Source organism: Aricia agestis, chromosome Z (assembly GCF_905147365.1).
Source record: "Aricia agestis chromosome Z, ilAriAges1.1, whole genome shotgun sequence".
NCBI classification, from domain to species: domain Eukaryota; kingdom Metazoa; phylum Arthropoda; class Insecta; order Lepidoptera; family Lycaenidae; genus Aricia; species Aricia agestis.
The window spans coordinates 9,174,322-9,231,426 of record NC_056428.1 but is presented as its reverse complement, the minus strand read 5'-3'; the positions used below and the strand labels follow the sequence as shown (position 1 = coordinate 9,231,426).

At 37.7% G+C, this 57,105-nt stretch overlaps 3 protein-coding genes and 1 long non-coding RNA gene across 4 annotated transcripts in view; 3 read left to right on the top strand and 1 right to left on the bottom strand.

The window, feature by feature from the left end:
- Nucleotides 1–15,446: 15,446 nt before the first annotated feature.
- On the top strand, nucleotides 15,447–26,381 carry LOC121738327. Its single transcript, XR_006037272.1, has 3 exons — nucleotides 15,447–15,459; nucleotides 25,376–25,377; nucleotides 26,312–26,381. It is a non-coding gene; the product is annotated as an uncharacterized LOC121738327 (long non-coding RNA).
- Nucleotides 26,382–27,076: 695 nt separating this feature from the next.
- Nucleotides 27,077–27,964, bottom strand: LOC121738317 (larval/pupal cuticle protein H1C-like). Its single transcript, XM_042130294.1, has one exon. It carries the CDS (start codon nucleotides 27,914–27,916, stop codon nucleotides 27,101–27,103), a length of 816 nt encoding a protein of 271 aa, XP_041986228.1. The 5' UTR covers nucleotides 27,917–27,964; the 3' UTR covers nucleotides 27,077–27,100.
- A 7,531-nt stretch (nucleotides 27,965–35,495) lies between these two features.
- Nucleotides 35,496–40,900, top strand: LOC121738324. The gene is made up of 2 exons (XM_042130304.1): nucleotides 35,496–36,337; nucleotides 40,338–40,900. The coding sequence occupies exons 1-2, from the start codon at nucleotides 35,536–35,538 to the stop codon at nucleotides 40,838–40,840; spliced, it is 1,305 nt and encodes a 434-aa protein (XP_041986238.1). The 5' UTR covers nucleotides 35,496–35,535; the 3' UTR covers nucleotides 40,841–40,900.
- Nucleotides 40,901–49,795: 8,895 nt separating this feature from the next.
- Nucleotides 49,796–57,105, top strand: part of LOC121738325 (histidine-rich protein PFHRP-II-like) — a 10,607-nt gene continuing 3,297 nt past the window's right edge. The window contains exon 1 of the mRNA XM_042130305.1: nucleotides 49,796–50,565. Coding sequence (XP_041986239.1) covers nucleotides 49,839–50,565 — 727 coding nt within the window. The 5' untranslated portion in view covers nucleotides 49,796–49,838. The remainder of the gene's footprint in view (nucleotides 50,566–57,105) is intronic.

Below are 57,105 nucleotides of genomic sequence, written 5' to 3'. Positions count from 1 at the left end.
AATTATATACTATTACTTACGAACAGGTATAAACAACAGTTTTAATTATTGATCTAAGTACAGAAGTAGGCGGGAATAACAAAAATACTTTGAAGACAAGTTACAAGCAAACGTTTATGTCTTACCAAAAATTTTGATCTCTCCTAACTAGAAAATCTTTTTATCATGTCAAGGAAATCTTTGTACAATTTATATGCATAATGGAAGTAAATAAATATTAAGGGATTGATACCTTAACTGGGATTAAGGTGGGAATTGGGATACCTCGACATACTTTTTAACAAATTTTGAGCCGAAGTATGCTTCAAATCGATTAATTCGATCATAACGAAGCAATAAAAAATTATAAAGTTTACGACAAATTTCATAAAAACACTTTCCCAGTCATCGAATTTCAAGTTAATTAATTTATAACTAACTGCTGCTGGTTACAACCAATTCATCATTTATTCAGGCTAAATATTTAATTATATAATGTAATTATTAAGTGTTATTTGAATGCGCATTAGATGCGAGTTACGTGGATGCTATTGAAATCCCGCGGGAGTCTTGTACTTTGCCGTGACACAGTCCTACCTCGTCCGGGTCGTCTACAATATCTGTGATGTTTTTTTTCTAAATCCGTTCTTTTTTTGCAGCCTTTTTCATGTAAGTAAACAAACTTACCTACATTCAGGGAGAGAGTCTCTTTTTGAATCTATACTTTAATATTATTAAATTAATAATAATCAAGAGTTTGCTTGAATGCGCTAATCTCAGGAACTACGGGTTCGAATTGAAAAATCTTTTTGTCTTAAACAGTCCATTTATCGAGAAAGATTTAGGACTCTAATGTAATAAAACGCTACGACTAATTGAAGAGAAAAATAAGTGAAAATGTGGAAAAGCTTCGTGGATGACACTTAGCAAGTCGCGGGCAACAGCTAGTCGCAGGATAATCTTATATATAAAAATGGATTTCCAAATGTGTTAGTCGCGCTAAAACTCGAAAACGGCTGAACGGATTGGGCTGATTTTAGTCTTAAAATATTCGTAGAAGTCCAGGGAAGGTTTTAAAGTGACACGAAGTTCACCGGGACAGCTAGTGAACTGATAATTTTTTCTTTTAAGATAGTTTGTTGGTTAATTAATCGTTAGTTAACATTGAGTAACTGTGCTCGGTAAGGGCGAAGTATAAAGGTTAAAAGGACAGTGAAAGTGGTTTATTCCTTGCGGAGCGGATTGGTTCACGCGTTAGATAATGTTATGTCACAATGTACTATTGTATATGGAGCTGAGTTCATATACCTACTACGGAGCTAAATCGATGGTTGTACTAGTTATTGTTGTGAAGTCTATTCCCTACAGGCTACAGCAAACTCCCTCTCCACGTGCAGCAGCGCAGCAACAGCAGCGGTACATATGCAGTTATGGAGAGGGTTAATGGTGAGGAAGGCAGTTAACGACATTAACAGAAAGGAAGAGTAATCTGAATAGGTTGAATCTGGTATTGCTTAGTTTGGATATTATTTCAAACTTCATTTTTTTGCAGCTTCGCCCGCTTCATTTGTAAATAATTATTCCATAATATTTTAATCCTTTAGGGCATGGGTTCCCAAACTTATTTTGTCTACTGCCCACTATGAGAACAAATTAATTTTTAACGCCCCCCCAATTGTTTCTCCTACTTTCTTATCTCCATATCATATGCTATAGTCGATTTCAAACCATATCACTACCGACTTATTTGCATTCCCGAATTTTGTCCAATCCCGGAATTCCGGGATTTTTTTTTAACAAATGAAATTCTAAGAATTCGCCTCCAAAACTTACTAGCCAAAGATTAAACCTAATAATAGATGCATTTGAAATGAAATTACAAATCATCCCCCAAGCGTCTACACAACGCTCCCATTTTTCTGGGTCCCACACCGCCCTTCTGTAGACCTTCAGCGTCCACAAGGGGGTGTTATTGCCCACTTTGGGAAAGGCTGCTTTAGGGATACAATTTGAAAAAAAAATTATAATATTTAGGTTCTCTCGAATACTTTCTAACAAGTAGAGCAAAACAGTGTGAAGTTTGACATTCCTAATTCCAAGATGTAGGCACTAGGCGTGTGCATGTGCATTAATCTATCAGTCATTCTGCTTTATATTTGATCAGAGATCAACAAGAGACATTAAATTTTAATAATAATAATAATTTATTTATCATCAAAATTAATTACAGGACATTGCTCATAAAATAACATAATATCAGTTACAAAATGAAAAAAAAGCGTAGAAAACATCATTGAATGATGTATTTATTAATAGATAAAGATTTGAAGTTGCAGGCCCATGTTGGATGCGAGTAGCAGGAGATCGGTCATCTTGGCGTTCATTGACAGAGGCCTATGTCCAGCAGTGGACGACTATAGGCTGATATGATGATGATGATGATGTGAAGTATAACGACAGTATAGTCATTATGTCAGCTCACATTTCCCATAGAGTTTATTAGTTCAATGACTCAGTTCTATCACTCCACTTTTACTGCTAACTACGATTGTCATCAGATTGCACGTAATTTATCTAATTTACATAATAGGCTGTTGTGAATACAAGCGATAGACCGAAACTGTGTTCCATTTGAAAACATGGGCGGAAAAGCGAAGCGAAAAAATAATAAGCTGGAATGTTATAAAAAATATATATAGATTTTCGACTAATTTTGAATAGTTCTCCATGTGTATAGATTTAAACATTATATAATATGACATACTATGTCTCAGAATATTAAATTTCACTATCTTAATGGCCTATTTTGAAACAAATATAGTCATATGGAGCAGTGATATACTATATAATATTTACATAACAAAAGACTTCAACGCGCCTCGTAGCGTAGAGGTGCTACGTAATGATTTTATTTTTTGCTACAAAATTATAAGCTACATCTTATTAGCATGTTTTTGATATTTTGGACTGTTATATTACTTTTATTATGATGTCGATGGTATGCTCTTAATTAGTCATGGAGATCTGATTAAGGATAGATTGAGATAGCAAAATAACTTTTTCATTGTGTCACAAGGGCTCAGCAAAATACGTCTAACGAAAAGCACATATTCTAAGTGTATCATTGTTCAACCACCATAAATATTACGATCACTCTATATCATGTCATAATATACTGTCATATCATGCTATATTTAGAAGTTATGTAGGACAGATCCTATAAGTTTAGGCCGTTACGAAAAGAGTAATTTGATGCGCAAACACTTTTTAGTCAATGACGTCATTCGGTGTCAAGGTTCCCGAGGAGGATCTGGCGGGTTGCGCAACCCGGACCGCAGCCGGACCCGCGGCAACCCGCCCGCAACAGATTGCGCAACGGTTCACCGAACCATTTCTATTGCATTGTGTTGCAGTGTTATAAGTTGCATATTACTTTACGTATGTACGGTTGCTGACAGATCCGGTATACAACTTTTAGATCTTAGTACTATGATGATTGCTATGCTTTTAAATACTATGGTCTTTTAGCCGTGTTGTGGGAAAGGGGTATGAAGATTTTTGTATGGAGCCTGGCCGGCCTACTGTCCGCTAAATGTGTTTTTTCGCGTTCACGAATTTTTTTTTTCAAAAATGGATAGCTAACATCAATACAAACAAAAAATAATCTTGGACAAAACCGCGTAAGGTGTACATTTCGAAGATTGGAGCTGCCAAAGTTGCAATATCTTAAATTGGTAAAACTTTAGCAGCTCATATCTTCGAAATGTGACTCTTTACGTGGTTTTGTCCGAGATTATTTTTTGTTTGTATTGATGTTAGCTATCCATTTTTGAAAAAAATATTCGTGGACGCGAAAAAACACATTTAGCGAAAGTAGGTCGGCCAAAATCTTCATACCCCTTTTCTCGGTTTCTGCTTATGTTGACTGCCATGACTTATAAATTGAATTTCTTTATTTTTACCTACTAGCTCGTTTTAGAAGTGGGACAGCCATGCTTCGACACGAATGGGCCGGCTCGACCAGATAAATACCACGTTCTCACAGAAAACCGGCGTGAAACAGCGCTTGCGCTGTGTTTTGCCGAGTGAGTGAGTTTAGTATATATGGACGCTTTGCACCGGCAAAGCGTCCATATATATTATTATTATGAAAAGCTATGTGTTTTACAAATTACGCCTGAATTAGATAAGATTTAAATATCACTGCTGTCAGCATTGTCAAGCTCGTGGGATTTTTGTTTTCTCTCGCTAGTTACAATTGTTCTATTAAGCATTCTTCTAAATTGCGAAAGGAATTAGACTTTCATACAAAATATTTCCATGCGAACTAAATTTATCTTATATTTAAAGGCCGGTAATGCAACTGCAACTCTTCTGATGCTGCGTGTGTCCATGGGCGACGGTAGTTGCTTTCCATCAGGTGACCCGTTTGCTCGTTTGCCCCCTTAAAAAATATTTTTAGGAAAATTACATTAAGGATATATCATAGAAAAGTATAAAGGAGATGAGAAAAATAAACATAATTGTGATTTGTGGCACTGCTTAATAGACCTGCTGCTGAGTATAATACTGTCCTACTAACATTTAAATTGGGAAAATTATACGACGATAAGAAATTTTAACCCTTTATTACCTAATGTAACACAAACTCAAAAAAAATTAAAAGTATCCTATGTCCCTTCCCGGCACTCAAAGTATCCCCATGCCAAATTTCAACAAAATCGGTTTAGCGGTTTGGGCGTGAAGAGGTAACAGACAGACAGACGGACAGACAGACAGACACACTTTCGCATTTATAATTTTAGTATGGATAATGGATGTTAGTATGGAAGTATGGATTAGTATGGATATGGATAGGCCTTAGGGTTTCCAGCATAATCTTTATCCCCTCAGCTGTGGCAAACCCCGCTAAGGGGCGCACTTCAAAACTCCGCATCTGTGGCGCAACCCTTTCCGGGGCGCTGTGTTCAAGTGTGCAAACACATCGATAAAACTACTTTTGTCTTTGTTTATCATAGATATCTGTAGAGCAAGACAGCTAGCAAGCGTCGTTTGAGTTCTTGGTAGAGAAGGAATATTTATGTTTAGTTTTTAACTGAATACAAAAATATATTATGCTGCTAGATGACGCCCGCAACTCCGTTGCACCAAAATTCGTTTATCACCCGGGAACCGTACCTTTTTTCGGGATATAAATATCCTTTGTCCTTTCTCGGGACTCCAAGTATCCCCATGCCAAATTTCAGCAAAATCGGTTTAGCGGTTTGGGCGTGAAGAGGTAACAGATAGACAGACAGAAAGACAGTCAGACAGACACACTTTCGCATTCATAATTATTATTGTTAATCTTACATGTACTTGTTACCCACTCCCCTTATCTCAGGAAGATTTTTCTTATTTTGATATTTTGGTATAGACGTAATAATTTTTTTAAACACAATCTTTAAATTTTACAATTCCATTGAGATTAGTGAAGTAACTTTGTTTTATTTAGACTAATTTTTTTACTACAATATATTACAATATGATATTTTTGGAACTCCTCTCTTAAGCGGTGATATAATTTGCCTGGACCTCACTACCCCTTACCCTAACGTAGCTTACAGACGCCCCTAAAATATATCGAATGCATCATAATACCAAATACCATCGACATAATATCATAGTTTTCTAGTACATGGATGACGCAGCTGATGTTGTTACGTAAGGAAGTACCGCTAGATAGCGCCTCCGGCTATTTACATTTTTTGTGCGATTGTTGTGATGTTGTGATGAACCCGCCAGGTTGTTCAACCTGAAGCAAAAAAGCGGAACGAAGATTCAACTGTTGATTCGACTATTCTTAAGTACTACTTAATGATAGAGAGAAAAGCTACTACTATAATATTACCTATTGATAGAAATAACAAATAAATTAGAGATTTATAAATAGTACGAACGTCATTATCTTCATAGAGACAAGAAGCTGGCAGGCTAGCTATATATATAAAAGGCCAATGACCGAATTTTTATTTATTAGGCGACTGGACTTAATGTCTGAGTGAGTTGCACCAACTTACTATATAACTAAAACAAAATGTTAAACCAACTGTCAAATCTCCGGTTTAGTCATTAATAGATTGCAATATTTTAACAATTGAATGGAATGACGTCATATTAAACGAAAACCATAACCGCTCAATTTCAGCTGTTTTCAATGTTTAGTTCAATAATGTAAAATTATAACCTAATTCAGTTTTATCATATTTAAGCTAAAAAATGTATTTGTGATTGTGATGTAAAAATGTAGTTAATTTTAATTTATTATATTTTGAGCATTAACTGTTAACAAAACATCATGGTGCAACAAACGTTACTGTTAACACTTAGCTAAACTACACCGGGGGCCTATTATGAGCTCTTAAATCCATTCACTTTACGTCCTTATACTGACTGTATAAGGACGTAAAGTGAATGGATTTAAGAGCTCATAATAGGCCCCCTGTAGTGTAACTCAGCCCAAGTTTATATAATTTCAAGTTTCTTGTTTATTTTTACTATTTTTCTACTATTTATTTTTACTATTTTGATTTTCAGTGAATCAAGCTTTAGCCGATACAATTAATTTGAGTTTAGGGTGCGTGCTGCTCTTCGATGTCGGAGGTGGCATTTCAGAAGTTTGTCGAGGGGCTTGTAAGAGTTCTTTTGTTATGTAGCCGCTTGAAATAATCGAAATACCAATAACCCATTTTTTTAATTTCTAAGGTCATATTGAAGAGAATATGTGTATCTTCTACTGTGAGGATACACCAGGGGCTAGAGAAATGAAAAAAAAGTACTTGTAATATCTATAGCTGTCTCCCTTACCTCAAGCCTATACCGCAGAACGCGATAGAGACAACTGCAGAAAATCCAGAAAATCAACGATTCGTTGTCCCCTGATTCCTTCTCCAAAACTAAACCGATTTAAGTAGTTTTTTCATTAAAGATTAAAAAAAGGATTGAGCTGTGTTCCTATGTTTTGCTTTTTTTTGTATAATCTAGCCAAATCTGTTTTCTGGACGTTTGAACACAGCGGAAAATCTGGCCATTTTTTTGGGTTTTTGAACGTTCATATCTTATTTAATAATTAAATTATGAAAAAAAAAGAAAACATAGAAACATTGTATTAGTGGCCGTAGATATTCAGGAAAAAAATTATAACTCTACTAGCATTATCCAGGGAGGAAACAGGGGACAACGTTTGTATGGAAAAAAGGGCGGTGTGGACTCCTCTTAAAGTTGATATTTGAAAATGCAACGCCTCATCATGTTGCATTTTAAACTGATTATAAAGAAGTTTTAGTTTTAAAATTTAATATTATTTAATTAACGATAAAATGTATAAATTTAAAATTAAGCCCCGTAAAGTCTCACTCTAATACCAATAGAAGCGAAGAAACAGAGGGGAATGTTGAAAAAACCGGGAAAATTATTTGAAGCCGCTTTTCTCGCGAACTACTGGATGTATTTCTAAGTTATTTGGCACAGACGTAGAGTAGACCAAGTGGAGGGGCATAGGCTATTTTTGTGGAAAATGTACGGTTTATGTAAAATTATTATTATAAGCCGCGCGTAACGTCTAGTGTACACAGTATTCAGTAATAAGTAATTTGATCCAATCTTTTGTAAGGACCCATTTTCACGGAGTACTGCCAAAGCTGGTGGATACTCCAAGTCAGTCCTGCTAAAGCTGGTGGATACTCCAAGTCAGTACTGCCAAAGCTGGTGGATACTCCAAGTCAGTACTGCCAAAGCTGGAGGATACTCGAAGTCATTGGAGCGCATTAGTCAATTAATGTGGCAACCTGTCTGGGGTTTTCCGAACTCGATCGGTTGCGGCCCATGCTAAGGCCGTACGAGCCGTATTTGATTAACAGCGGAAGGAATGGAGTCGAGATGATTTTTCTTTATAATTTTTCGTAGCTACTTTTGTGTGTGTAATGTATATAGACAAGTCACACATTAGGTAACTCGTTGCTGGAATAACCTTATAGCAAAGGTAGCTGATGCTTACAGCCTTACTGGTACACTCTTTAGGCACGGCAGTCTCGAAACAGACTATTGCAATACATGTTTGATTGTTTGTGTAAATCTTCATGTGTTTCAATTGTCTATCTTAAGAATGTCGTATATCAAGTGAGCAAGGGCGGTGAATTTAAGTTTTAACACATAGTTTTCACTAGAGAATCGAAAGTAAGTCAGAAATGTGCCACGGGTCTCATTGAATATGATTTTAAGCTGGCTTCTCACGGTGCGTAATAGGTATGACGAATTTTTTTTTCTTGTTGGTAAGTGAAGGACCATTCAAAAATAGGAATATCGGTGAAAAAATGACTTTGATAGCTTAAAAACTCTCCAAGATATCCATACAAAATGTTACCTAACTGTGACGTCACGCTTATGTAGTTTGTTCGATAGCTATGTTAATGAAAGTGGTTTCATAAGAATTTTATTTATAAATTGCATAACTTATCGAATGGTATACAAAAATTTAGGCATTTTATAAAAAAAAAAAACTACATGACTATCCAACTTTGAAGGCTCATAACAAAAAATACATAAGTTGTGAAGCTGAAATTTTGGATATACTTATATTTTATCGCTCTGACTTCATTTTATTTAAAAAATCAGCTAATCTTTGACATTGTCGTCATCCCTATTACACAAAAATAATAAATCTGTATAAATAAGATTTTTCTTGCCACGACAACACGTTATATAATTTGTAGTGTAGAACTTTTCTTCAATAATAGTTAGTAAGAAAAAAATATATCACGATGCGACTCTGCACCGTTCTCTCGGCGATTACATTACCGACCTACTTTCTGACTATTGTGCACGAAACGCGTCGGGCTTCCCTGTGCTCCTACAAGGTCTAGTTGGTACCCCGGGACGTGGGTTTTTCACGATTTAAATTAATTGGTTAATAATGTAGGTACCGAATTCAGTTATTGATTCGATATTTTATATTTTATTAATATGTAATAACATGCTCCTTTTTTTTAAGTTGGCAAAAATGTAAAACACGTTCCTTATAACAGTTGATTTAATAAGATTTTTAATTTACCGATTTGTGTAATAATATAGAGTAGCTTTTTCAAGTTTTCTTACGAGACTGAGAACTTTTAAGAAATGGAGATACAAAAGTCCTTGAGGCAAAAGTTAACTCAGTAGAATATAGACAGTATCTAAAATTTTTAAATATTTTTGGAACAAATGAAAATATTCTGAAACCCTCAGGCTACTAAAAATATTTAAGTAATGCCGGTTTTTAATCAAGACATCTATCGGAAGTTTCGTGAAGTTTCTGAAAAACTAGTAACTGTTCTTGATGCCATTCGGAGCCTCATACTGCATACACCACGAAACTCATGTTGTTGCTACAAGATGGCGCTATTTCATATTGCGTAGCATTTCGTAGGCCGTAGGCCGTAGCAGCGCGCATCGTCGTCCGCAGGCTACAGGGATACTACGTACCTATCAGACGAACATCTCCCATACAAAAAAATTCATTTGCAAGATTAGAATATGACATTTGGTTTTTTTTTAATTTCTGTGGCAAGGAGGCTAAGAATTAGCCATACGTACAGCTTGGCAAAAAAGAGCGGGCTTTAATTCCTTTTTTTTTTAGATACTTCATACTAGCATGTACCCGCGGCTTCGCCCGCGTTGAAACGATTTAAAAACATTATAATATTTTATATAATAAGGAAATAGGAAAATGAATTAAACACAATTCTTATTTTTTAATTATTTTTTCTTATATTTTTCATGTTCAATTCAATTTAATTTATTTATTTTCTCTAAAAGTTGTAAATACAGTAGGTGGTGATGAGGATCTTATGGTCTAACACTTTTAGCTAAGTATATATATACAGTGTGTAACAAAAATAAGTGATAATACTTTAGGGTGTGTACATGTTCCTTGTGAAGAGTTCACTGTGAAAGTAGCAGTGCTGAAAGACGAAAAAATTTATAATATACATATATATATATATATATATATATATATATATATATATATATATATATATATATATATATATATATATATATATATTAAGTATGTATATAAGTATATATTATATTATATAAAATAGCATGCAAACTAAATTGTCTAAAATTAACATTTAATATTATTAGAAGTCAACATCATAGTCAAATCTTGTATCTTTAAACGAGCAATTCTTGTATATAAATATATAATTGGAATCTCGGAATCGGCTCCAACGATTTTAATGAAATTTAGTATATAGGGGGTTTCGGGGGCGATAAATCGATCTAGCTAGGAATCATTTCTAGAAAATGTCATTTTCATCGGATACCGAGCAAAGCTCGGTCAAACAGCTAGTTGATATTTAAAATAACAAATTGGTAACTACTATGATGAATAATAATTACTAGCAATTTGACCGAGCTTTGCTCGGTATTCAATAAAACACAATAAAATGACATTTTCTAAAAATGATTTCTAGCTAGATTGATTTAATCTAAGAAAACAAAATCTTTGGAGCCGATTCCGAGATTCCAATTATATATATACAAGAATTGCTCGTTTAAAGATATATGATTATATTGTAGATGTACAATTCGCAATCGTCAGTACAATTATTGCATTAAAATTATCATGTTACATAGAGAAGAAAACATAATTATCAAGTTCATAGTATTAAAAAAAATTAGAATAAAGGTATGTCATATTAGTAGTAATGATTAAATTATAATAATATTATAAAAGAAAAGTATATACTTAATATAGAAATTAGTGAAACTTAACACATTGATACAATTACAAACATATATCATTTTTTGCATCGAATAATTCCTTTACCGAGTAGAAGTTTTTTTTACTTTAACCATTTCAATATTTCCTTTTTAAAGTTATTGTACGGCAGGTTTTTAATATTATTAGGAATAGCATTGTTAGCTTTGAAACATAGCATTATTATTGTTTTGGTAGATTGCATATTTTGGAATGACGTTGAGTACTAATCTCTCATATCAGGATTTCTTTTGTTTCTGGGTATGTCACACGCTTTTTTGAAACTCTTATAATTTATTTTTGCGTAATTAACTAATTTGTATATGGTCATACTCGGTAAAGTCATTATACTTAGTTTTTGTAACAGTGGTTTACATGACTTGTAAGGTGGCTTGCCACACATCGCACGCACATTTTTTTGTGCAATGAATGCCTTGTCTACGTCCGTCGAGTTGCCCCAGAGTATTATCATATCGTATTCGGAGCAATTTATTATGAAGGTAAATATTAAATAATAATATCTATGGATGCTTCACACCACGTCAGTCTGGCCCCAGACAACGGAAATATATTTAATAATTTTATACTATACATATATTTAAGATTTTTATTATATCATACACATATTTAAAACACACCCAGACCTGGGAACATTGAAAACTTTTTGTTCCGTCGGCGGGATTCGAACCCGCGACCACCGGCTTGAGCTACCAACGCGCTCACCACTGAGCCACAGAGGTCGACAAGGTGTGAGACATCTGTGCCTTTTAAAATAATGTTTATAATATTGCACCAATAAAACAGTCCTAAACGAATTGTGAAGCCCAGAACTTTTCTTAAATACTAGTTAGTAAGAAAAAAATATATCACGATGCGACTCTGCACCGTTCTCTCGGCGATTACATTACCGACCTACTTTCTGACTATTGTGCACGAAACGCGTCGGGCTTCCCTGTGCTCCTACAAGGTCTAGTTGGTACCCCGGGACGTGGGTTTTTCACGATTTAAATTAATTGGTTAATAATGTAGGTACCGAATTCAGTTATTGATTCGATATTTTATATTTTATTAATATGTAATAGCATGCCCCCTTTTTTTTACATACATAAAAATATACAAAAGTCCTTGAGACAAAAGTTAACTCAGTAGAATATAGACAGTATCTAAAATGTTTAAATATTTTTGGAACAAATGAAAATATTCTGAAACCCTCAGGCTACAAAAAATATTTAAGTAATGCCGGTTTTTAATCAAGACATCTATCGGAAGTTTCGTGAAGTTTCTGAAAAACTAGTAACTGTTCTTGATGCCATTCGCAGCGTCATACTGCATACACCACGAATTTCATGTTGTTGCTACAAGATGGCGCTATTTCATATTGCGTAGCATTTCGTAGGCCGTAGGCCGTAACCTCAGCCCGCATCGTCGTTCGTAGGCTGAATGCACAGACTACTTAGGGATACTACGTATGCTGAATGGCTCAGATTTATTTGGTTTTTCTTTTCAGTATTTTTATAGAATAATTAGTCATAGTAAATAGTAAAATCATTACACTTTTGGCTATTTCTGGTCTTTATCTCTTTATCTATGGTCTGGTGCTACCGAATAAAGATATAGTACGGAAGATTTTGAAAAAAATAATGTGCAAGTAAATTCAATTATGAGCACTTCATCTTTCACCTTAATTTCAGGAAGTAATAAAAGTTTTCCTGTTGGTTCCTAACTTCCTACACAAAATTGTTGAAATATAAAAAACAAATTATAATAATCGTTATAGTGAAGTCGCTACGAGTGCTATTTTAAATTTAAAAGCGCTTTTTGTTTAGTAGCTGGGTACCCAAATTATACCTACTCACCTTCTCCTCGACTGTCCTGCTCTACTACAGAACAGGAACAGGCACCTTGGTCGCCACGAATACTTATCCACAGAGGAAATTCGTGGCACCAACCCTAATGATACTCTAGTGCGAAGGAGTCATAATAGATCTTATTTTCCTGTTCTGACGTCAGACCTACATCGACCTGCCTTCTAAAAAAAACCCCGAATTATCTATATATATTTTTAATTATTAATACCTGAGCCGAAAACTTTGTATCCCTTTTTACGAAAAAAGGGGAAACGTAGGTGAAGGAAATTTTGCACAGTTAAAGTTTATATGGTAAAGGAGTGCATCGAGCTAACATTATTCTGAAATTATGATTTTATCATACATTTTTTTAACAAATAAAACATTACACACACTGCAACACACACACTAGGAAAAATGACAGATTTTTGAGTGACAAGCCTATACATACGAATTATACTCTTTTATTTATGGTTGAAGTCTGTTGACAACAAGGTGACAAATTGAAAATGGATTATAGTTTTTTTATTGAATCTTTGATGCTATTAGACAATGCTTACACGGCCAGTCTGAGATCAGCTGAGTCCCAGAGACAAGAGTTGAAAAAATATGATGAAGTCAATATTTTTCGTCGTCGTTATAGTCGTTGAAACTAAGGTCGAATTTCGACCATTGGCCGATCTCTAGTATATTATAAAGTGACGAAACTTTTCCTGCAGGTTAACGTATGATTTAATTAATTCAAACTATGGTGACGTACATTATATATTATACTTCCTACCATATACTTAATATATACTGTAGCATTATAGGTTTATGCTCCCTACGATCAATCAATTTGAGGTTTCAAATTATTTTCAAAGTTCAAAGTGGTGCCTGTTAAAAAGTACGACTGTAGTAGCTATGAAACAATAATTTAGCTTACATAATATCTACTAATCCATACTTAATATTATAAATGCGAAAGTGTCCGTCTGTCTGTTACCTCTTCACGCCTAAGCCACTGGACCAATTTTGCAGAAATTTGGTATGGAGATACTTTGATTCCCGGATTGGCTGGGTAAATTTTTATCCCGGAAAAAATGTACGGTTCCTGCGCGATAATTGACAAACGTTGCAGGTGTTATCTAGTAGACTATAAGTGCCTTATCACACTGGCGATTAGCGAGCGATTTGAAAGTGACGCGACTGCGCAGCGCACACACCGCGATTGCGCGGCGTGCACGTCGCGACAGCAGCGTCGTCGCGGCGTGGCGTGGACGCCATTTTGTACACTCGTCTACACAGATTATTATTATATATAGTAGACTCGTCTAGGGAGTGACGTCAGAATCCATTTTGCTGCTGAGTGTCCAAAACGCCGAAGGCAAGCTGCGTGCACGCCGCGCAATCGCGGTCGCTTTCAAATCGCTCGCTAATCGCCAGTGTGATAAGGCCTTAATATTTTTAATTAATAATATTTTTTAAGGATAATATTGTGTGATAGCTTTTTTTCAACTCATCATTTATTTCTTGTCTTATACTCATTTCAATATGTTTAGCATAAACATTTTCCTCAATTCTCAAACAAATGGAATCATTAATTTTCGTTCCAACCTTCTATGTTAACACATAACAAGGTTGTAATAACTTCCGTTTCGCGATTATCTCCTTGAAAACGTTTAATTAACTGTTAATAAAGCGATTATGATTTGGTCCGACGCCTTTGTAGTGTAAATGTAGCTGATGATTATTATTTTTAGGGTTCCGTACTCAAAGGGTAAAAACGGGACCCTATTACTGAGACTTCGATGTCTGTCCATCTGTCTGTATCTCAAAAACCGCTATAGCTAAACTTCTGAAAATTTTGCAATTGTATATTTCTGTTGCGGCCGCTATACAACAATTACTTACTAAAAACGAAATAAAATTAATATTTAAGTGGGACTCCCATACAAGAAACGTGATTTTTTTGGCATTTTTTGCTCGTAATCAATAATGGCAATAGATAGGCACTTGAAATTTTCACAAAATCCATAATTATATTTGTAAGTATTTTAATAATTATAATAATCTATTATGAAATTAAAATAAAATAAATATTCAAGGGGGCTCCCATACAAAAAACACAATTTTTCCCTACTTAGTACGGAAGTCGGAACCCATCGTGCGCGAGCGAGTCTGACTCGCACTTGGACGATTTTTTCTATAATATACTTAAATAGATTTTAAAACTATACTAAATGCCGCAATCAGATACGAAAATTAATTACTAAACTGTACACTTTCATTTGCAACTAGATATTTGCGAAAACTTTAATAACTCGATCGTGGGAATAGCAGACACAATTTTCAATTGTTATGCGGCAGCCGGCTGCCGCTTGGGGATTGATGGGTTAAAATGGATTATAGTTACAAACTAGTTAAGTTAATAATTTATAATAATAGCTGTAAGTTTTCCGACGAAATAAAAAAAAATTAAATGAAGATCTTTACAGAAACCCCTTATCAGTTAAGTGATTAATATTCGTTAATACTACTATGTTGGCAAAACCAATTTTGAGCAGGCAAAACTAGCCTTCTTATTGTAGTGATATACATAATAGGTACTATATAATATGCTAAATGCCAGGAAATACAATCGAATAATTGTTTATTAGAGTACAGTTTTCATTAAAACGGTATCATTCAATTAGCAATAAAACCATTTTCCTCATATCGGAAATAAACCTACAGAATACAGATGTTTTGGCGATGTGAATGCGATCATAGTATCATGTGCGTGTGGGTACAAAACAACTGTCAATATATTATTACTGCAGTGTTTTCGCGCTAGACAAAAGCACCAGCACAGACAGTAAACAAAAAGTTGTTTGACGTTTGACAACGTCTCTGTCAATATTCTGATAAGATACGAGTACGTATAATATTGACAGAAACGTTCCAACGTTTCAACCTCCAACATGTTGTACTACGATACAACATTTTGGTCGGATTTTTGGCCATCTGCTACGACCTTTGCGTTAAGAGGGCGACTAACCCCAAAAATCAAACATCGTCCTTCTCTCTTTACACCCACGCCCGTCTTTCATATGCCAGGTGAAAAAGAACGACGCGGATTCATCGCCAAATTAGTTTTTTCTCAATAACTCGAAAATATACAACATTTTAAAAATCTGCTAGGTCGATCTCTCAATGATAGAATTTTATACAATGTGTTAAAATATTACCTTAGTTTAATGCACGGTTATGGCAATATATGAAAAATTCGAGAAAATTAGATACATATTTGTGATTTTTTTCTATCGAGAAAATTTTAAGATATCGTGTTTTTGCTCAGATCGAATTCTTGGAAATATAATAAGTATAAAAATGAATTATAAAATCAACACTTTAGGGTTAGTCGCCCCCTTAAACTATAATAAAATTTTATTATATTTTACGAATATTCATGATGGTGTCTATCAAGTAACAACCTTCACTAATATTATAAATACGAAAGTGTGTCTGTCCTCTGTCTGTCTGTATGTTATAACAATATCTAATTTAAACGACTGTATCCATTTTGGGTGAAATTTGTTATGGAGATACTTCAAGGGGCGAGAGGGGACCTAGAAGTTTTAGTTGCGAAAAATATTCCATTTCCGCGAAATAGACGAGTTTCGGTGCACCGCGACATTAAAATCAATTGTATGTAAATAACGACAGAGCCGCTATTTAAATAATTCGTTACAGTCTACAGACAATCGCTTGTGATCACGTAGTGTAGCGGCCAAACCGCTCGTTCGCGCGGACGAATATAAATCGACCCTAATGACATTCACAATTTAAAGTTGGCCAACTAAATCGCATAGTATACCAATTACTCCAGTTAATATACACATTTGGAAATGCAAATGAACCGAGAAAGCCAAATTTTGGATATTAACTTCGGGGGGATGGCTAGAAAAGCTTAAGTTCAAATTGTCGACCAAGATAACCTTGTGGGTTTTCCGCCATCACGAAAAAAGGGTTAAATTTCAGTTTTTTCATCATAGCTCGGTTCCCCGTCGAGATCCAAAAAAAAATAAAACGTATTTCGACGGGTGACTGCTGCGGCTGCGCCGCTGCGGTGACTCTTATATATAGAGGTCGCGAACAGGGCAATCACCCGGGGCCTCACTCTTGCAGGGGCCTCGCGTCGCGCAGCATAAAGGAGTGAGCACACCCTTCTCAGTGTGCTGGGGCTCAGCGTGCCAGGGCTCATCGCAAAAATGTGACACAGTGCGCGTATCGCACACTGTGTCGGGGCGCAGCGGATTTCCGCTTCCATACAAATTGTATGGAGGCGGATTTATGTGATGAGCTCCGGCACGGCCCGTCTCAGTGTGCTCACTCCTTTAGTGGCATTTTATTTGAATTTTTGGCGGTGAGGTCCCGGTGTCGGCGACGGTGGACGGACGGCCACCGTCGCCGACATGACTGGCCTCGCAATGGGTAAGGCTGCCACTGCAAATAATTTCGAGAACAATCATGATCGTGTGTCGTGATAATTAGTAGAATTCAATTCTTATTATTCATATCTAATTAGTTATTTGCATCCGCTTATGAAACAGGTTGTATTGAAATGTGAGATCGCGTATAATTAAATAATAAATGGTCCATTTCTTCGACTCGGTGTTTGAAGTCAAGGTGAAGGCTGAACTTCCTGTACAGAACTCGTACTGCAGACGCGAGATTATCATTATAATATGAGACTGCTGAAACGTAGACGTACCATAAGTTAGGACATCTTATTTTATAATAATATTATAACTTGCGTGATATGCGTGTTCTATTGCGCTACTATTGTGTACAGCTACATTTTTGTTTACGTTGATACTATAAAACATTTTTTAAAAATATTTTTAGAAGTGATAACTTTTTAACAGCATAGTGCATATTATGATTGGGATAGGAATATTGTCAGGACACGTGAATCAGGTCACGTGTCCTGACAATATTCCTATCCCAAGATTCATAAGGAGAAGTGAAAAACCTCAGGGGCAGCGTAGGAGAGGAAGTAATAGGCCTTCCTATCATTCTATCGCACAGCGATGTGTGGCTGCTTCTCTTTCTTTTCTTATTTCTGTCTTTTTTTTCTTTTATTCCTGCTGCTATAAAATTGCAGCACCATTTTTACTTTATATTGTTTTATTTCTTATATATAATATTTATTTTAATCCAGTTTAGTGCCTTTTTTTTCTTTTCCTCTTTCTTCTTTTCCACCTTTATTATTATTATTATTTTTGGACTAACCTGGGGCCATTTTCCTTCGCTATTGCTCTATATACCCCCTCAGAGTACTCCATGAATAATCTTCTCGTTTTATCAATATCTAGAATCAGTCTAATGTTTTCTTGACTTATTTCTAGCCCAAGTCTTTGTTCACAGTCAAATCGTTTCTTGGCAAATCGTTGACATTCTGTAAGTATGATATAATATGGATTATTGTTTGTGGCGTTTCTCCGTCGCAAGAGCAAAAAGGGTTATCTGTTATTTTGAATCGATGAAGATAACTCTTTACACCGCCATGGCCTGTATCCTGTATATATTTGAGTTCTTATGTTGGAAGTAGCTTCTGACCGTAGGATCTTATATGCTCTAGTGAGAGTCTTATTTCTGTCAGCACTCCTGAATGTAACCCGTTGTTTGTCTCTCTATGCATATTATATTTTTAACATGGAATTACAAGAAATAGGTCGTACGGTGGGGTCGTACATTTATTACGGGTACAAAATATGCTTAATTCGACTTCCTTACAAGTATACGTCATTTCAAGCTGGAGAACTATTCTGGGTCGAGTGGTACGAGAGACATGCGCGGGAGTTGTCCTCAGTTGTCACTTTTTCGCTATCATATTTGTATCGAAACCAATGTCATGGTCAGAATTTAGAATCATGTTTGTTAAAAATGCTGTCGATATACAGGGTGTAACAAAACTAAGTGATAACACTTTAGGATGTGTAAGTATTCTTTGTAGAGAGTTCACTGTGAAAGTAGCAGTACCGAAACACCAATTTGAGTTTTCACTTTTGTATAGGCAAATTCTGCAGCGTCACGAGTTTCTCCATACAAAAGTAAAAAAAAAATTGGTTTCTCAGCGCTGCTACTTTCACAGTGAACTCTCTATAAGGAACACTTACACATCATTAAGTATTATCACTCAGTTTTGTTACACACTGTATGTGAAAACGACGGTCCCTTTTTAGGTAGACTTCCACCAAAGGCAACGCGACGCTTCGGCAGAGTGCTGCGTTCCCTCGGCGCCGGGTTGACTAAGCCGGGGTGGTTCCCATCCTCAACTGGAGCTCTTTCAATCTAATACAATATCAATCAATTATCCGTTCAGAATAATAGGAATTTATGAAAAAGCTACACCTATTAAGTTCATATTTTAAACTTAAGCTGTTCTGTCTACCATCGATTAAATTGATTCCTAGGCAGTTGACGAACCTATAGACTAGGACCGATACCTTCAAAAATAATGAAAAATGAAAAAAAATTACAGTGGCATGAAACCCATTAGAAAATGAGGAGGATATTATAAAAATTAAAGGAAAAAATAATTTACGGGCGATCTGAGTTTGGGAAAAGTGTGGGGGGAGGTTTTAAGGGGGAAAAACGGTTTATCTTGATTTCTGGCAAAACTAATGTTCCTATGAAAAAAGTCAAATGGCAAAATTGTAGGGAAGAAAATTAAAAAACCCCCATTTCACCCTCTTCGGGGTTAAATTTCCAAAATTCCGTCCTTAGAGGGTTTCTACTTAATAAAACAACCCTCCTCACCAAATTTTGTGGCTGTAATTTTAACAGTTTTTGCTCTGCGATGATGAATCATGCAGTCAGTCAGGACATGTTATTTTATAAGTATAGATCGACATTTATATTTATATGTAATGAGATTTTCTATGACAGAAATGTAACAGGAATTAAATAAATCACGTATGTAAAATATTGAATTATTAGTTTGAGTTTAATAATAATTTATACACAAATAGCTCAAACTAAGTGCCCTATTGAGTAGGTGTATAATAAACACGATGTCTTTCATAATTTTAAACGTGACATTGTTAAGTTTCAGCTGTTTGTTGAATTGAATATTTCGGAAAAATAGGAAAAGTTTCAGTGTTCTTCGTTAGACAAAATTATAAAATGTTTCGCCGTTTTTTTTTTTTAAACTTCTTTTGTAACTACGTTGCAAACATTTACTTAAATATCTCAACACTCTTCAATAAGGATGATAATGACATTCATGAATAATAATTAATTGAAAATAAAACATGTTTGTATGACTTTTAATCAGTAGCACGTTTTCTCAAATTATATGATTTATTTCACTTAGCTTGTTTTTTTTAAAAGGTCACAAATTTTTAAGTTTTGTGTTATTTCCTATTAATTTCTCATTTTTTTCATGCATACTCGTATGTATCTTAGACCTACTGATATAATCAAAATACTGGTCCCTCAAACAAATGGCGAATAATAATAGAAAAGGACAAGTTTAGGATTTAAGAACCATCACGTCGCTTTGCATTGCTTGAAGGAGCATCCATAGTTCCTTTTTAATACGCGAGCGAAAAACTTTGAATCCCTTTTGACGAAAAATGGGGAAACGTAGACGTGGTGAAAGAGTGCATCGAGCTAATATTATTTTGAAATTATGCTTTTATTATACATTTTATTAACAAATAAAACATCACACACACTACAATGTGCACACTACCATCTTTTTGAATGACAAGCCTATACAGTATACATACTAATTATATTTTTTTGTTTATGGTTGAAGTCTGTTTGCAAATTAAAAATGAATTGTTGTTTTTTTATTAAATCTGAAATAGTCAGTACTTTAAATGGGGAGCAAAAAGAAGAAGATAATTCGTGATAAGGCCGCACAAATCACTAGACCCTTCCGTTCGTTTCCAACGCTCCTGAGTGTTCCCTAAGCTCTGAGAGTTTGCGACCCTTATTCTGTGGGTATTAAGCTCCTGTCAGAGGTAAAATTTGAACATAAAGGCTGAATTTCGACCATTGCATTGGGCGATCTCTAGTAATATTAATTATTTAAAAGAAAATACATTTCCTTAAGTTTTTAATTTGCTCAACAAACCGGCATTTAATATCACGACATTTTACTCGCTAATTTTCGTGACTTCTTCAAGGACAGCCGCATTTGAATTTTTATATGTCAAATTAGATCTATTTAAAAAATATCGATATGAATTAATTAAGATATCTATAAAAAGAGAGCAGCTCATATCGGGAGCATCATTCGATTTAGTCCGGCAGACGTGGTCCTCGGTTGCACCGTTCCAAAGCCTTTATCAAGATGAAGGCATTGTTGGTGCTAAGTGCGGTAATAGCGGTTGTTCTAAGTGCTCCTCCAGTCGATAAGAGATACGTTCGTCCTGGACAGTACGTGCCATGGCAATCGAACAAATACTATAACTCTTACAATCCTGGCAGAAATGTATACTCATCGTCCCGTTGGTACCAGTCAACGATCAGGCCGCTCAAATATGAAGCTTCTACACTTTCACCATGGCAGGGTAAAGCTAAATTTTCATTCGGTAGCGCAGTCGCCTCAACCCCAGCGGCGGCCGTTCAACCCGAGGTTGAACAGAAGACTATCATTGTGGAGTCTACACCGGTAGTACCAAAAGTACCAGCTGGATTTGGAGCTTTTCACTTTGGAAAGAAGTCCACACCGATTGTCGTAACAAAAGAAGAAATCAAACCCACTGAAACAATTACGCCAGAAATCAAAATTACTAAGACCATCGTTGAAAGCAGCAGCGGTACCGAGGCAAGTCTCAAATCAATCTCAAGTGAATCTTCTCCAGTTCTAGAAGAAGTCAAGCCAGCCGTTATCGAAACTGTATCAGTTCAAAGCCTACCCGAAACTAAACTAAGCACAGGATCGCTACTGAAAGATTCTGAACAATCTCAGTTAATTATTTCGTCCGAAATAAAGTCTGAGGAAAGTTTGAAGAAAATAGAAGTTCAAGAATCCAGTGAAAAATTGAATAAAACATCATATGTCATCGAAACATCAATCATCACTGAGAAACCTCTTATTGAAGCTAAACCAATACTGGTAGATGAACCTAAACCGATTGTTGAAACTCAGTCTATTTCTGAAATCAAAAGTGAAATAATTACACCTGTTGTCACCAAGAAGAAACATGGGTTCTCATTTTCGTATAATCCAAGCTCAAATGTCTTTAACAGAAATACAATCCAATTAAACCCACCGGCTCAACTATCTGTAGCGACTGTCTCCGAAAACAAACCACAGCCTATTGTTATTCAAGCCATACAACCGACAGAAGAGTTAAAAGCTACTCTGCAGCCCGTAATTGTTGACTCAGAAAAAGCTACCGATGCACCTGCCCCTTTAGCCACTGAAACTCTACAATCAACGACTGAAGCTCTTGCCTTTACTAATGAGTATGTTGTTCCTACACTTGATATTAGCCAACCCATCATCCAATATCAGCAATCAGGGCCTACTGAAGTATATGCAGTTAACCTGAATGTACCTTCCGAGGAAAATAAGCCAGCAACTTTAGAAGATGTTCCATCAACTATCGAATATGCTGTCCCTACACTTGACATTAGCCAACCCATCATCCAATATGGGTATTCTGTGCCGTCCGAGGTTCCTGAAGAAAATAAGCCGGCAATTTTAGAAGATGTACCATCAACTAATGAGTATGTTGTTCCTACAGCTGATATTAGTCAGCCAATTATCCAGTATGCATCATCTTCCGAGGAGAATGCACAGACTACTATCGAAGCTACTCAAGCTACTACTGAGTCTAGTCCTGTCACATCCGACTATGCAAGTGAGTATTCTCCAATTAATTCAGAATCCATTGTGGAAACGATTGATGCTCTATTATATAATCAGGGAGCCACTATTAAAGAAAACCAAGTAACTAATGAATATTTATCCACCGAATCTGATGCATCTACAACGGAAAATACACTTGTCACAACTGAATCAGTAATCAATTTGGAAAATGATTTTGAACCGGCGTTAACTACTGTTCAGGCGCAACTTGCGAATGTTGAGCCTGTAGCTATTGAGTCGTCCGCACCTTTGGTGTCTGAACCTTTAACTTTAGCTATTCAATCCGACTCAGCTATTTCTTCTGAAAGCTCCTACAGTACCACCCCAGCAATTGTTAAGAAAAAGCTTGGATTTTCATTCTCTTTTAGCCCGAGCGGATATGTTTATAACAAAGAGGCATCATTAGCTTATAAGCCTAACAGTGAGGTTGCTGAACCTGAAATAAAGATCACTCCAGCAGTCACCACATTGACACCGAGTACTGCTCAATACTTACAGCCTGTGGTTTCTACTGTGATTCCCGCTGCAAATATTTGGAGTAATTCTTACAACGCAAAGAAAAATAGTTACTCTTTCTCTTACAATCCCAGTTTCAGCTATTTTAATAAGCAACCATTTTATCAGCCACAAGTAGCAGTACCTTCACCTTCTCCTGTAGCCATTTTGCCAGTCCCTTCAACCAGTTCCATCGTGTCTAGTCCTGCTGCCATTCAATCTTCTTCATCTTACGTTGAAATTTCACCACTTGCCATTGAATCTGTCCCAGCTGCGCCAGAACCAGCAGAGTCCACTGAAGCTCTCCTTGAAAATTTATCTGAGGATGCCCGGACTTCCACCACTGAATCATCTCTATCCGAAACAACAACTCTTAGTATCGAGTATGGTACTATTGAATCAGAAGAAAAACTTCCAATCGTTCTTGAACTTGCATCCACTACTGCAGAGTCTGATTTAGCAACCCAATCACCAATTGTTGAATCGTCAAATTATGTTGCTGTCGAATCTCTTTCTTTAAAAGATGATGTTGCAGGTGCACCATCAAAAGCTCCTCAAGTTCTCCCAGTAGCAAATGTCTGGTCTAATACTAACAATATTAAGAAAAATTCTTACTCGTTCTCATCCCTCCCAAGTTTCAATTTCTTTAACAAGCCAGCTTACCAGCCACAGATAGCTCCAATCGCTCCAATTTTACCCATTGCAACTGAATCTGCCTCACCTGAACCAGAACTTTTGGAATCGACTACAGCCTTTAATGAAATTGCAACTGATGACGCTGAATTAAAACTTTCAACTACTGAATCATTCTCGGATGAAAGCACCACCCTTGTCATTGAGTCCGGTGAAAGTTTTTCAACGACTCAAACAGCACCCGCTAGCGTTGAGTCGGTTGCAGCTGCCATTGAATCTTCAATTAAAGAGGCTTTGAAGGGACAGCTCATAATCACATCAATCTCTAAAGAAGCCGCACCTGTTGTTATTGAATCCGCATCTAAAAATATTACCCAGTCCTCCTCTGTGATTAAATCACCATCTGTTGCTCTTGAATCTGCTTCAATTTCAGCTGCCGAGTCTCCAGTTTCGATTCAGTCAGCACCAGCAGCCGCTGCATCTGTCCAAGCCATTGCAGTGCCTCTGTATGTAAAGCAAGAATCTAAAGTGAGCCCTCCAGCAGCATTTCCAGCTTTCCAACCATCATTTGTGACTAAAAAGCATGGATTTTCTTTCTCCTACAAGCCCAACGGTAACTATTATAGTAAACCAGTTGCAATTGCATCAGCTGCTCCTGCCATCGTAGAATCTTCTCCTGTGATCTCATCAGCAGCTCCTGTCATCGTAGAATCCTCTCCTGTGATCTCTTCCGCTGCTCCTGCCATCGTAGATTCTTCTCCTGTGATCTCATCAGCAGCTCCTGTCATCGTAGAATCCTCTCCTGTGATCTCTTCCGCTGCTACTGCCATCGTAGATTCTTCTCCTGTGATCTCATCAGCAGCTCCTGTCATCGTAGAATCCTCTCCTGTGATCTATTCTGCTGCTCCTGCCATCGTAGAATCCTCTCCTGTGATCTCTTCCACTGCTCCTGCCATCGTGGAATCTTCTTCTGTGATTGCATCGGTTGCACCAACTGAGTCTTCAACTAGTCAGTCTATTTTCTTGACTTTGTTTAACGCGGTTAAATCAGCCATATTAGATGAAGAAGTTACTGAAGTATCAGCCTCAGCTAAGCCTGAAATCGCTCTGAGTCCGTCTGTTGTCGCTGAACCCCAACAACTCAATTCAGAGGCTGTTGCATCTCAATACGATTTCGCTGTTAAGGCGTCTCCCATTATCACCGAAATTAAAGAGGAGGCTGACATTATTCATGACCTCCGACTGGGAAATTAAAAAGTTCCTTACAGAAGACTGCTGTCCTGTCAAAAGTATCATAGATATTGTTTCCACCTAGTACGAAAATAATATGCGTTTTTAAGGATCTACGTCACTAGCTTGTAATATAATATAACGAACTAGCTTTGTGTTAGTTGTTATTACTACTGGGTCCAAGTGTTCAAATTATAATATAACCTAATCTGACATGATGGCTTACCAAAAATATACTGACGATAATAATAATAATTTATGAAACAAATTGTAAATATTTAAAATACATTTGATTTTAATGTATTGTATTGTATCTTGTATTAAATATAACTATTTATGTTAAATCTGAATTTAATAAAATTATGTATAAATAACCGAGAGTGTTATTATTTGTCCATAAATGACCAAAAATAAGTTATTAACTTATAATTTCATCAACATAGTTATTTAACAAAGACACAGCTAAGTGGTGTAAGCTAAGGGTTCCTAATTTATGTGCAGACTGCAGCCTGACCCAGGCTACATATAAGTTAGGAACCCTATTTTATGTAGTAGTTCTAGAACATAAATATTATTTTTGGAAGAAATTCATGACTATTGTACATTTTATAAATTATAACTTTTGCCTTATAATTAAAAGCACCTAAGCATTAGTATTTCTTTGAAGTTCATTATATATTTTATTATTTTCACATTGAGTTATTTTCAATTATTTTTCCATAAAAATGGAAGCAAAGGGGAAGATCAATATAAAAAAGATTTCATTATTTTGTGTTTACAATGTCCAAAGAACATAAAATAATTTTTCATTATTAGTTTTCACCTCATTCAATATTGATTTTTGAAAAGATAAGACGTTTTTGAAGTAAAAATTAGCGAAGTGCGAGAATGACTCTCGCACGAATGGTTCCATAGTCCATACCATTATAAAGCAAAAAAGATTTGAAAGAATTTTAATACTTGATTTGATTGAATGAAAGGTAAAATATTGCGATTTATGATTTATGGCGCATTAAAAATTTATACCTGGGAGAGCCAGCTTCGGCACGAATGGGCCGGCTCGACCGGAGAAATACCACGTTCTCAAAGAAAACCGGCGTGAAACAGCGCTTGCGCTGTATTTCGCCGAGTGAGTGAGTTTTCCGGAGGCCCAATCACCTACCTACCACCACAAACTAGTTAAATTTTAGACTTTTGTCAGCCTCCCCTCTCTCCTTCTCACCTCCTAGACTTAAGGACTTTTAGTATGTTTTGTCCCTAAGTACCCTGAATAAGTTCCAGCAGAAATCTCTGAGGTTCCCGCAACGCATTCTACAACTACTTTATTGACTGTACTATTACAAGAATAATAATGTCTTTATTATTTCACAAATAACAATAATTAGACCAATCAATCAGTCTTTGTTTTACTTAACTAGACCGAAACTAGACTAAAAAATAAAATAAACAAACACTAATTTCTTAATAAAAATTATATGATTTATTAAGAAGTTAGTGTCTGTTTATTGTATTTGACAGTGACTCCCAGCGCCCTCTCCATACACGACCGGTCCGTCGCGCGTCGCGTCGCTCTCTCACGATTCACACAGTATTTCGTAACAGTTCGTTCAATTTCGACGGTTGTTCGGACCTTCGGCCAAACCTTCGGCTTCAGCCGGGTTTTAGGTCGAAGCCGAAGGTTTCGCTGAAGATGGTTTTTTTAGCCGAAGGCTTCGGCCGCCGAAGCCGAAGACGAAGCTTCGGTCGGACACTAATTACATTACAATACTAGCTCCTTGACCGACGGGCATTCTAGTGTAATGTCAAATTATAGGTTACAATAGTTATCTATATAATTATTAATACGCAAGCGAAAAACTTTGTATCCCTTTAGACTTGAATGCTCGACTCTGTAACGTTAGATTACACGCGAATGCTCCCGGTGAGGGAGCACCTTAAGAATGATGACACTGATTGTTTTCGCTTCGAATAACAGTCAGTTTGAAACCATACAATTTTGCATGTATTTAAAATGAAGAGTGGATGGAGTGGATAACTGTAATTTTATAACACAAGAGTATGCACTTGGCATACTAATTTTTTCCCTTATGATTAGCACCCTGTAACTCTCCTACTTCATCATCTAGCTATACATAAAATCCATATTTTTTATTCCAACATTAAATAGAAGAAAACGGGGAATGAATCTTTTGGATATAATAATAATAATTAAACATAGTTTGGTTATTTTTTAATACTTTAAAATATATTTTTGGTTCGTTCGTCAGTTCTAGCCGTTTACCATCCGTGGAGACCATGAACACCATGCACGCCGTGAGCGATGGGCGCGGCGACCACGCTGTGGGCGACCACGGCGGGGCTGGTGCGGACGTCGACGCGGGACTGGTGGGACACGGCGGCGGGGAGTGCGTGCGCGACCACGGGCGCGGCCACGTGCGAGTACACGGGCGCAGCCACGGCGTGCGACACGATGGCCGGGCTGTGGTGCACGTCGACGCGGGACTGGTGGGTCACGGCGTGGGCGGGGGTGGCAATCACGGCAGGGTGGGCGACGGCGGCGTGGGATCCCCACAGGCCCAGGGAGCGCTTGTGGAGGCCGTGGGCCAGGAGGGGCGAGGCGTGGAGGCCGCTGAGGCCGTGAGCACCCCACACGGAGACGGAGGGAGCGGCGGCGTAGACCGGAGCAGCGACAGCGTGGGACACGATGGCCGGACTGTGGCTGATGTCAACGCGGGACTGGTGGGACACGGCAGACGGGGCGATAATGGGTGCGCTGTAGGCGTGGGCTCCGTACAGTCCCAGGGAGCGTTTGTTCAGGAAATGGCCGTATCCGGAGTGTGCCAGGAGCGGGGAGGCGAGGGCGGAGTGTGCGCCCCAGGCGGGGGCGGCGACGACGGCGGCATTGCCGAGGTATCCGTGCTCCAGAGCCTTGGCCTGGTAGTGGAGGGCGCGGGCGCCGATGACCTCGGCGGTGTCCAGGGGGCGGCCGTGAGGGTCCAGGACGATGGCGGGATGGTGCGCGGGCTGCGCCAGCGGTAGGAGGGAGGCGCGCGCCACGGCGGCCACGGCGAGGAACACCACCAGCGATTGCATTGCGAACGTGGTCTGTGCTGTCTGACGAACTGGATCACTTCAAACCCACACGGCTGACTGATACTTTTGACCCACGCTCTGCGATTTATATACTAAACGGAAACATAAAAGTTTCAGTATGTACATAACAATGTCAGGCTTAGCTACCTTGAAGTATTTATTAATCAACCCTAACGTTCACTTATTATTCGTTGGGTCGGTGGACGGTGGGCAACGATTAAGTAATGTATTAGCCTACTTGCCGATAAATATTAAATTATAGAAGGAAGAAATCAAATTGTCATAATGTAAGTTGATGACTTGATGCAATAAAATCAGGTCGTGAGAATAATGTTACTCAGTTTTTAGTTTTCGTAAATAGGTACTAATTTACTTTCCGTAGATCTAAAATCTCGGATCTTAAGCTTATCTGACGTGTTTGCAATGTGTGCAAGGTGACAAAGTGATGTTATATACATTTAAATTTTTAACCATCGGAGAAAACAGAGAGCTGTTATACATTTGACGTGTCTGACTGTGCGTGTCTGTTTGAAGCATTGGTTGATTCCACAGGTTGATTCAGACCGCAACGCGACGCGTAGATGCATTTCTAAATTTGTATGGATTTGACAGATTTCAATTGCGTCAGACGTCTTCGACGACGCAAGACGTCATACACAATTTAAATCTGTCAAATCCATACTAAATGCATCTACGCGTCGCGTTGCGGTGCCGATTTTGATCTAGTTTTTTATAGCTGTCATGATCGCTATTTAGCCAAAGTTTATCATCATCATCTTAATGACCGCTGGTAAACTTTGGAGGTTTTCATTGTTTCAATTTATGTTATAAAATTCTGAATAATTGCTTAGACAACCCTGAAAGTCTATCAATTTAATGAGTAGTTATCTATTTACATAAAGTTTTCAGTCGGTCACACAAAAATGCGTTGCATCGCATCGCTTTGTCACGTTGTAATGTGAACTGGCCCAGTGTATTGTATCTCGTCGGGGATAGTGCAAATACTTGAAACTACCATACGTGAAGTCCGCGTATCTCCAATTATACATAATTAGCTTGTTAGTAATCACAAAAAATTTGTTCTAGGGCCCCCTGACCATATCTATAGATTATATTTTATTTATTTAAATCAGGCTACGTAGGCCCATACAATATAATATACCTTAATGACTAACATACATAAAAATTATATAAACTTAACAACTACACATTATCACGAATTAACGGCGACGTGACGCGCGCTTCATTCCGGAGTCTCCCCCGGAACCTTCGGTAAACCACATCAGTCGGCCAGAATTCCTCCGCTTCAAAGGTCGGGAGAAGATGCGTCGGTACTCTCACCACAAAGGAACTGAAGTTTATAATAATTCCCGCACTGGTTTCGAATAAGTAATTTAATAGTATCCGAGTGTATGCGTAGTACACAAGAGCATTCTCTCTTCCTTTAAGGTGACGCCTCGTTAAAGTAAAAAACCGTGTTGGATATGTTTTAGATTGCTTGTTTTCTATGAGAGGCCGGAAAACAACAATAATAATAATAATAATAATAACGTTTATTCAACAGTATGACACAGCATTACACTACAATAATAAATTACACGTTACAATACAAAGAAGGAAATTAAACATCACATACGCAAAAGACACAAAATTATAAAAAAGAGAAAATAAAAAAGAAGGAATAATTCATGAGACACGGTGATAAGACAGCAGGACGTATGCATAACATAAGGGTCAGCCATACGAGTAGTGTATTGTTATGTCTATTGTTGAAAAGGATACCACTCAGGCTTATTACCGTGGTGTACACCACAGTGCCTGGTGTTATGTGGTTCCTAATAACAGTCATCTAGAAATAGGGACAGATATGCACTCAGCGTTAACATTTTAACCTAAAAAAATTGTATTTTAAATATTACTTATATAATCATTATACATTCCATAAAGTTACATAATACGATGATATCAAAAGAAAATAAAATAACAAATAAATAGATAGGTATTATTTATGAAGCAACGCGCGTGACTCATTGCTAGCTAAGCTATGGCATGATTTACGGCTATCCCAGCCCTCCGCCGCCCGCGCCCCTCGTAAAACCCATGCACTCACCATAACGCATATGGTTGTTATATAACCATAAACAAGCAATGGAACACCAAAAACTGGAAAGGGCGTAAGCGACAAAATGGTTTTTGTCGCGTAATTTAAAACCTATAAATCTATACTTATAAAATTACATGTTCTGACTGACTGACTGATTCATCATCGCTGAGCAAAAACTGTAAAAGTTACAGCCACGAAATTTGGTGAGTAGGGTTTTTTTATTAAGTAGACACCCACTAAGGAAGGAATTTTGAAAATTTTACCCCGAAGGGGGTGAAATAAGGGTTGAAAGTTTTAATGAAAGTCCGTCATTTCTTGAGTTAGAAACATGAAACTTTATTTTTGGGTTACTGATTAAAAATGAATGGATAAGTATTTAAACGTTTTTGGAAATTCTACCCCCAAGGGGGTGAAATTAGGGTTGAAAGTTTGAATGAAACTCCGTTATTTCTTGAGTTAGAAACATGAAATTTTATGTTTAGGTTACTGATTAAAAATGATTGGATACGTGTTTAAGCGTTTCTGAAAATTCTACCCCCAAGGGGGTGAAATAGGGGTTGAAAGTTTAAATAAAAGTCCGTCATTTCCTAAGTTATAAACATGAAAGTTTATTTTTGGACTGCTGATTAAAAATAAATGGATAGATATTTAAGCGTTTTTAGAAATTCTACCCCCAAGGGGGTGAAATTGGAGTTGAAAGTTTGAATGAAAGTCCGTCATTTCTTGAGTTAGAAACATCAAACTTTATTTTTGTGCTACTGATTAAAAATGAATGGATACGTATTTAAGTGTTTCTGGTAATTCTACCCCCAAGGGGGTGAAATTGGGGTAGAAAGTTTCAATGAAAGTCCGTGATTTCAACATGAAACTTTATTTTTGGGTTACTGATTAAAAATGAATGGATACGTATTTAAGCGTTTTTGGAAATTCTACCCCCAAGGGGGTGAAATTGGGGTTGAAAGTTTGAATTAAACTCCGTTATTTCTTGAGTTAGAAACATGAAATTTTATGTTTGGGTTACTGATTAAAAATGATTGGATACGTGTTTAAGCGTTTCTGAAAATTCTACCCCCAAGGGGGTGAAATAGGGGTTGAAAGTTTAAATGAAAGTCCGTCATTTCTTAAGTTAGAAACATGAAAGTTTATTTTTGGACTGCTGATTAAAAATGAATGGATAGGTATTTAAGCGTTTTTAGAAATTCTACCCCCAAGGGGGTGAAATTGGAGTTGAAAGTTTGAATGAAAGTCCGTCATTTCTTGAGTTAGAAACATGAAACTTTATTTTTTTGCTACTGATTAAAAATGATTGGATACGTATTTAAGTGTTTCTGGTAATTCTACCCCCAAGAGGGTGAAATTGGGGTAGAAAGTTTCAATGAAAGTCCGTAATTTCTTGAGTTAGAAACATGAAAGTTTATTGACGTTTGCGTTTGACGTTTGCTTAAATAGGGTTCGTTTTTACCCTTTGTATAATTTGTGGTTCCTTATGGAAAAAACTATCCATCTTTGTTATTATACTATGTTAACGCGGATGAAGTCGCGGGTAACAGCTAGTACATTTCATATACATAAGCTATGGCCAAATTATGTTATGCTATGGGTAATTCAAAGATAAAGACATGATGAATATTGAATATTGACAATGAACTTTAATTTCTTAGCTTTAGTCATTGCAGAGAAAAATCGATATCGGTACAGCCAAATTATCAAGGCGTCGCCTTAATCTCATAACCCAGTGGGGCGGACGACCGACGCGACTGGCGAGAGATCAGGCGCAGGACCGACTTTTTCATGTCCATCCGACGCATCTTACATGTCAGACAATCACCAGCCCTACTAGACAAGTGGCAAGCGATTATCGTAAACGCCAACAAAATGACAACAGCTAGGTACTTGAAATTTTCATAAAGGACTTAGTTATGTCTACTTTAATAATTAATAATAATATTTTAATAAAATAAAAATTTAAGGGGGGCTCCCATACAAAATCACAATTTTTTACCTATTTTTCGTCTATAATTGTACCCTTCGGAACGGAACCCTTCGTGTGCGACTCCGACTCGCACTTGGCTGATTTTTAAATCCAGTTTTTTTGTGAACCACAAAACCCAGGTTTACCTAGGCTTTCGAATACTGGGAAAACCCGGGCTCCATGACCTAACTAAGAGCTCTTAGAAGCGTACCAAGATATATATTTTAAATGATTACAATTTACAATATACGTATGCTCGAAAAATAAAACCAGATGGGTTTTCTGGCGAAGTCGTGCAAAAAATATATTAGTATAAAATCTTTATTTGTTTCAAGTAAAATTTATTCACGGTTAATTGCTTGAAATTAGCTAACAACATGTTCTACTATCGTAAGTTTTATCAAAATTTGCGCAAACCGCCCAATTAACACCTAAAGTAATAATTATTGCTTTCTGGGAGACTCATTACCCTAGAAATAAAGTATTTTTTTATTTAATTTTGTAACAATTTTTGTAAACGAAAGTTAGTGCATAACTGCATAGTCTTAAATTATATTAGCCAGCGTTTATTCTTCAATAAGGATAAGTTGGGGTTTCAAAAATTCTAAAGTATTTGATTTTTTGTGTATAGTTTCGGGACCACCAGGTAAGCCTAAAATATGATTTTGTGTCAATTTGGTATGTTGCTTCCAGAGATATTTAGGAAATATTTTCAAATTTAAAATTTAGCTTTTGTGATACTTTTAGGTCAATAACTTATAAGGGTTGATTCAGACCGCAACGCGACGCGTAGATGCATTTCTAAATTAGTATGGATTTGACAGATTCGCAAGACGTCTCACGCTGACGACATCTGTCAAATCCATACAAATTTAGGTCGCGTCGCGTCGCGCCTCGCCTCGTCACGTTGCGGTCTGAATTGACCCTGAAGGTGGCTTTCGGATCTTTGCCGCGAGCGACCGCGACCGGTGAAAATTCAAATAAAATGCTACTTTATGACATAGAATATAAGTGTCATTTTCTACTGACATTTTGGTGGCGACCCACGCTGCCGCCGGCGGCGGCGTAAAAGCTAGTTGGTAGAGTAAAATGAAACCTATCGCCTATGTCATAAAGTGGCATTTCGTTTGAATTTTCGTCGGTCGCGGTCGCTCGCGGCAAAGTTCCGAAAGCCACCTTTAGGGTCAATAATAGCGACGCGACGCGACCTAAATTTGTATGGATTTGACAGATGTCGCCAGCGTGAGACGTCTTGCGAATCTGTCAAATCCATACTAATTTAGAAATGCATCTACGCGTCACGTTGCGGTCTGAATTGACCCTAACGTGTTACGTTTTGTGTTGTCGACGGGTTTCCTAGTAATTTAGCAATTATTAGATACGCCGCCTCAACCTGGGACTAATTATTGTTGTTTCAGAAACTCTAATTTTATAAGCCACTAGATGACGCCCGCAACTTCGTTGCGTCAAAACTCGTCTATCGCGCGGGAACCGTACATTTTTCTGGGACAAAAAGTATCCTATGTCCTTTCCCGGGACTCAAAGTATCTCCGTGCCAAATTTAAGCAAAATCGGTTCAGCGGTTAGTACGTGGAGAGGTAACAGACAGACAGACACACTTCCGCATTTATAATATTAGTATGGAAGTATCGATTACATAGCTTTTATCGCGGGCTTTGAGCGCGGCGGCCGAATCAAAAAACCTCAAAACCAGCTACGTCGGCAGACTTCGGCTCGGTGTTTGTGTGCGTGCGACTAGACGTATGCGTGTAGACTGCTCATGTATAATTGTAAGATAATAAAAAATATGTTAAACAACTTCTCATTTACTCAATAAAAGGAAAAAAAATGTTTTCCTACCGGTCACTACACTCAAAATTCAAAAAGTGTAACTTGAATCAATATCAAGGAAAAAATATACTGCATATAAATATGATGATAAAAAATACTGCATAGATATGATGGCATTGTTATTTTTTAGTAAAATTTTTATCAGGGAGTTTTATACAAAATTTAAAAAATCGACAACTTTTTGATATACTCAATAAGCAATTATCAGAAATGACACAAAGTGAAAAATAAAGTAATTAAGCATGACTCTATCCATGAACAAAAATTCAGCAACTTTAGAATTTTTGAAACTTAACACCTCAAAACAGGCTAGTCCTATTTAGATATTTATATAAATAGCCGCGGCTTCGCCTGTGCCAATGCTATATCGTATGAAAGGTTTTTTATGGTGGGTCGCACTAACTTACTTTAGCTATAACTGTAAACTTTAACTATAAGTTATAACTACAATGCCAAATGTCAAATCTTTGGTTAAAGTAGAAAATGGACGCCATATTTAACCATAACCTTGAGCTCGACAAGGCTTTGAATAAACGTGGCGAAAAAAAGAACTAACGATGTCATCATACAAAAACGCCATTTTTGACAGTTTACCTTTATCAGCAGCGCCCCCGCCTACGTTCATATCAAGCCTTGTCAGACCAGCTGTCATCTGTCAAATTCTGTGGTCAAAGTTAAGGTTAAAGTTAAAGTTAGCCATAACTATATCCATAACTTTGACCATAATTTTAACTTTAACCACGCCATTGGTGCAACCCACCCTAAGAAATAAAAAAAACCCCGCCAGACACCTTTTAAAAAGTAATGAAATAATATTTACTGACTTTAAGTTAAAATAATTCTCAAGTGTAGAGTAATATTTTAGTTCATTATTTATTGTTGTCACGGTTTGTCGGAGGACCGCCAAGTAAGCTACGACAACAGCGACTTTTGCATTTTGTATCGCCAAGTCCCTGATTGTGTCGTTCATTCGCTGTGAACCTGATCCTTAAATTATGTGAAATCAAACATCTAAATTAGCGGTTATTTTATTACTATTTAAAGGTGTTAGGCGGTTTTTTTTAATTTCTTAGTTTAATTTAATTTTATGCTTTTTAAATTTGTGTTGGTCAAAGTGCAGATTATTCCTATTGTGGCGATAATGCGTGTAGGCCGCAAAGGAAGATTCTGACCGAACGAGGGGGCAAATTTTTTGTGAGTAGCTTCATTTTGATAAGGCAAACAACAATTTTATTTGCGAACAATCTTGAAAGGGGTAGCTAACAGAGATAAAATGGATTTAATAATTTGATTTGATTGTCCTAAAATATATTCTATTTGTAGAACAATGATATTATAACTATTAACCCATCTTTATACAAAAGATCAGCTGGTTAGGGTTTAGGATTCTGTAATAAACAAAACTTGGTTCACTGCGGACTATTTACTATTTTAAGGCACTTATAGGCTAAAAAATAACAATAAATAATTGTTTAAATGAAAGTTAATTTTGCACCTCAAGGATTATTTTATTTATATTTGAACACGCGCTTAACATTGTTCTAACATTGTCGGAGAATTACGTACAAAGGCGTGTAACTTTTTATATATTTCCGTTTAGTATATAAATGGTCGGGCGCCGGTCAACAGTATCAGTCAGCCGTGTGGGTTTGAAGTGATCCAGTTCGTCAGACAGCACAGACCACGTTCGCAATGCAATCGCTGGTGGTGTTCCTCGCCGTGGCCGCTGTGGCGCGCGCCTCCCTCCTGCCGCTGGCGCAGCCCGCGCACCATCCCGCCATCGTCCTGGACCCCCACGGCCGCCCCTTGGACACCGCCGAGGTCATCGGCGCCCGTGCCCTCCACTACCAGGCCAAGGCTCTGGAGCACGGATACCTCGGCAACGCCGCCGTCGTCGCCGCCCCCGCCTGGGGCGCGCACTCTGCCCTCGCCTCCCCGCTCCTGGCGCACTCCGGATACGGCCACTTCCTGAACAAACGCTCCCTGGGACTGTACGGAGCCCACGCCTACAGCGCACCTATCATCGCCCCGTCTGCCGTGTCCCACCAGTCCCGCGTTGACATCAGCCACAGCCCGGCCATCGTGTCCCACGCCGTCGCTGCTCCGGTCTACACCGCCGCTTCTTCCGTCTCCGCGTGGGGCGCTCACGGCCTCAGCGGCCTCCACGCCTCGCCCCTCCTGGCTCACGGCCTCCACAAGCGCTCCCTGGGTCTGTGGGGATCCCACGCCGCTGTCGCCGCCCCCGTCGCCCACGCCGCCGTGATCGCCGCCCCCGCCCACGCCGTGTCCCACCAGTCCCGCGTCGACGTGCACCACAGCCCGGCCATAGTGTCGCACGCCGTGGCTGCGCCTGTGATTTCGCACGTGGCCGCACCCGTGGTCGCGCACGCGCTCCCCGCCGCCGTGTCCCACCAGTCCCGCGTCGACGTCCGCACCAGCCCCGCCGTGGTCGCCCACAGCGTGGTCGCCGCGCCCATCGCTCACGGCGTGCATGGTGTTCATGGTCTCCACGGATGGTAAACGGCCAGAACTGACGAACTGCCAAAAATATATTCCAAAGCATTTGAAAATAAACAAAAGACATAATGTTATTAATAATATTATGTTAAATCAAAACGTTGTTCTCCTTATTTATTCCTTTATTTTAAACGCCATTGTATATTGCATTCTATCTTAGATATTTTAAATCTCAAACCTCAAATATTTGTTCATAGTTTGTTTTAAATGTCAATCAAATAAGCTGTGACGCTAGAGTCAGGTCCCGATAGTCAACCTAATTACTGTAAAATTTTACAACAGTCAGTTACATCCTATAATGTCGCATCACATGAATGGTAGACAAGTCATGTGATAAGAAAGCTTAGCCGTATAGCCAGGTAGCTCGAAGGTCTAGCAGTTTTTCGGGGAAGAGGTTACATACAATGATAAGTTCGTTTAAGTTTCCTTATTTTTCAGTGAATTCACACATTTCAGGTTTGCCTTGCCAGGACATCCATTCAACCGAATGGTCAGTCAACACTCCAAAAAAAATCTTTACTTTTGGATTGAAGCCGACCATGTTAGACTATAGTAGTCTGCAATAAAGATATTTGTATATATATTTGTTGGTATTGCATTTGAAAGAAAACCACTGTGATTTTGAAGGTTGCGTAGTAACTACAAGGCCCAAGTACAATCCCATTGTTCTGTTCAGTCTACCTACATGAAAATAGTCTGGTTCTCTCTTCTAAGCAGTGGTTGAAGGCACTCATTGTAATCATTGTGAATTGTTTCTGGATTCCGACTGAGTAGTGACTTAATTGCGACTAAATTGTGATCGAATTGGAACTGAATTGCAACTCAATTGCGGCTCAATAATTGTGACCCGCCTCCCTGGTCCAGCGAAGAGCATGGCTCTTGACGCGGAGGTCGTGGGTTCAATTTCCGTGTTGGAAAATATACTACGTCCAAGTCAGCCAGCATTGTTCTAACTAATTAGGACAATGCTGGCTGAACACGTGATTCACAAGTTAGATGATGCGTCGGATGGGCATGCAAAGGGTTTTCCAATAGTTGAATGAAATGTTGAATTTAGTTTGTAAACGCACCGTTTCACTTAACGTCGAACTGTCACTGTCAGTTTATTCAGTAGACAACATTTTCATCATGGTGAAGTTCACCAACGAACAATGTCTGCAAAATCTTAACAATTTACTATGGAAATTCGAAGTCGTTGGCTGTATGACTTAGAGAGCATGATATTATAACAGGACGGCGCCACAAGCACACAGCACACGTTATGATCAATTTATGGAAGAGCAAGTTAGATGTTCACGTATTATCTCAAGAAATCGGATACCGTCACCGTAACTGTAATGGGAAATATTATTATTATTACTCGATTGCAACTCAATTGTGTCTTAATTTTGACTGATTTGTGAAAAAAATGTGATTGAATTGCCACTGAATGATGTCTTAATTTCCACAGACTTGTGACTGGATATTTTCCCGTAAAAAGTAGTCTATGCTTTTTTCTAGTGTCTACTTTTTATCTGTGCCAAATAACATGAAATTGGTGCAAAATCTTACTTGTTGGTAGGATATGCTTAAAAATTAAAATACTTCTCACGAAACCGACGTCATTATATGTTTCCATATAAATTTTGAGAAGTTCCCTCGATTACTTATAGATTTCTTCATCAAGTCACCACTTTTGTGAACATGGTACCAAACTGGGATGATATACTATACACCAAAAGAAAAATTTTGACAATTGGTTCGGAAACGGCGGAGTAATTGTTGAACATAAAAAAAACGAACATAACACCTCCCCCATTTTGAAAATCGGTGAAAATTGTAGCCTATGTGTTATCCTGATGTATAAGCTACATTATTGTTAAGTTTCATCAAAATCCAATCAGTAGTTTTTGCGTGAAGGAGTAACAAAATTCCATACATACAAACTTTCGCCTTTACCACCTAATAATCCTTTACCGCCTAATATTAGTATTATTTAAGTAGGATTTTATTATAAGTGTATATTTTAAGTAACTTTATAGAACTAATAAAAATCATTTAATTTCTGGAATTTTTTGTAATAAAAAATATTAAATACTTACACAAAAAATATGTATGATTAAAAACTGTAACTTGAATGTATTTCGCCGGGATAAATATTGCTACAAAGATAGAGGTTATGTGTGTTAGTTTATTTGAAACGTCTTATCAACAATAATGTCGTCATTTTAAGGCTGTCAGAGCAGGTAATGTAAAGATGTATATTATAGCACGATACATCTCGATACTTCTTCCTATAGAAATCGTCAAGAGACCACACACAACAGCTGTAATGTATATTTTTACATCTTCGTATCTTAAGATACAGAGCTATATGAAAGTATACATTTATATTTTGATACATCTAAATACACCTCAATACATTTCAATACATTTCTGTATATTACTTTACATCTCTTCTCTTCATAGGATGTTCAAAAATTTCTGTGATTATATTATATGTGTATGATAGACAGATACACACAGTGTTGCCACTTGCCACCTTAGCACTGCTGTTAAGAGCAGGTACTGCAGGCAGTCTGTTCCCCAGAGCCCTATATTTTCAATCAAATATCTTATCTTCAATCCATATCATTCTGTTTTAGCACAATATGTAACAATGCGCGCATCAAAATCACAATCCGAATCATCTTCTGATGAAATATCTAGTAAATCTAATAGCAAGTAACTCAAAGTGCGTCAAGCGGGGCGTATACCATTGAAATGTAGGGAAATAATACATTACATTACCTGTTGTGTGTGTGATACATTAAGATAATTTAAAGCTATACATCCCGGGATGTAATTGTATGTATATTAATATTCATTACCTGCTCTGTGTGTGAAACCCTTAAATAAGGGCGTTTTAAATAAAATTGACGTAATATTATGTTAGTCTATTTTATTTTTGTTACGTGATGTTTTTACTTTTCACGTTAAGGACGCTATCACAAAAATTATGTCAAAAATTAGCAGGTCAGTACGAATATCGACCTTAAGGACATTAAAATAACGTTCAATATCAGCACGCCTTGTACAGTGGCGGTTACGACGCTCGCCGCTTTCTTGATAGGGCGAAAATGTATGAAGAAATTTGAGAGCGTTTCTTATTTTTCTTATAAATGTAAATGTTATTTATTTTTATATAAAATATTTAGCTATTCGTATAGGGGACTAAATAAGCAACAATATTTTTGTATGTTTATTTTCCTTACTTCAGTGTATTTAGCTATAATGGTACCTAATCAAACCCCATTTTTTTAATATTTTGCGATTATTGTGATGGTTAAAACGTATTTATGTGAAATGTTGTATGCGGCTATAAAATGTTTATAGTATAGACGTGGAGAAGAATATATTATTATCTTTCATTTGAAACCAAAATATCCTCGCAGTGTGACTCCTAATTCTTTAAAAAGGTACTTGAAAATCGCTGATATTTGTAAAAAAAATGTGATAGCGTCCTTAAGCATTAGCACTGCATTCAGTTTAAAGTGAAAGTAGGGTTGATTAATAAAATATACTTCAAGGTCAATTCACCGTCGGTTACACCTGACATTGATTCTAACTTTACCGGTCAACGACATAACTAAGCGAGTAACTACATTTCCGTTTACTATAAATATGGCTGAGAGCGGGCCAAAAGTATCAGTCAGCCGTGTGGGTTTGAAGTGATCCAGTTCGTCAGACAGCACAGACCACGTTCGCAATGCAATCGCTGGTGGTGTTCCTCGCCGTGGCCGCCGTGGCGCGCGCCTCCCTCCTGCCGCTGGCGCAGCCCGCGCACCATCCCGCCATCGTCCTGGACCCTCACGGCCGCCCCCTGGACACCGCCGAGGTCATCGGCGCCCGCGCCCTCCACTACCAGGCTAAAGCCCTGGAACCCCACGGCCACATCGCTCACGCTGCCATCGCTGCCCCTATCGCCCACGCCGCCATCGCCCATGTCGCTCCCGCAGTAATCGCCGCCCCCGCCGCCGTGTCCCACCAGTCCCGCGTTGACATCAGCCATAGCCCGGCCATCGTGTCCCACGCCGTTCACGCTCCGGTCTACGCCGCCGCTCCCTCCGTCTCCGCGTGGGGCGCTCACGGCCTCAGCGGCCTCCACGCTTCGCCCCTCCTAGCTCACAGCCTCCACAAGCGCTCCCTGGGCCTGTGGGGATCCCACGCCGCCGTCGCCGCCCCCGTCGCCCACGCCGCCGTGATCGCCGCCCCCGCCCACGCCGTGTCCCACCAGTCCCGCGTCGACGTGCACCACAGCCCGGCCATCGTGTCGCACGCCGTGGCCGCGCCCGTGATCTCGCACGTGGCCGCGCCCGTGGTCGCGCACGCGCTCCCCGCCGCCGTGTCCCACCAGTCCCGCGTCGACGTCCGCACCAGCCCCGCCGTGGTCGCCCACAGCGTGGTCGCCGCGCCCATCGCTCACGGCGTGCATGGTGTTCATGGTCTCCACGGATGGTAAACGGCAAGAACTGACGAACTACCAAAAATATAAATTTATATTAAAGTATTTAAAAGGAAACGAAATACATTTTTTTATTATTCCCTAGTTTACCAAGCTCAGGTAAAAGACCCCTAGAGTTTACTTCGGAAAATGGATTGTGATTGATGATTAAAGGACCTACGAGGGCTGCCTTTTAAGTTCTGTCGTTTGTAAACTTCCCGCGATCATTGAAAAAGAAGACATATGAGATTTTAATCTCATTGTATTTGGGTTTTAAAAACAAAATAAATTATTCAGATTGGTCGAATAGTCTTATTGTATCGTCTATTCAAAGGTGACAAGTCGGTTGTAAAAATGGAAATGTTAAAGGAAAATTTCCGTGCGATAATTTTTTACAACTAACGAAGTGGATTATCGCGACTTCGGCGTTTTGAGATCACTTCTGTACTTAGTGATGCAGGACCATGTCTTAGGATTATAGAACGCTGGCATTTAGAAGTTTAACTCAGTGACCAGCCACGTGATGATCGTCGAAAAACCGTCGTAACGCAAGAGAATATTGAAGCCGTGCAGCAGCTAATCCTCGAAGACCGTTATGTGATATATAGCGAAATAGAGGCATCTATGGGCATTTCAGGGACCACTGTCCAAAAAATCTTGCACGAAAAATTTGGAGTAAAAATTGTGATTTCTCTTAAGATACCTTGTTTGCTTAGCGACGACCAAAAACAGCCCGTGTTAGTTTTTGTCGCAAAACTCTGCAGCGATTCAACCAAGGAGAGTCAAAGCACGTTTATCATTTGCTCAATGGTGACGAGTTTTGGATATATGCTTATGATCCAAATTCTAAGCAGCAGTCTACTGTCTGGGTTTTCTAGAATGAGCCAAAATCGACCAAAGTCATGGACTCACAGAGCACTTTAAAAAAAATGTTTGCCTCCATTGCGACAAAGGGTGGTCACATCGCCTCTATTGTACCCGAAGATTGTAAATCGGTTACCGCTGACTGGTATACCACAGCTTGTTTGCCACAAGTCATCACCGAATTTCGAAAAAAACGATTCAAGACGTCGTATGTTCCTGGCCATGACAACGCATGTTCGCATATCGCCGGTCAAAGAAAGATGTATTTGTGAACCCAAAACGTTGAAATTTTAGATCATCCGCCTTACAGCCCTGGCTTGAGCCCTAAGGATTTTAATAAGTTCCACAAAATTAAGCAAAGTCTTTGTGGCCAACGTTTAAGCTCACCTGTAGAAGCTGTTGACGCTTAAAAATCGGCCATTTTGAATACCCAACTTCAGACTGGAATAAATGTTTTAAAACTGGTTTGAACGCATGCAAAAGCATTTTAAATATTGCGAAGAATTCTTGAAAAAAACAATAAATGGTGATAATCGATTAGATTGCCTGTATTTATTCCAAACGACAAAACATAAAAGGCAGCCCTCGTATTATAATTCGTTTTGCTTAAAAGGTACAATAACATATAAAATATGGAGGCATCTAGTTTGTTATGTATTTGTTCAATAGCAAATTTTAATTTTGATACAAAATATATTAGGTACTTACCTAAATATGTAATTTTCTTCGTGTTTTATCGAATACCGAGCTAAGCTCGGTCAAATAGCTAGTATTTAATTAATCAAAGTATGTACCATTGTTATCGATGCATTTTTGACATCTTAAGGGTAGTTCATTGATCTCTTTACGAAAATAAACGGAGGGACGAGAGTCAATAAATTATTTGAATGCGGTTTGGACTGCCACATCGGAGTTGAATTTTTTGCCTTGTAGGAAGCTATCCAAATTCCGAAAAATATGGTAATCTGTTGGAGCAAGGTCCGGGAAGTACGGTGAATGTCGCAGGCATTCCAATTGCAGCTCCTCCAGTTTTGCGGCCGTCTGTTGTGCAGTGTGTGGTCTAGCGTTGTCCTGAAACATCAGTGGCCTAGAGCGTTTGACCAGCCTGGGTTGTTTAGCAGCTAGTTCTTCCATCATGGTTTGCAGTTGCTGACAATAGATATTTGCCGTAACCGTTTGGCCAGATTTTAGAAAGCTGTAGTGAAAGACATTGGCACTAGTCCACCAAACACTCACAAGTAACTTTTTCTGAGTCAATTTTCGCTTACGGCGGGATTTGGCTGATTCTTCAGGGGACAGCCATTGCGACGAACGCTTCTGATTATCGTAAATGATCCATTTTTCATCACAAGTAATGATCCGATTTAAAATACCGTCATTGTTATGTCGGTTGAGCAACGTAACGCAGCAGTCCTTTCAATTTTATCTTCCCAATTTGCTTCAAAAGTGGATTAAAGCAGTTTTATCACTTACACCGAAGCACTGCTGCTAGCTCTGAAGTGGTTTGCGATGAAGCGGCTTCTACATAGCCTTTAATTCTTCATTATTCATTATGGTCTCGGGTCGTCCACGGGGCTTGTTCTGAAGGTTGAAATTTCCAGAACGAAAACGTTGGAACCAAAACCGTACCGTGTTTTCTTTTGCGACACCAGCGCCATAACACATTGTTAATTCTTCGAGTTGTTTCTGCAGCACTCGTGCCACGAACCACGGTAGAACTCATATCTATACTAATATTATAAAGCGGAAGAGTTTGTTAGTTTGTTTGTTTGTTTGAACGCGCTAATCTCAGGAACTACTAGTTCGTAAATAAAGCGATATTTAAATTTTTCCATTATGCGATATGGACGACTCCAAAGAAAAAATAATCAAGAAAAAACAAATAAATGACTGTTTTGGAAACTCATATACTTATACCAAATAAATGAATATATAAATTTAAATTTTGAATTCTTAACCAAAGAGGAGATATTTGAGATCACAGTGGCCTGTACATTTGTACAACTAAACGCCAATCCTACTAGTCCTACTAATATTATAAAGGCGAAAGTTTGTTTGGATGTTTGGATGTATGGATGTATGGATCTTTGTTACTCTTTCACGCAAAAACTACTGAACGGATTTTAATGAAACTTTACAATAATATAGCTTGTACATCAGAATAACACATATGCTTCAATTTTAACCGACTTTCAAAATGGGGGAGGTGTTGTCTTCGTTTTTTTATGTTCAACGATTACTCCGCCGTTTATTAACCGATTTTCAAAATTTTTCTTTTGGTATATAGGGTATCATACCAATTTAGTATTATATTCACAGAAGTGGTGATCTGATGAAGGATCCATAAGTAATCGAGGGAACTCCTCAAAATTTATAGCGAAACATGTAGTGACTTCGGTTTCGTGAGAAGTATACCAACAAGTTAGATTTTGCACCGAGGTATACCTTGTATACCGTGGCCTGGTTCGGAAGGTGCTGAGAGAACTCCTGATTCTTTATAGATACAAGTTTGGGAGTTTCGGCGTTGTTTTAAGAACGGAAAGCATATCCTACTATGCAAATTACGTTCTTAATCATCATCATCACTACCATATTATACCATGCATCGTCCTATGATTATGAGCCTTTTCATAGTCTTTTAGGTCGAGACTCGAGTTTGTCAAGCGATAATTGAAAAAAATCTATACTTAATATTATAAACCTGAAGCGTATGTTTGCTTGAATGCGCTAATTTCAGGAACTACAGGTCCGATTTAAAAACTTATTTCAGTGTTAGATAGCTCATTTATCGAGTAAGGCTATAGGCTATATTATATTATCACGATAAGACTAATACGACCGAAGAAACTCAGGAAAATGTGGAAAAAACGGGGAAAATATTAGAAAGGGTTTATCTCACGAACTACTGGAGCAATTTTTATGGCAATATTTGGCACATATATAGAGTAGGCCACGTAAAAGGAGTAAGTATTTATAGCTATTTTTATGGGAAAATGTACAGTTTCTGTAAAATTCCTAATTTACGCGGGCGAAGCCGCGCGGGACATCTAGTTTCATAAATAAGGACGCTATTAATATATACATTATATAATATTTTAAGATAAATCAATGAGACAGATATATGTAAAAAAGTAAGAAAAAAAAGATTTTTTAGGTTTTGTACAGCTGACACGGTTTTGCATAAAGTAGACCTCATAAAGTATCCTCGACTTACTGAAGGAAAGTACCTAGTCAGTAATAAATAACAATTTTTGAATCTATCTCTTCTCCAGTCTTTTTGCAAACTTCTATTATAAGTTTAAAAAATTCAATTTAAAGATAAAAAATAAAACATTCTAATCGAGTTTTCCTATACGAGTAATATACGATTACTTTCTAGAAATTATTCCTTACCAGCAACACGAGTAGGTATACATTGATGCAATAACACAGGTTCAAGTATTTTGTGAATCATTTGTTAAACAAATTAAAAATAGTTTCTTCATGAAGGTATAATACTATTGGAGGGAGCCTTATATTTTGACAGTTGATAATGTTACTCTTTCTTACTAACGATGCTGTAAGTTGAGTGAAAGAGGAAGCTCATATCGGTGTGTAAACGTCAAAAGCCTGTAATGTTATGTCCGACCCAGTAGAACATAACAAAGGAATTGGTCTGCATATTTCATGTTTTAAAAGTGCTAATAAAAGTGCTTAGTGAACGTTAAATGCAATATCTTGTTGGGTTTTGTGGTTCCGCTAAATAATAAACCATAAAAACGGCCAAGGAATGCCTCAAACACGTGGATTTAACATAACATACGTAAGTTTTCGACAACGTTTTTGGGCTTATCAATCGGTATTTTTTGTAAGTTAAAAAGAAAATTTATAAGTTTAATAATCGCTTAATCATGCTGTTTATGCCATTAGTGATAAAAATGTCACATCAAGTAATAATTTGGCTACAAATATAGCATAGATTTTTACGTGTGCTTTAGGGATGCACCTTGGTTGAAGTATATCGATAAAAATATTGTCATGGACTAAATGTTTTTTTTTCAGGATTTGAAAATGCTTCAAAATAGACGACGAACAGAAATATTTAGAAGCAAGTTTCATGCAAGTTTTTAATCCTTACTCCCTTAAGAAGGCATCACAATATTGGGATTATCATTTCAAACGTAAGTTTGAAACAATGATTTTATTGAAATAAAAAAGTTCTAACGGAGAGTAAAATGATCAACAACTCTTACACCTCCCCCCTGTAAGTAGTCAAATCGTTACATTGATTTACTTTTTGAAATTTATTTTTTAATAAATACCAGACACAATAGATATTCAGTTGTTATGCGGCACCTGGGTTCCGCTTGGGGCTTGATGGGTTAAGTATGGAAAACTTACATAAAGCATATTGCCCCGTATACATATACAATATTATAATATGTATATATTTTATAGTATTAAGTACATTTAATGTCACTAAACCAACTATTTTTTTAGGTTTTTGGAATAGTTATAAGTTCAATATGATGGTGATGACGGAGAGACCTAAAATGAAGATATTATTATTTTTAAGTTTAGATTATAACCGAGTTATCTGGTGGTGAGATGGAGTGAGGAGGGATGGTTTAAGTGAGGAAATATATTAGTTCTATAAAGTTACTTAAAATATACACTTATAATAAAATCCTACTTAAATAATACTAATATTAGGCGGTAAAGGATTATTAGGTGGTAAAGGCGAAAGTTTGTATGTATGGAATTTTGTTACTCCTTCACGCAAAAACTACTGATTGGATTTTGATGAAACTTAACAATAATGTAGCTTATACATCAGGATAACACAAAGGCTACAATTTTCACCGATTTTCAAAATGGGGGAGGTGTTATGTTCGTTTTTTTTATGTTCAACAATTACTCCGCCGTTTCCGAACCAATTGTCAAAATTTTTCTTTTGGTGTATAGTATATCATCCCAGTTTGGTACCATGTTCACAAAAGTGGTGACTTGATGAAGAAATCTATAAGTAATCGAGGGAACTTCTCAAAATTTATATGGAAACATATAATGACGTCGGTTTCGTGAGAAGTATTTTAATTTTTAAGCATATCCTACCAACAAGTAAGATTTTGCACCAATTTCATGTTATTTGGCACAGATAAAAAGTAGACACTAGAAAAAAGCATAGACTACTTTTTACGGGAAAATATCCAGTCACAAGTCTGTGTAAATTAAGACATCATTCAGTGGCAATTCAATCACATTTTTTTCACAAATCAGTCAAAATTAAGACACAATTGAGTTGCAATCGAGTAATAATAATAATATTTCCCATTACAGTTACGGTGACGGTATCCGATTTCTTGAGATAACACGTGAACTTCTAACTTGCTCTTCCATAAATCGATCATAACGTGTGCTGTGTGCTTGTGGCGCCGTCCTGTTATAATATCATGCTCTCTAAGTCATACAGCCAACGACTTCGAATTTCCATAGTAAATTGTTAAGATTTTGCAGACATTGTTCGTTGGTGAACTTCACAATGATGAAAATGTTGTCTACTGAATAAACTGACAGTGACAGTTCGATGTTAAGTGAAAGGGTGCGTTTACAAACTAAATTCAACATTTCATTCAACTATTGGAAAACCCTTTGCATGCCCATCCGACGCATCATCTAACTTGTGAATCACTTGTTCAGCCAGCATTGTCCTAATTAGTTAGAACAATGCTGGCTGACTTGGACGTAGTATATTTTCCAACACGGAAATTGAACCCACGACCTCCGCGTCAAGAGCCATGCTCTTCGCTGGACCAGGGAGGCGGGTCACAATTATTGAGCCGCAATTGAGTTGCAATTCAGTTCCAATTCGATCACAATTAAGTCACTACTCAGTCGGAATCCAGAAACAATTCACAATGATTACAATGAGTGCCTTCAACCACTGCTTAGAAGAGAGAACCAGACTATTTTCATGTAGGTAGACTGAACAGAACAACGGGATTGTACTTGGGCCTTGTAGTTACTACGCAACCTTCAAAATCACAGTGGTTTTCTTTCAAATGCAATACCAACAAATATATATACAAATATCTTTATTGCAGACTACTATAGTCTAACATGGTCGGCTTCAATCCAAAAGTAAAGATTTTTTTTGGAGTGTTGACTGACCATTCGGTTGAATGGATGTCCTGGCAAGGCAAACCTGAAATGTGTGAATTCACTGAAAAATAAGGAAACTTAAACGAACTTATCATTGTATGTAACCTCTTCCCCGAAAAACTGCTAGACCTTCGAGCTACCTGGCTATACGGCTAAGCTTTCTTATCACATGACTTGTCTACCATTCATGTGATGCGACATTATAGGATGTAACTGACTGTTGTAAAATTTTACAGTAATTAGGTTGACTATCGGGACCTGACTCTAGCGTCACAGCTTATTTGATTGACATTTAAAACAAACTATGAACAAATATTTGAGGTTTGAGATTTAAAATATCTAAGATAGAATGCAATATACAATGGCGTTTAAAATAAAGGAATAAATAAGGAGAACAACGTTTTGATTTAACATAATATTATTAAAATCATTTAATTTCTGGAATTTTTTGTAATAAAAAATATTAAATACTTACACAAAAAATATGTATGATTAAAAACTGTAACTTGAATGTATTTCGCCGGGATAAATATTGCTACAAAGATAGAGGTTATGTGTGTTAGTTTATTTGAAACGTCTTATCAACAATAATGTCGTCATTTTAAGGCTGTCAGAGCAGGTAATGTAAAGATGTATATTATAGCACGATACATCTCGATACTTCTTCCTATAGAAATCGTCAAGAGACCACACACAACAGCTGTAATGTATATTTTTACATCTTCGTATCTTAAGATACAGAGCTATATGAAAGTATACATTTATATTTTGATACATCTAAATACACCTCAATACATTTCAATACATTTCTGTATATTACTTTACATCTCTTCTCTTCATAGGATGTTCAAAAATTTCTGTGATTATATTATATGTGTATGATAGACAGATACACACAGTGTTGCCACTTGCCACCTTAGCACTGCTGTTAAGAGCAGGTACTGCAGGCAGTCTGTTCCCCAGAGCCCTATATTTTCAATCAAATATCTTATCTTCAATCCATATCATTCTGTTTTAGCACAATATGTAACAATGCGCGCATCAAAATCACAATCCGAATCATCTTCTGATGAAATATCTAGTAAATCTAATAGCAAGTAACTCAAAGTGCGTCAAGCGGGGCGTATACCATTGAAATGTAGGGAAATAATACATTACATTACCTGTTGTGTGTGTGATACATTAAGATAATTTAAAGCTATACATCCCGGGATGTAATTGTATGTATATTAATATTCATTACCTGCTCTGTGTGTGAAACCCTTAAATAAGGGCGTTTTAAATAAAATTGACGTAATATTATGTTAGTCTATTTTATTTTTGTTACGTGATGTTTTTACTTTTCACGTTAAGGACGCTATCACAAAAATTATGTCAAAAATTAGCAGGTCAGTACGAATATCGACCTTAAGGACATTAAAATAACGTTCAATATCAGCACGCCTTGTACAGTGGCGGTTACGACGCTCGCCGCTTTCTTGATAGGGCGAAAATGTATGAAGAAATTTGAGAGCGTTTCTTATTTTTCTTATAAATGGAAATGTTATTTATTTTTATATAAAATATTTAGCTATTCGTATAGGGGACTAAATAAGCAACAATATTTTTGTATGTTTATTTTCCTTACTTCAGTGTATTTAGCTATAATGGTACCTAATCAAACCCCATTTTTTTAATATTTTGCGATTATTGTGATGGTTAAAACGTATTTATGTGAAAATGTTGTATGCGGCTATAAAATGTTTATAGTATAGACGTGGAGAAGAATATATTATTATCTTTCATTTGAAACCAAAATATCCTCGCTGTGTGACTCCTAATTCTTTAAAAAGGTACTTGAAAATCGCTGATATTTGTGAAAAAAATGTGATAGCGTCCTTAAGCATTAGCACTGCATACAGTTTAAAGTGAAAGTAGGGTATAAATATGGCAGAGAGCGGGCCAAAAGTATCAGTCAGCCGTGTGGGTTTGAAGTGATCCAGTTCGTCAGACAGCACAGACCACGTTCGCAATGCAATCGCTGGTGGTGTTCCTCGCCGTGGCCGCCGTGGCGCGCGCCTCCCTCCTGCCGCTGGCGCAGCCCGCGCACCATCCCGCCATCGTCCTGGACCCTCACGGCCGCCCCCTGGACACCGCCGAGGTCATCGGCGCCCGCGCCCTCCACTACCAGGCTAAAGCCCTGGAACCCCACGGCCACATCGCTCACGCTGCCATCGCTGCCCCTATCGCCCACGCCGCCATCGCCCATGTCGCTCCCGCAGTAATCGCCGCCCCCGCCGCCGTGTCCCACCAGTCCCGCGTTGACATCAGCCATAGCCCGGCCATCGTGTCCCACGCCGTTCACGCTCCGGTCTACGCCGCCGCTCCCTCCGTCTCCGCGTGGGGCGCTCACGGCCTCAGCGGCCTCCACGCTTCGCCCCTCCTAGCTCACAGCCTCCACAAGCGCTCCCTGGGCCTGTGGGGATCCCACGCCGCCGTCGCCGCCCCCGTCGCCCACGCCGCCGTGATCGCCGCCCCCGCCCACGCCGTGTCCCACCAGTCCCGCGTCGACGTGCACCACAGCCCGGCCATCGTGTCGCACGCCGTGGCCGCGCCCGTGATCTCGCACGTGGCCGCGCCCGTGGTCGCGCACGCGCTCCCCGCCGCCGTGTCCCACCAGTCCCGCGTCGACGTCCGCACCAGCCCCGCCGTGGTCGCCCACAGCGTGGTCGCCGCGCCCATCGCTCACGGCGTGCATGGTGTTCATGGTCTCCACGGATGGTAAACGGCAAGAACTGACGAACTACCAAAAATATAAATTTATATTAAAGTATTTAAAAGGAAACGAAATACATTTTTTTATTATTCCCTAGTTTACCAAGCTCAGGTAAAAGACCCCTAGAGTTTACTTCGGAAAATGGATTGTGATTGATGATTAAAGGACCTACGAGGGCTGCCTTTTAAGTTCTGTCGTTTGTAAACTTCCCGCGATCATTGAAAAAGAAGACATATGAGATTTTAATCTCATTGTATTTGGGTTTTAAAAACAAAAGAAATTATTCAGATTGGTCGAATAGTCTTATTGTATCGTCTATTCAAAGGTGACAAGTCGGTTTTAAAAATGGAAATGTTAAAGGAAAATTTCCGTGCGATAATTTTTTACAACTAACGAAGTGGATTATCGCGACTTCGGCGTTTTGAGATCACTTCTGTACTTAGTGATGCAGGACCATGTCTTAGGATTATAGAACGCTGGCATTTAGAAGTTTAACTCAGTGACCAGCCACGTGATGATCGTCGAAAAACCGTCGTAACGCAAGAGAATATTGAAGCCGTGCAGCAGCTAATCCTCGAAGACCGTTATGTGATATATAGCGAAATAGAGGCATCTATGGGCATTTCAGGGACCATTGTCCAAAAAATCTTGCACGAAAAATTTGGAGTAAAAATTGTGATTTCTCTTAAGATACCTTGTTTGCTTAGCGACGACCAAAAACAGCCCGTGTTAGTTTTTGTCGCAAAACTCTGCAGCGATTCAACCAAGGAGAGTCAAAGCACGTTTATCATTTGCTCAATGGTGACGAGTTTTGGATATATGCTTATGATCCAAATTCTAAGCAGCAGTCTACTGTCTGGGTTTTCTAGAATGAGCCAAAATCGACCAAAGTCATGGACTCACAGAGCACTTTAAAAAAAATGTTTGCCTCCATTGCGACAAAGGGTGGTCACATCGCCTCTATTGTACCCGAAGATTGTAAATCGGTTACCGCTGACTGGTATACCACAGCTTGTTTGCCACAAGTCATCACCGAATTTCGAAAAAAACGATTCAAGACGTCGTATGTTCCTGGCCATGACAACGCATGTTCGCATATCGCCGGTCAAAGAAAGATGTATTTGTGAACCCAAAACGTTGAAATTTTAGATCATCCGCCTTACAGCCCTGGCTTGAGCCCTAAGGATTTTAATAAGTTCCACAAAATTAAGCAAAGTCTTTGTGGCCAACGTTTAAGCTCACCTGTAGAAGCTGTTGACGCTTAAAAATCGGCCATTTTGAATACCCAACTTCAGACTGGAATAAATGTTTTAAAAACTGGTTTGAACGCATGCAAAAGCATTTTAAATATTGCGAAGAATTCTTGAAAAAAACAATAAATGGTGATAATCGATTAGATTGCCTGTATTTATTCCAAACGACAAAACATAAAAGGCAGCCCTCGTATTATAATTCGTTTTGCTAAAAGGTACAATAACATATAAAATATGGAGGCATCTAGTTTGTTATGTATTTGTTCAATAGCAAATTTTAATTTTGATACAAAATATATTAGGTACTTACCTAAATATGTAATTTTCTTCGTGTTTTATCGAATACCGAGCTAAGCTCGGTCAAATAGCTAGTATTTAATTAATCAAAGTATGTACCATTGTTATCGATGCATTTTTGACATCTTAAGGGTAGTTCATTGATCTCTTTACGAAAATAAACGGAGGGACGAGAGTCAATAAATTATTTGAATGCGGTTTGGACTGCCACATCGGAGTTGAATTTTTTGCCTTGTAGGAAGCTATCCAAATTCCGAAAAATATGGTAATCTGTTGGAGCAAGGTCCGGGAAGTACGGTGAATGTCGCAGGCATTCCAATTGCAGCTCCTCCAGTTTTGCGGCCGTCTGTTGTGCAGTGTGTGGTCTAGCGTTGTCCTGAAACATCAGTGGCCTAGAGCGTTTGACCAGCCTGGGTTGTTTAGCAGCTAGTTCTTCCATCATGGTTTGCAGTTGCTGACAATAGATATTTGCCGTAACCGTTTGGCCAGATTTTAGAAAGCTGTAGTGAAAGACATTGGCACTAGTCCACCAAACACTCACAAGTAACTTTTTCTGAGTCAATTTTCGCTTACGGCGGGATTTGGCTGATTCTTCAGGGGACAGCCATTGCGACGAACGCTTCTGATTATCGTAAATGATCCATTTTTCATCACAAGTAATGATCCGATTTAAAATACCGTCATTGTTATGTCGGTTGAGCAACGTAACGCAGCAGTCCTTTCAATTTTATCTTCCCAATTTGCTTCAAAAGTGGATTAAAGCAGTTTTATCACTTACACCGAAGCACTGCTGCTAGCTCTGAAGTGGTTTGCGATGAAGCGGCTTCTACATAGCCTTTAATTCTTCATTATTCATTATGGTCTCGGGTCGTCCACGGGGCTTGTTCTGAAGGTTGAAATTTCCAGAACGAAAACGTTGGAACCAAAACCGTACCGTGTTTTCTTTTGCGACACCAGCGCCATAACACATTGTTAATTCTTCGAGTTGTTTCTGCAGCACTCGTGCCACGAACCACGGTAGAACTCATATCTATACTAATATTATAAAGCGGAAGAGTTTGTTAGTTTGTTTGTTTGTTTGAACGCGCTAATCTCAGGAACTACTAGTTCGTAAATAAAGCGATATTTAAATTTTTCCATTATGCGATATGGACGACTCCAAAGAAAAAATAATCAAGAAAAAACAAATAAATGACTGTTTTGGAAACTCATATACTTATACCAAATAAATGAATATATAAATTTAAATTTTGAATTCTTAACCAAAGAGGAGATATTTGAGATCACAGTGGCCTGTACATTTGTACAACTAAACGCCAATCCTACTAGTCCTACTAATATTATAAAGGCGAAAGTTTGTTTGGATGTTTGGATGTATGGATGTATGGATCTTTGTTACTCTTTCACGCAAAAACTACTGAACGGATTTTAATGAAACTTTACAATAATATAGCTTGTACATCAGAATAACACATATGCTTCAATTTTAACCGACTTTCAAAATGGGGGAGGTGTTGTCTTCGTTTTTTTATGTTCAACGATTACTCCGCCGTTTATTAACCGATTTTCAAAATTTTTCTTTTGGTATATAGGGTATCATACCAATTTAGTATTATATTCACAGAAGTGGTGATCTGATGAAGGATCCATAAGTAATCGAGGGAACTCCTCAAAATTTATAGCGAAACATGTAGTGACTTCGGTTTCGTGAGAAGTATACCAACAAGTTAGATTTTGCACCGAGGTATACCTTGTATACCGTGGCCTGGTTCGGAAGGTGCTGAGAGAACTCCTGATTCTTTATAGATACAAGTTTGGGAGTTTCGGCGTTGTTTTAAGAACGGAAAGCATATCCTACTATGCAAATTACGTTCTTAATCATCATCATCACTACCATATTATACCATGCATCGTCCTATGATTATGAGCCTTTTCATAGTCTTTTAGGTCGAGACTCGAGTTTGTCAAGCGATAATTGAAAAAAATCTATACTTAATATTATAAACCTGAAGCGTATGTTTGCTTGAATGCGCTAATTTCAGGAACTACAGGTCCGATTTAAAAACTTATTTCAGTGTTAGATAGCTCATTTATCGAGTAAGGCTATAGGCTATATTATATTATCACGATAAGACTAATACGACCGAAGAAACTCAGGAAAATGTGGAAAAAACGGGGAAAATATTAGAAAGGGTTTATCTCACGAACTACTGGAGCAATTTTTATGGCAATATTTGGCACATATATAGAGTAGGCCACGTAAAAGGAGTAAGTATTTATAGCTATTTTTATGGGAAAATGTACAGTTTCTGTAAAATTCCTAATTTACGCGGGCGAAGCCGCGCGGGACATCTAGTTTCATAAATAAGGACGCTATTAATATATACATTATATAATATTTTAAGATAAATCAATGAGACAGATATATGTAAAAAAGTAAGAAAAAAAAGATTTTTTAGGTTTTGTACAGCTGACACGGTTTTGCATAAAGTAGACCTCATAAAGTATCCTCGACTTACTGAAGGAAAGTACCTAGTCAGTAATAAATAACAATTTTTGAATCTATCTCTTCTCCAGTCTTTTTGCAAACTTCTATTATAAGTTTAAAAAATTCAATTTAAAGATAAAAAATAAAACATTCTAATCGAGTTTTCCTATACGAGTAATATACGATTACTTTCTAGAAATTATTCCTTACCAGCAACACGAGTAGGTATACATTGATGCAATAACACAGGTTCAAGTATTTTGTGAATCATTTGTTAAACAAATTAAAAATAGTTTCTTCATGAAGGTATAATACTATTGGAGGGAGCCTTATATTTTGACAGTTGATAATGTTACTCTTTCTTACTAACGATGCTGTAAGTTGAGTGAAAGAGGAAGCTCATATCGGTGTGTAAACGTCAAAAGCCTGTAATGTTATGTCCGACCCAGTAGAACATAACAAAGGAATTGGTCTGCATATTTCATGTTTTAAAAGTGCTAATAAAAGTGCTTAGTGAACGTTAAATGCAATATCTTGTTGGGTTTTGTGGTTCCGCTAAATAATAAACCATAAAAACGGCCAAGGAATGCCTCAAACACGTGGATTTAACATAACATACGTAAGTTTTCGACAACGTTTTTGGGCTTATCAATCGGTATTTTTTGTAAGTTAAAAAGAAAATTTATAAGTTTAATAATCGCTTAATCATGCTGTTTATGCCATTAGTGATAAAAATGTCACATCAAGTAATAATTTGGCTACAAATATAGCATAGATTTTTACGTGTGCTTTAGGGATGCACCTTGGTTGAAGTATATCGATAAAAATATTGTCATGGACTAAATGTTTTTTTTTCAGGATTTGAAAATGCTTCAAAATAGACGACGAACAGAAATATTTAGAAGCAAGTTTCATGCAAGTTTTTAATCCTTACTCCCTTAAGAAGGCATCACAATATTGGGATTATCATTTCAAACGTAAGTTTGAAACAATGATTTTATTGAAATAAAAAAGTTCTAACGGAGAGTAAAATGATCAACAACTCTTACACCTCCCCCCTGTAAGTAGTCAAATCGTTACATTGATTTACTTTTTGAAATTTATTTTTTAATAAATACCAGACACAATAGATATTCAGTTGTTATGCGGCACCTGGGTTCCGCTTGGGGCTTGATGGGTTAAGTATGGAAAACTTACATAAAGCATATTGCCCCGTATACATATACAATATTATAATATGTATATATTTTATAGTATTAAGTACATTTAATGTCACTAAACCAACTATTTTTTTAGGTTTTTGGAATAGTTATAAGTTCAATATGATGGTGATGACGGAGAGACCTAAAATGAAGATATTATTATTTTTAAGTTTAGATTATAACCGAGTTATCTGGTGGTGAGATGGAGTGAGGAGGGATGGTTTAAGTGAGGAAATATATTAGTTCTATAAAGTTACTTAAAATATACACTTATAATAAAATCCTACTTAAATAATACTAATATTAGGCGGTAAAGGATTATTAGGTGGTAAAGGCGAAAGTTTGTATGTATGGAATTTTGTTACTCCTTCACGCAAAAACTACTGATTGGATTTTGATGAAACTTAACAATAATGTAGCTTATACATCAGGATAACACAAAGGCTACAATTTTCACCGATTTTCAAAATGGGGGAGGTGTTATGTTCGTTTTTTTTATGTTCAACAATTACTCCGCCGTTTCCGAACCAATTGTCAAAATTTTTCTTTTGGTGTATAGTATATCATCCCAGTTTGGTACCATGTTCACAAAAGTGGTGACTTGATGAAGAAATCTATAAGTAATCGAGGGAACTTCTCAAAATTTATATGGAAACATATAATGACGTCGGTTTCGTGAGAAGTATTTTAATTTTTAAGCATATCCTACCAACAAGTAAGATTTTGCACCAATTTCATGTTATTTGGCACAGATAAAAAGTAGACACTAGAAAAAAGCATAGACTACTTTTTACGGGAAAATATCCAGTCACAAGTCTGTGTAAATTAAGACATCATTCAGTGGCAATTCAATCACATTTTTTTCACAAATCAGTCAAAATTAAGACACAATTGAGTTGCAATCGAGTAATAATAATAATATTTCCCATTACAGTTACGGTGACGGTATCCGATTTCTTGAGATAACACGTGAACTTCTAACTTGCTCTTCCATAAATCGATCATAACGTGTGCTGTGTGCTTGTGGCGCCGTCCTGTTATAATATCATGCTCTCTAAGTCATACAGCCAACGACTTCGAATTTCCATAGTAAATTGTTAAGATTTTGCAGACATTGTTCGTTGGTGAACTTCACAATGATGAAAATGTTGTCTACTGAATAAACTGACAGTGACAGTTCGATGTTAAGTGAAAGGGTGCGTTTACAAACTAAATTCAACATTTCATTCAACTATTGGAAAACCCTTTGCATGCCCATCCGACGCATCATCTAACTTGTGAAT

What these genes read in the sequence shown, in the direction of transcription:
- LOC121738324 (XM_042130304.1), top strand. Translation starts at nt 35,536, where the DNA reads ATGCAATCGCTGGTGGTGTTCCTCGCCGTGGCCGCTGTGGCGCGCGCC. An exon ending in CATCGCTCACGGCGTGCATG is followed by an intron (nt 36,338 to 40,337) that starts GTGTTCATGGTC and finishes TCGCTCCCGCAG; the next exon opens with TAATCGCCGCCCCCGCCGCC.
- LOC121738317 (XM_042130294.1), bottom strand. Translation starts at nt 27,916, where the DNA reads ATGCAATCGCTGGTGGTGTTCCTCGCCGTGGCCGCCGTGGCGCGCGCC.